Source organism: Vulpes vulpes, chromosome 13, assembly GCF_048418805.1.
Source record: "Vulpes vulpes isolate BD-2025 chromosome 13, VulVul3, whole genome shotgun sequence".
Classification (NCBI taxonomy): domain Eukaryota; kingdom Metazoa; phylum Chordata; class Mammalia; order Carnivora; family Canidae; genus Vulpes; species Vulpes vulpes.
In genome coordinates, this window is record NC_132792.1 from 112,988,587 (window position 1) to 113,060,675 (window position 72,089).

The window sequence follows — 72,089 nt, forward strand, 5'->3', positions numbered from 1 at the left end:
AAATCTTAAAAAAAATAGGGGGGTTGGAAATACATAATAAACAATCATGACAGGGTGATTTTGGCATAGAGCCAGGCAATATGATAAATTTAGTCCATACATTTTTGGAAACTGGATTTTGATAAATCTGTTATTGTATAGGAGTAAGAAAATGGCACATCAGTTAGGAAGTGGTCCTGAGACAATTGACTAATGATTTTTATATGAAAAAATGAAATTGTATCTTATTTAAAACCATACATAAAAACTATGTCCAAGGCAACCCCGTGGCTTAGTGGGTTAGCGCCACCTTCAGCCCAGGGCTGTGATCCTGGAGACCCCGATGGAGTTCTGCATCAGGCTCCCTGCGTGGAGCCAGCTTCTCCTTCTGCCTCTTCTCTCTCTCTCTCTTTCTCTTTCTCTCTGTGTTTCTAATAAATAAATAAAATCTTAAAAAAAAAAAACAACTATGTCCAGTTGCTTTAAAGAGAGAAAAATAAAAGGCAATTCTTGAAATATGATATAGGAAAAGATTATTACAATTTTGATTGGGGAATGATTCCTGAAACGAGCCATAAAATGCACAAACCATAAAGGAAAGATATATTAAACTCATAATATTAAAATTAAAAATTTCTCTTCATCAAATGACAGATACCAAAGACTGACATAATATTGGGTACTGGAGAAATAACCAAATGATTTTCAAAGCCAAATGGGAATTGCATCAACAGAGAGCCTGGATGGTTATACTAAGTAAGGGTAGAGGGACAGATGAAAGTTTGGAAGAGAAATCCAATTACTACAATGTCTTTAGAGTTAGATGAACTTAAATTTGAATTTCTGCTCTTAGGTCTGCTCATGGGACAACCAACACAACATTCATTTACTCTTTAAACCATAGCTGTCAATCTGTCAAATAGAAAAGATTTCCTTTACTGTATAGGCTTTCTGTGAAACTAACTGAAGTAATTAATAACAGAGCTGACACCCATAGAGTGTTAATGAATTTAGTCTCAGTAATGTTATGAAGTAAGTGCTAATATTATTCATGTTTTTCAAATGTGGAAACTGGTTTGACTGAGGTCACACAACCTGTAAGTGGTAGACACAAGATTCAAACCCAGGTGATATGGTCAGATATGGTTTGCTTCCCATATCTGTAAATATTTTTTTTTTTTTTGTAATATACATGGATACTAAAACAGCAGACTATAATGACAGTTTTTATTTTGCAAACAACCCTTCAAAATGCACACTATTGTTTACCTTATAGCTAATAAAAATAGTTTTAAATTATATAGTTGGGAAGAAAAATTTCTTACTTGATGTAATTAAGGAAACACTATATTTTGTTCACATCTTTCCTTGAGGTCTAATAACATTGCAGTAACTTCTTTATGTGTCAATTTTTCCCACTATATACCGTGGGTTTCTCAAGGTCAGGGGCTGTGCCTTTTTTACTTTTTGATTCTATATCAGTAACAATGCCAGCATATAACAGATGCTTGCTTTATGTGACGTAAATAAATGATCAAAGATTATAGAAGGAGCTACCCAGTACTAGTTTGGGAATAACATTTGGTTTTTGTGTTGGTTTTGTCATCTCAGGTTATTCTTGTCTCTCAAGTTATTAAAACACGCATGTTAATAAAAATGGAGAAACAAGAATGTGGACTGAATTGGAACTCATATGGTTTTATTTGCCTGATATATGTGTGCATATCTTGGGCACACAGGAGTCATTTGCAATTTATTTTTTTTAAAGATTTTATTTTTTATTCATGAGAGACATAGAGAGAGAGAGAGAGGCAGAGACACAGGCGGAGGGAGAAGCAGCCTCCATGCAGGGAGGGGGTCTCCAGAATCTGGCCCTGGGCTGAAGGCAGTGCTAAACCACTGAACCACCGGGGCTGCCCTCATTTGCAATTTCTTACTGAATTTTCAGGATATATAATTGTTTACTTGAAACTAATGCCCAAAACTATGTGGTCAAATTAAATATTGCAGATACTTGAGATTTCCAATTTCCTAGATTCCTTTAAAATGATTTTACCCACCATGCATGGGATGTCCGAGTGGATAAAATGTTCTAAATCAAAGTGAAAAGACTGCTTAGGAGTTTTGTAAAGCGGTATTTCTCACATCTTATAAAAATCAAATATTCAAATTGTTGCCTGAAGCCTTATAGTGCTGGGTGCATTTTATTATTTCTCTTAAAAACACTGATGTGTATAAGTAAATTTCTACAACTATATGAATAGTGAGTGAATGACTTGGAGGAAAGAAGGCAATGCTAGAGCTTAAATTCTCTGATTTCACAAAGTTCTTGCTTTTGCTCTTGGGGTTTACACATTTTGGTTTTTCTTTCCTTTATACTTTCTTTTATTTTTTCCCTTTTATTCCATTTCTTAGCCAGACATACCAGAACAGCAGTTGCAACTTGATATAATTATTTTAATTGTTTGCATGCAATAAAGCTGTTAAAAGCAATTTTAATTTTTAGCAGTAAATAGGTTTTATTGCAAAGTTATATTGTTGCTCATAGCTATCCAATGTAATGGGTACTTAGGAGAGTATTTTAGTCTGGACTGTTATGTCTCCTTTATCCACTGTATGCCTAGCCAAGTGTTACAATTTTGCCCACAGGATAACAAAAGAAATGCAAATAGGAGCAATTAAAAGATATGAATAATACTGACACTTCTTTATTATCTTCCAGGTACCATTGGAACTGCCTGAGACATTAAATGGTAATGATGCAGTTACAGCTATTTGCCAATCAAAGTGATTCCAGAGGAGGCACAGAGACACTTACTTCCAGGCTTTGAAAGCTACTGACTTCATTATTAGATTTGGAAAATAAAGCCGCTGTCAATAGAACTGTCTACATGGTAACTGATGATGCCAGGCTCCTCCAAGGAATCAGTACACATGGGCTAACTTTTTATACCAGATAATAGAAATTAAAACTGTTTCCTGTGCTCTTTCATAATGTCAACTTTTTTTTAACCTCCTCCTCTCTTTTCATTCTTCTCTCTTTTTAGTAATTTTGTAATTTTTCTGTGCCTCACTCTGCTCCTCTTAATTCCTGTCTCTTTTTGTAGTTGAACGAAACCCCATTATAGACACACTCATCTACTACCCTGAAAATGTGATTCTGTCACAGGGCATTTGACCTCAACATCTTTCCTACATCACTTGTGGGCAGTGTTTGTATCTCAAAGTTCTTCTGCCTCCCACACATATCCTGGACAGAAACAAATACATGATTACATAAGTGGTTTATGGATAATTATGTATTTATTTTTCTGCTCACATTCATGCTGACCAGTAGTAAAAATAAAGCAAACAAACAAAAAACAGGTAACACTGGGGGTACATTCAGCTGTCCTGAATTCTAGTTTATCCCTCAGAATTTCAGCTTAGTCAGCTGTATGTAATTTTTGTCTTAATTGATCTTGGAGTTTCCCTATTCCAGTATAATATCCATCATTTCCTCATAATGACAATATCAGTAGGCTTGCATTAATTTTCATTAAAAAGTCACAACAGAGGGCCCAAATAGACATTTTTCCAAAGAAGACATACAGATGGCCAATAGACACATGAAAAGATGCCTGATTATCACTAACCAGTGAAATGCAAATCAAAATCACAATGATATATCACCTCATACCTGTCAAAATGGCTAATATCAAAAAGATAAGAAATAACAAGTGTTGACAAAAATGTGGAGAAAAAGGAACCTTTGTATGCCATCAAGAGACATGTAAATTGGTGCAGCCACTGTGGAAAACAGTATGGAAGTTCCTTAAAAAAAACAAAAATAGAATTACCATATGATTCAGTAATTCCACTACTGGGTATTTAACCAATGAAAGCAAAAATACTCATTTGAAAAAATATATGCACCCTTATGTTTACTGCAGCATTATTTACAATGGCCAAATATGGAAGCAACTCAAGTGTCCATCAATAGATGAATAAAGAAGATGTGGTATGTAAATATACATATGTATGTATATTAATATTTAGATATATACTACATATATTTGGAATATTTATACAGCCATAAAAGTGAGATCTTGCCATTTGCAATAACATGGGTAGACCTGGAAGTTATAATGTGAAGTGAAATAGGTCAGAGAAAGACAAATACCATATGATTTCACCACTCATATGTGGAATTTAAGAAACAAAAGAGAAAAAGAAAAAGAGACCAAAAAACACACTCTTAAATAAAGAGAATAAACTGATGATTGCCAGAGGGGAGGTAGGTGGGGCATGAGTGAAATAAAAAAAATTCACAACAGTCAGTAAACAAAAAAATTTTGTTGCATATCATATATATACCAGACACTAATCTGCAGACTGAAAATATTACAGCGAACAAGAGATAAAATGTCTGCCTTTGAGAAAATGGTATATTTTATTTTTAAAAAGATTTTATGCATTTATTTGAGAGAAACACAAAGAGGATGAGTGGGAGGAGGAGCAGAGAGAGAGGGAGAAGCAGACTCCCTGCTCAGCAGGAGCCTGATGCAAGGCTTGATCACAGGAACTTCACATCATGACCTAAGCCTAAGTCAGACACTTAACCAACTGAACCATCCAGGCACCCCAAGAAAGTGATATTTTAAATGGGGGAGAATAATAATAAACACTTTAGAATAAAAAAAATTATTCAATTCATATATAGTTTTAAATGTTAGGGAGAAAATAAAATGAGGTAATAAGATTTAGAGTGTCAAAGGGGAGCTTCATCAAAGGTCAAGGGGAGAGCTGAGCTGAGCAATGAGAAGCTGAGTCATTAAACTGACCTGAGGGATGAGAAGGGATGAGAAGTAGGCAGTCACATAAAAATCTGGGGAAATGGGCAGCCTCGGGGGCTCAGTGGTTTAGCGCCACCTTCAGCCCAGGGTGTGATCCTGGGAACCTGGGATCGAGTCCCATGTCGGGCTCCCTGCATGGAGCCTGTTTCTCCCTCTGCCTGTGACTCTGCCTCTGTGTGTGTGTGTGTGTGTGTCTCATGAATAAATAAATAATATCTTAAAAACATCTGGGGAAGAAAAGATGGCAAGTGTCCTGTCCCTGGTGACAAGGATTAAGTATGATGGAAGTCTCCAGAAGATTCTAAACAATGAGGCAGAAGTTTAAAAAACACTCTACTCTTCCTGCTATTTGGAGGATGCACTTTGGGATGGTACAGAGCAAGAGAGATGCCAAGGAGAGTAGAGGGGAGATTTTGATACAGAACCAAGCAAATCAATTATTTAATTGGTTATAGGGGTGCCTTATTTGTGAAAGCCTATTTGGCTGTTTGTGATTGGTTGTTCTTAAGTTTCATTTTCTTGGATCCAAGTGCATTGACTCTGGTTCAGGTTTTGGTTTGCTTATACAGGCTACCAAGACATTAGAGCCACTGCAGTCTACTGGCCTCCATATTAAATTACTTTAACACTTGATTACTTTAACATTTCTGTCCGTTTGGGCAGAATCAGTGAATGCTGTCTTTTCCTGAGCTGCAATGCAATGCAACTAGCAGGAAATATTCACAGAACTGGTCAGCATGGGACCACTCACAGGCGATTATGGTAAAACACAGAAAAGCTGTTTGTGGAGGTTCTGAATTCCTTTTGAATCATCCTCTTCTATTTTGGAATCCTCTTCCTCAGATAACTCAGGATTCCTCTCTCACATCTTCAAAACTTAATTGTTCATTTTCTCACAGATTTCTCTTTTCAAGTTGTATAGATCATTAACTACTCTATGTATAATCTAACCCTAGCTTAAGTAACAGCCTAGAGAAATAAATCAGAGAGCCAAAAATGTTTTCTAAAGGACTCAGATTCTCATCTGGGCAACAAATACAAAACCACTGCCTTAAATTGTCCATATGATTAGAAAGAGAAAGTCCACTCAAAGATGCTGGAGAAATTCTATTAGCACAGGGCAACGATTATCTTTGTGGCAGCTACACAAATATCTTCAGAAGTTTATGAATTTTGTATGACAATATTTTAAGATTTTGTCTCTATTTTGATAATACTATATGCTTACAAAATTAACGCAAACATATTATGCATTATCTGGGTGAATGTTACATCTGGGATTTGTGTCTGCTTTTGATTTGTGATTGCCATGGTAATCATACCACGTATATGACTTGAGTTGACCTGATTTAGGAATAAAGAGCAAATGAATAGTTGTTGGGCTCTCTCTGGAAGAAAGCCCAAAAGTGAACCAATATGAAGATTTATAAGTAATTAGAAGACAGAAACATAATAGGAGAAATAGGAAAACTGAATTACTACACAGCACAATAGTAAAGGCAGCTATCAGCCCATAAGTAAAGAACAAGCAGAGATTTAGTGTCAGTTAAATACCATCTATTTCATTAAATTAATGTCCTTAAAATGAATTTCATCAATTTTGTGGGATCTGAGTATTTTTTGCATTTGATTTGCAAATCTGATTTTGGTTGCTATAAATTTTGGTAAAGAATACTGCAATTCATTCTAGTGAATATTTAGATTTACAATAAAAAGTAATTTAAATAAACTATGGATTTATGAGAATGATTTTTTTTTAAACTAATTTAATACCTAAATAAATTTTGGAAAACACTGATTTCTGAGCAAGACAATGTGAATTTTATCTTTGTGCTACTTTTTACCAGATGTGACAATTTGGTAGTTCTTTTAACAACTCTGAGCCCCAGAGATTTTATCTACAAGTTAGGGATGATACTTGTCTCATTAGACAGTTGTGGTGTTTATAGAATCATGTATGTAATGATGTCCCCATATTTTCATGTCTCATCCAGAACCTCTCCTGAGCTTAGTAGCCATTATATAATCTTCACAGTAATGGCTATATCCGCTTAGGTATCTCAAAGACATTTCAAACTCAATTTATTAGAAACAGTCTCATTCTCCCAATACTCCCCTACTGTTCCCTAACTTAGTGATGGTACAGTAATAAATTAAACCTTTGTCATTGACTTCCATTCTTCCTGTTGCTTCACATAAAACATGCCCAGGTCTTTCCACTTTATGTAGTACCTTTTGAATCAAAGACCTCCCTGTATCCATCTGTGACAACTTGAGTTCAGGTCTCAATCACCTTTCTTGGATTATTAGAACAGCTCTGATACAAGCATCTAGTCTTTCTTCTCTCCAATCCATTTTCTATGATAAAGGAAGATTGCTTTTTGAAAAGGTGAACTTGATCACATCTGCTTATCAGCCTGAGGCCACTGCCTTCAGAATATAGCTCAATTCGTTACTATGGCTTATAAATTTTTTGATGTTCTAGTGTCTGCATGTATCTCTCAGTTTATCAGTCTCATGTCTTGGCCATTTTTTCAGCCATCTTCAACTACTTGTACTAGTTGTAATTTTTCAAATATGTTATTCCTTCATTTATCCCTCACATACAACATTCTGATTCTTGAATATTCATGCTTACTCCCTATTCTCCTTGATATTTGTTTGCCTGTTAAGTTTCAACCTTCCCAGGCCTGCAAAAACCAGATGTGGGCCCTCCAACCTGACACTCCAAATTACATCATCATGTTTAATTCATTGCATAATATTACTTTCAAAAATTTTACTATGATCTATTTGCAAAAGATTCTTTCTTACTCATAGTCATATATTCACTGCCTTTTACACATATTATTTTTTAAACAATTTTTTGTTGAATGAATACTTAGTACAAAGTAAGCACTGACTGAATATTTGATTTTTTATTGGATGCTTATACTATCTAACTACACACAACATTTAGGATCTTTTCTGTTTTCTTCTTTTTTTCCTCATGTATTTTTTATCTCTTTGTGGAAAGAAGTTACCTATTAGATTTCTTGAGTATCCCAGGGCTTCTGGGATAGTTCAAAACTCACAGTAGGTGCTTAAAATACTATTTAACTGCGCAATCAAATTAATTAAAATGCCAGTGAATTTATAGGTATATTTGTCAAAATGATTACTTGAAGCTGTTCAGACAAAGGCACTGGTTGAATAACTAAATATCTAATCATCTGATTAAGTATTTTTGCACCATTTACTTCTTATGATATGAGAGAGGTGTATTCTTCTTTTAGCAGAAAGACCCTGACTCTGGAAATTATTTTTAATCAGTCACCAGAATAATGTTCAATTAGCCAAACACCATTTTTAGATATTTCTGGTTAACGATGTCCAAAAAATTCCCCACATCTCTTGAATATTACTTTTCCCTCTAGTTTTTGTTTACTTTATTAAAGAAATAGAGAAGGGGAAATCATAATAAACTGTCTTTAATATGTACCTTCAGTGACAGTTCTACTCAGAGGAATACAAATATAATAATAAAAATAAATAATAATTAATTTAAAAGTTTCCATATATTAATGACTGGATTTTTGTCCTTGTCATGACTAATAACCTTGTTTTAGATATATCTGAGAAGGGAAATGGAGAACAGAGAAACCAGTTGATTCTCTTGACAGATAAAGCTAAGTGATGACAGTTAATTATGATTAGCATCTGGGAATAGCATTGTATTAAAAAGCCTGAGAAGGGAGAATGATGAGTATCTCAATTTCTTTTTCATTATCATGCTCTGTATATAAGACCATTTTGATGGGAAACCTAAAAGAACAATTCTCAAAGGGTTCTGTATATAACAGAATTATTCTTTGTTCAGAATAATAAATAACAATAACAGAATAACAGAATTATTCTTTGTTCAGAATAATAAATACAAAGACATATGGATCTATAATGCCTTGTTTATCATATTATTAAAAACTACTAGGCTAATAAATCTAATGAGTTGTTTTAATAAACTTTTTAAATTTGAAATATTTGGAACTTAGAGCAAAATTATAAATATAGTACAAAGACTTTAAGTATCTCACCCATTTTTCCCTAATATTAACTATTTGCATTATCATGGTTCATTTGTCAAAAGTAACAAACTAATGGAAGAGAAAGAGAATTATCAATATCAGAAATGACAGAGGGAATAGGACTACAGATCCCACAGATGTTAATGATACTTAATGGTGAAAGAAGGAATGCTTCCCTCATAGGATACAAGATCGACACAAAAAATTCTCACTTTTTATAGGAGTAATGAACTATTGGAGACCAAAATGAAAGAAAACAACAAAAAAATGCCATTTATAATAACATGACAAAAAATGTAAAGCAAGTATAAAATAACAACACAAGAAATCTAAAACAAGTATAAAATTTATATGCTGAAAACTCAAAAAAAAAAAAAAATCCCGCCCTGAAATCAAAGAAAAATTTTGCAAATTATATATCTAGCTAAGGATGTATATTTAAAAAAAAAAGCTCCTAAAATTCATTAATTAAAATTAAAAAGTAGTCTTTATCAATGGGAAAAATATTTGAGCAGATACTTAACAAAACGGGATATACACATGCAAATAAGCACCAGAATACGTATTTAGACTTGTCATTTTAAAAATGAAAATTGAAACATTAATAAATAATCTATGCTAAACTTTTTGAAAGTAATATTATGCAATGAATTAAACATTATATACCCATTAGAATCTATTAAAAATGAGTAATACCAAATGCTGGTTAGGTTGCAGAGCAACTGGAACTTATATCCATTGCTAATGGAAATGCAAAATGGTAGAGTCACTGGAAAACAGGTTGGCCAGTTTCTTGCAAAATTATATTTACAACTTAAGCAGTATGGCCTAACAATCCAACTTACATTTATCAAAATGAACTAAGATCTTATCGTCACACAAAAATCTTGATGCAAATATTTGTAGAGTCTTTATTCATAATTTTCCCAAGCAAGAAAGAACACAAATTTCCCTCAACAGTGGAAGTAGTACATTTTTCAATGGAATACTACCCAGTAATAAAAAGGATTAAACTACTGATATACTCCACAACATAAATGATCTTTCAATGCATAAGCTGGGTGAAAGAAACCAGAATAAAAAGGATGTATACTGTATTAATCCATTTATATAACATTCAGGAAAAGGCAAATCAGTGGTTTCTAGAGGACTGGACACTGCAAGAGTGAGGGGAGCAGAGAGAATTTGGCTTAAACATGACCCAGAAGAATTTTTCTGTGGTAGAACTATTCTAATTTAATTTTGGTATATTTATATGATCAAATAAATTTATCAAAACTTTCAAAACTGTACACTAAAAAGTGCTATTAGTAAACTTTATTTATGCTAATTTACTTTAATAAAAAAAAAAGAAAAGAAACACATATTGGATTTTCACTAAAAATGTATTGAGCCTATTTTGTAGGCTCTTCTAAAACTAAATGGCCATTTATTTACTTAACCTCTTCAAGAAAACATGCTGAAGAATCAATCAATCAATCAATCAAAAGGAGGGGAGAGGAGACAAGACTAAAGATTTAGGAAAAGGAACTGATAGCCACATTCTCAAAGGTATACAAGTAACAGCAAACTATGAGGTCCTTTCTTTCCTTTTTCTTTCCCCTTGTCTCCCATGAGGAAAAGGAATATGAGGACTCTGCCATATCCAAGTCTTTCAGAAATCTAATCAATTCAATATTTTTCCAAACACAAGATTTAATTGGAAAAGTAAATTATTTTGTGTTATAAAGAATATTATTTTGAAAACCATTTATATACTAATTAGAACTCTAATTAGTTTTCTATAATGAGAAATATGTGATGAAAATTTATTTCTCCAGAGACTGTCTGGGAATATTAGTAAAAAGTTAGTTTAGAAGGAACAACCAATTAAGACACTTACTTTGGATAGAAAAATAAATGTAAAAAGCATTTTACCTAGCTAACTCATTAGAAGTAAAACTAAAGACAGAGCACTATGAAATAGAGATGGGAATATTATAATAATCTTCATTTGGTTCTGCACTAGAACAAATAAATGAAGATGATGTATTATTTCTAGCAGATCAGATCCATTTTTCTTTCAGTACTTATCCCATAACAACACCTCCAACACACAGACATTTTTCATACAAATTGCCTCTCTAAATTCTCATCTATTTCTGATCTATTTCCAGCCTACAGTTGAATTTGTATTCCTAAAGCACATCTTCCATCATACACACTCACCACTAAGTACTTCAAGATGCACCACATCTTCCTTTACCTCTCAGAGACTACACATCATGATTGGCTTTGGCAAAAGTGTTGTTTACCCACCTTTTGGGCTTTATTTCCATAATATTAAAAAATACCCATTCTCTCCTTTAACCACTCTTTTTAATTTACTTTCCAACCTAGGTAGCAGTGGGGTGTTTTGTTTTGCTTTGTTTGTTTTTTTGCCATCTCTGACAAAAGAAAAGAAAAGAAAAAAAAAAAGACAAAAATGAACAGGGCCTTAGAGAAAGCTGAGACAACATTATTCACATCACATACGTTATCATGGGAATACCAAAGGAAAGGATAAAAAGAAGGGAGTAGAAAAAAATGTGAAAAAATAATGTCTGAACACTTCCCAAACTTGATGAAAACAATAATCCATATGGTCAAGAATCTCAAATTCTAGGCAAGATAAAAATAAAGAGATACATACTCATGCAAATATTAATCAAAATGTTTAAAGTTAAAAATAAAGAGAAAATCTTGAAAGTAGTAAGAGAAAAATGATTCACTACATACAGGAGAATCCTATTAGGATTAACAGTTGACATCTCATTAGACAACAGAGGCCAGCAGGCATTGGGCCACAAATTCACAAAGCTTAAAAAACTCTCAACCGAGAATCTTACATCCAGCAAAAGTATCTTTCAAAAGTAAAATAAATAAATATATTTCTAAATTATAAAACAAACAAAAATCAAAATTCATTGTTAGAAGACTTGTCTTACAAGAAATGCTAAAGGAAATTCTTTGGTCTGACATCAAATGACACTAGATGGTAATTCAAAGCCACACAAGAAAACAAAGAATGCCATCAAATTAAATATGTAGGTAATTACCAAAGACAATGGTTTATTTCTTCTTACTTCTCCCGATTTCAGAAATAAGTTGCATAAAATGATATGTATATAACTGCATTAATGATCCTATAATGTATTTGACAATAAAAACACAAATGAAGTGGTTGGGGAAAAAGGTATATGTGAAGAAGGAATTGACAACAGATGGAAGCACATATTCATAAGCATAAATGAAGAGAATCAGAAAGGGTGTCTTCCTTTATTCTCTCAACATCATTAAAAGATAAATGATTATTACCTTAGTCACTTTGGGCTGCTTTAATGATTACCTTAAAAGGAGTAGCTTAAACGACAAACATTTATTTCTCACAGTTCTGTAGACTAAGAAATTCAAGATCAAGGTGCTGGCAGAGCTGGAGTTTTTGAGATCCTGCTTCCTGGTTTGCATATGGCCATCTTCTCATTATGACTTCATATGGCAGAAAGGAAAGAGGAAGTAAGCTCTTTTGTGTCTCTTCTTATGACACTAATTCTATGATGAGTACTCTACCTTCATGAGTAATTATGAAAGGTCTCATCTCCAAATGCCATCACATTGTGGATTAAGATTTCAGCATACGAATTTTGGGGAGACTCAAAAATTCAGTCCATGGCAAATATAGAAAAGAATAATTATAATATGCATTATTGGGTTTATATTTTACATATATACATATACACACATATGCACATTATATATATACAATATGTTTATAATTTATCATATATGTGTAAAACTTATTTTGATATTTATTTAATATACGATAGTACCAAACAGTACCAAAAAAGGGAAAAGGGAATGGACTATATAAAATTAAAATTCCTATATTTTATAGGAACTAATTCAGGATAAATCTGAAGTAGACTTTGATTAGTTAAGATTTACTGTAAACCACTGAACAACCAGTAGGGAAAAAGAAAACTTAAGAAAATAATTAAAAAAAAATCATTGAAGGTTAAAATGTTACACTAGGAAATATCCACTTAATAAAAAAGAAGGTAATAGGGGATCCCTGGGTGGCTCAGCAGTTTAGCACCTACCTTTGGCCCCCGGTGTGATCCTGGAAACCCGGGATTGAGTCCCACAATGGGGTCCCTTCATGGAGCCTGCTTCTCCCTCTGCCTGTGTCTCTGTCTCTGTTTCTCTCTCTCTCTCTCTGTGTCTCTCATGAATAAGTAAATAAAATCTTTAAAAAAAGGGCAAGAGAAGACAGAGAAACAAAAATATCATGAGACATGAGGAAAACAAAAATGAGCAAAAACTGTTAGATATATATCCAATAATAATAATAATAATATTAAATGTTAATAATAAATAATCTAATCAATGGTCAGATTGTATAAATGCCCCATATTAAAAAAAAAAAAGATTCAATTATGTTATCTGTAAGAGACATACTTAATGTTAAAAATTCAAATAGGTTGTAGGCATAAGCATGGGAAAGACATACCATAAAAACAGTAACCATAAAAGAGCTGAAATGTCTACGCTAATATAGATAAAGTAGATTTTAAAGCAAAAAATGTTACAAAACATGAAGAGTAAAAAAAAAAAAAAAGATGAAGAGGCATTTCTCTCAATGATAAGACGGTCAATCCATTAGGAAGATACAGCAATAAGCATACATATGCCTAAAAAGAGCTCCAAAATACATGAAGAAAGCCCTGACATAAGTGAAGAGTGAAATAGACAATTTAACAATGATAGAGACTTTAACACTTCTCTCTCAATAACGGAAAGAATAAGTAGGCAGAAGATCAACAAAGAAATATTAGACTTGAGTAATACCACAAAACAACTAGGCCTAGCAGACATCTATAAAACACTTCATCCAGCAGCAGCAGAATATATATTCTTCTCAAGCACACATGGACCTTCTTTCTCCAGGACAGATTGTCTGCTAGGCCATAAAACAATCACCAATAAATTTGAAGAACTGAAGTATTGTCAGTTGGTTAGGTGGCAGAGTAGGAGGACCCTAAGCTCACCTCTAACCACGATACTAGATAACACTCACATCAGCATAAATAACCCAGAACATAACCCAAAGACTGGCTGAACAAACTCTACAACTAAAGGCAGGAAAGAGGCCACACCCAAGAGGGTAGGGAAGGCAAAGATGAGGTCTGGGAGTGACATGGACCATGGCCATCCATGGTGGGCAGAGAGCTGGTGGTGCTGAGAAAAGCGGAAAATAGAATTTCACACTTGGGAGCCCTGGAACAGAGAGGACAAATAAATCTCCGCAATGTTTGCTTTTGAAAGTGAGAGGGGCAGAATTCTTTCAGTTCTTAAGACCATCAGGAGTCTTACACCTAGAATTTTAAAAATCAGTAGACTGATCTCTGGGAGAACCTGGAAAGTATTAAGCAGCAGAGACCTTGCCCTTAAAGAGACAGTATGACAAACAGACTGGGCAGATATGGTGTGGAACCAGTAGTTTGAAAAACACTGTGTGTAAATGGAAGGGAAATTATTTGCTCATCTGAGTATACACAGAGAAATAGGGTTCATAGGGAGACCTGTCTAGGAACAAAGGAGCTGGCAGGCACTGTTTCCTTCCCCAGTATAAACAATGCTATCTGTCTGTCCCACAGCATAAACAAAGGCCACGTGGAAGAACAAGGACAGCACTGATACTCCTTACCTAACTTGCTCACAGCAAACTCTCCCTTCCCATGCTTTGGAGGGTCTGTCCATCCCAGTCCCAATACCCAAGTCTCAGTGCTATGGGCCTCTCCCCTAGAAGACTGATCACAAACCCTGACAACACCACATTTCCTGACCTGTGCAGGACCTCAGTTCTGGCAGTGGTAGGGGCACAATTCGACCAAGAGCAGACTACTTTGCTGTCTGCAATGAGCAAAGAGAACCTCTGTAAACAACTGGACTGAAAGAAAAAGAGGCCAAGTCTCAATCACAGAGCACATGCAACACACAGAGGAAACCTCCCTGAATCAACAGATGCTGAGGTACAGGAGGCACTGAACTGCACTGCACTAAAGGACCTCTTCTTCATAAGGTTATTAGCATTAAGAGCAAGAGAAGTAGCTGACTCTTCTAATATAGAGAAACAAACACAGAAAGACAGAAAAGGAGACAAAGAAACATCTCCCAAATGAAAAAACAGGACCAAACCACACCAAAAGACCAAAGCAAAACGGATATAAGTAACATGCTTGATAGAGAATTTAAAGTAATGATCACAAATATACTCAGTGGACTGGAGAAAAGAATGGAAGACATCAGAGAGAAAAAAGGACCAATCCGAGATCAAGAACACAATAAATTAAATTAAAATACACTTGATGGAATAAATAGCAAGCTAGATGAAACTGAGGAATGAATTAATGACCAAGAACAGAGTAATGGAAAGTAACCAAGCTGAGCAAAGAAAGGGGAAAGAAATTATGCAAATTGAGAATAGACTCATGTAACTCATGACTTCATCAAGCATAGTAGCATCCATATTATAGGGATCTCAGAAGAAGAAGATATAAGGGGGCAGAAAATTTGTTTGAAGGAATGATAGCTGAAAACTTTCCTAATCTGGGGAAATAAAGTTCCCAGGACCAGGTGGCACAGAAATCCCTCCACCCCCACCAATTCAACCCAGGGAAATCCACACCAAGACACATAGTAATTAAAATGGCAAAAGCACAAAACAAAACAAAACTTAAAGCATTAAGAGCAAAGAAGAGAGTTATATACAAAGGAAACCTCATAAGGCTATCAGTGGATTTCTCAGCAGAAAGTTTGCAGACCAGAAGGGACTAGCAAGATATATTCAAAGTACTGAAAAGGAAAAATATTTTGCAGCCAAGAATACTGTACTTAACAAGACTATAATTCAGAATAAAAGGAGAAATAAAGAGTTTCTCTCTTTACCAAGAGAGTGGCTTTGTCAGTACCTGAGTAGCTCAGTCAGTTAAGTGTCTGACTTCAGCTCAGGTCATGATCTCAGGGTCTTGGAATTGAGCCCCACATTGGACTCCTCACAGTGGAGAGTCTGCTTGTCCCTCTGCCCCTCCCTCAGCTTGTGTTTTCCCTTGCTCAAAAAATAAATAAATAAAATCTTAAAAAAAAAAGAATTTCTCAGATAAACAAAAACTAAATGAGTTCATCACCACTAAATTAGCCCTACAAAAAATATTGAAGGGGCCTTTTCCTTTGGAAAGGAAGACCGTAAGTGGCAGTATGAAAGTAAAAAAAAAAAAAACATAAAATCAGCTGAAATAAATATTTCTGTAAAAATCAGTCAAGGGATTCATAAAATAAAGGGATACAAAATATGACACCATATACCTAAAATGTGGGGGAGAGAGAAGTAAAGAATGGGTTTAAACTTAAGTGATCATCAATTTAATACAGACTGCTATATGCAGAAGATATTATATACAAAGCTAGTGGTAACCACAAATTAAAAACCAGTAATAGATATACAAACAATAGAGAGAAAGGGATCCAAGTATATAACTAAAGAAAGCCAACAAACCATGAAAAAGAGCATAAGAAGTATCAGAGAAAATCTATAGAAATAACTATAAGACAAGTAACAAAATGGCAATATATACACAACTATCAATAATTACTTTGAATGTATATGGACCAAATACTCCAACAAATGACATAAGATGACAGAATGGACTAAAAAATCCCCACCACCACCACAACAAGAAAACCAAGATCTATCTATACGTTGCATACAAAGGATGTATTTCAGACCTAAAGACACCTGCAGCCTGAAAGTAAGGGGATGGAGAAACAACATGCAAATGTGTGACAAAAAGAAGCTGGGGGAGCAATACTTATATTGGACAAAATAGACTTTAAAACAAAGATTGTAACAAGAGATCAAAAAAAGGACACTATAATAATGAAAGGGATAATCCAACAAGAGGATAAAACAATTGTAAATATGATGCCCCCAACATGGGGGTATACAAATACATATAACATTTAATAACAAACATAAAAGAAGTAATTGATAGTAATGCAATAATAGTAGGGGAAATAATACCCACTTACACTGATGGACAGGCAACAGAAAATCAACAAGGAAACAGCGACTTTGAATGAAAGACTGGACCAGATGGATTTAATAGACATATTCAGAACATTCTATCCTAAAACAGAAGGACACACATTCTTTTCAAATGTGCACAGAAAATTCTCCAGAATAGATTACATATTAGGCCACAAAACAGGCCTCAACAAATTCAAGGCTGAAGTTTTACTATCTTTTCTGACCATATTAAGAAGTAAGAGAGCAACCACAAGAAAAATATCTGGAAAGAGCACAGGTACAGGGAGTTTAAACAACATGTTATTAAACAATGAATGGGTCAACCAAGAAACCAAAGGAGAAATAAAAAATTACATGAAGACAAATAAAAATGAAAACACAATGGCCCAAAATCTTTGTGATTCAGCAAAAATGGATCTAAGAAGGAAGTTTATAGCAACACAAGTCTACCTCAAAAAAGCATGAAAAATCTCAAGTAAACACCCTAACTTTACACCTAAAGGAGCTAGAAAAAGAACAAACAAAACTTAAACTCAAGAAAAGGAAGGAAATAATAAAGATTAAAAGAAATGATATAGAAATTTGAAAAATATAGTAGAACAGATCAATGAAACCAGCTGGTTCTCTGAAAAGATAAAAAAATTGATATACTTCTAGAAAGACCCATTTAAAAAAGAGAGAGAAAGAAGATACAAATAAACAAAATTTCTAATAAAAGAGGAGAAATAACAACCAACACCATGAAAATACAAAAACCTATAACAGAATATAATGGAAGGCTACATGCCAACAAATTGGACAACTTAGAAGAAATGGATCAATTCCTAGAATCATATAACCTAGCAAAACTGAAGCAGGAAGAAACAAATTTTAAACAGATCAATTACCAGCAATGAAATTGAATCAGCAATCAAAAAATTCCCAAAAAACAAAAGTCCAGGACCAAACGGCTTCACAGGTGAATTCTATCACACACTTAAAGAAGAATTAATATCTATTCTCAAACTATTGCAAAAAATAGAAGAGGAAGGAAAATTTCCAAAGTCTATAAGGCCAGAATCCCCGATGACAAAACCAGCCAAAGAACCAAAAAAAAAAAAAAAAAAAAAAAAAAGAATTACAAGCCACTATCTCTTTCATGAATATAGATGCAAAAATCCTCAACAAATATTATCAAACCAAATCCAATATATTTAAAAAATCATACACCACTATCAAGTGGGGTGGGGTTTCTTCCTGGGATGCAAGGATGATTTAATATTTGCAAAACAATCAATGTGATATGTCACATCAATAACAGAAAGGATGAAAATCATATAATCATTTCAGTAGATGCAGAAAAAGCATATGACAAAGTATAACCTCCATTTATGATAAAAATCCTCTGCAAAGTAGGTCTAGAGGGAATATACCTCAATATAATATTTGTTTATAAATAAATAATTTTTACATAAAATATATGTTTTAAAATAATTTTTAATGGGCACCTGGGTGGCTAAAAAACTTTTATTAAAAAACATTTTTTAATAAAAATAAATATATATTTTTTATTTCAAGCTTTTATTTAAATCCCAGTTAGTTAACATAAGGGTTTTTTTTTAAGATTTTATTTATTCATTTATGAAAGATACATACAGAGAGGCAGAGTCATAGGCAGAGGGAGAAGCAGGCTCCCAGTTGGGAGCCAAAGGTGGGACTTAATCCGAGGACCTCGGTTATCACGACCTGAGCCAAAGGCAGATGCTCAACCACTGAGCAATCCAGGCACCAACATAAGATTTAGTATTAGTTTCAGAAGTAGAATTTAGTGTTTCACCACTTACATATAGAATTTAGTGTTTCATCACTTACATACAACACTCCATGCTTATCACAAGTACCCTCCTTAATACCTATCACCATTTAACCCATACCCCCACCCATCTCCTCTCTAGCAACCCTCAGTTTGTTCTTTGTAGTTAAGAATCTACTTTATGGTTTGTCTCTCTCACTGTCTTTCTTCCTCTCTCTCTCTCTCCTTAATGAAAAGCCCACAGCCAAAATCATACTCAATGGTGAAAAACTGAGAATTTTTCTCCTACGTTGTGGAACAAGAAAGGGATGTCCACTCTCACCACTTTTATTCAACATAGTACTAGAAATCCTGGCCACAGAAATTAGACAACATAATGAAATAAAAGACATCTAAATTGGTAAGGAAAAAGTAAAATTTTCACAACTTGCAAATGACATGATACTATGTACATAGAAAACTCTAAAGACTCCACCAAAAAATTCCTAGAACTGATAAGTGAATTCAATAATGTCACAGGATACAAAATCAATGTATAGAAATCTACTGTATTCTTGTACACTAATAATAAAAAGACAGAAATTGAAATTAAGAAAACAATTCTATTTACAATTGTATCCAAAAAAATAAAATATCTAGGAATAAAATTAACCAAAGAGGTGAAACCTCTACTCTAAGACTATATAAAACACTGAGGAAAGAAATTCAAGATGATACAAAGAAATAGAAAGATATTCCATGCTCATGGGTTGGAAGAACAAATATTGCTAAAATGTCTATACTGTCTGAAGCAATCTACACATTTAATGAAATCCTTATTAAAATAGCAACAACATTTTTCACAGAACAAGAACAAACAATCCCAAAATTTATATGAAATCAAAGCAGACCCTGAATAGTCAAAGCAATCTTGAAAAAGAAAAACAAAACTGGAAGTATCACAATTCCAAACTTCAAATTATATTACAAGCATTGTAATTAAAACAGTATGTTACCGGCACAAAAATAGAGATAGAGCAATGGAATAGAACAGAAAATCCACAAATAATCCCACAATTATATGATCAGTTAATCTTTGACAAAGGAGAAATAAACATACAATGAGAAAAAGACAGCCTCTTTAATAAATGGCATTGTGAAAATTAGACAGCTACACACAAAAGAATGAAACTGGACTACTTTCTCTTATGATATACAAAAGGAAACTCAAAATAGATGAAAGACAAATCTGAGACCTGAAACCATAAAAATCTTTGAAGAGAGCAAAGGCAGTAACTTCTCTGACACTGGCCACCAACATTTTTCTAGATGTGTCTACTGAACAAGGGAAACAAAAGCAAACACAAACTATTGGGACTAAAGCAAATACTATAAAAAGTATAAAATACAGATACTTTTATCTATACAGTGAAAGAAACAATCAATAAAAGGAAAAGACAGCCTATAGTAGGAGAAGATATTTGCAAATGATATATCCAATAAACTGTTAGTATCCAAAATATTAAAGAACTGATACAACTCAATACCCCAAAACCAAGTAATTCAATTAAAAAGTGGGCAGAGGGCATGAACAGATATTTATCCAAAGAAGAGATCCAGATGGTCAGCAGACACATGCAAAGATGCTCAACATCATTCATTATCAGGGAAATGCAAATCAAAACTACAATGAAATACCATCTCACATCTCTCAGAATAGCTAAAATAAAAAATACAAGAAACAAATGTTGGTAAGGATGTGGAGAAAAAGTAACCCTTGTGTATTGTTGGTAGGAATGCAAATTGGTGCATCCATTGTGGAAAACTGTATGGAGGTTCCTCAAAATTTTAAAATAGAACTACCCTATGATCCAGTAAATCCTGTAGTAGGTATTTACCCACAAAATACAGAAACACTAATTCAAAGGCATACACGTATTCCTATGTTTATTGCAGTATCATATACGATAGTCAAACTATAGGAGGAGCCCAAGGGCTTATCAATAGATGAGTGGATAAAAAAGAGGTGGTATAGATACACAACAGAATATTATCCATTCATAAAAATAATGAAATATTGCCACTTGCAACAACATGGATAGAGCTAGAGATTATAATACTAAGTGAAATAAGTCAGAGAAAGAGAAATACCATATGATCTACTCACATGTGAAATTAAACAAACAGGGCAAAGGGAAAAAAATAGAGAGAGGACAATCTAAGAAACAGCTTCTTAACTAGAAGAAGAAACTGTTGGTTAGCAAAGAGGAGGTGGGTGGGAGGATGGCTGAAATAGGTAATGAGAATTAGAGTACAGCTCTGATGATGAAAAAAATGATAAAAACAGAAAAAAGAACTGAAGTATAAAATACGCCCTTTGACCATAATGCAATTAAATTAGAAATTAAAAAAAAGAAAATTTGCTAGGTTCACAAATATGTAGAAATTAAAAGACACACTATTAAATAACTAGTGGGTCAAAGAAGAAATCACAAAGAAAACTTAAAAATATTTTGTGAATGAAAATACAAAATACCAAGGTGTATTAGATCCAGCTAAAGTAGCATTTAGAACGCTTTTTAACTGTAATTGCATATATCTAAAATTGAGAGACTAAGAAAAAAAAATCAAGAGAAAAGAAAAATTTTAATTATTAAAATTAAGATGAACTGGGGATAGGTACTAACTTTCTAGGAATATTAGTAATTTTAAGAAAATACTATGAATAATGGTTATGTACACCAACAGAGTAAATAATAGTTGAAATGAGCAAATTCTATAAACAAATGAATTATAGAAAATTACTTAAGAATTAGAAAATCTAAATAGATTTATAGCAAGTAAAGGGATTGAATTAGTAATTTAAAATTTCTCACAAGGCAAAAATCTAGGTTCAGATGGCTTTCACTGTTGAATTTTACCAGACTTTCAAAGAATAATGCCAATCCTTCACCAATTCTTCCAAGGAAACATAATAGGGAATACTTCCAAACTTATTCTATGGAGTCAGAATTACTGATACTACAACAACATATAAAAAGGACTGTATATGCTCTGATCAACTGGGATTTAGCAGACACACTTCTCAATTTCAAAACTTACTATAAGGCTACAATAATCAAGACAGCATTGTACTGGCATGAACAGATCTCATAGAGATAACAGAATGGAAGTAAGAGTCTGTAAATAAACTCTTACATTTATGATTTGCTAAGTTTAACAAGAATCTCAACACAGTTTATTTGGGGAAAGAACAGTTTTTTTTTTTTTTAACAATGGTGATAAGACTGGCTGTATACATGCAAACGGATAATATTTTACTTCTACCTCACAGCATGCACAAAAATTAACTCAAAATGGAGGATTCTCAAAAAAAAAAACAAAAACAAAAACAAAATGGAGGATAAACTCGTATGTTAGAAATAAAACTGTAAAACTCTTACAGCAATACATGAACATAAATCTTTATTACCTTGAGGTGGTCATGATATCTTAGACACAATACCAAAAATACAAGTGACAAAAGAAGATTAAAAGTTTAGAACATTTTTTTGCCATAAATGGTAGTGAGTAAACTGAGAAGACATCCCATAGAATGGGAGAAGACATCTGAATATCATTTATGTGATAACAGACTTGTGTATAGAAGATAGAAAGAACACAAATCTTTTTAAAAGATTATTTATTTATTTATTTATTTATTTATTTATTTATTTATTTGACAGAGAGAGTACAGAAGGAGAGTGAGAGGGAAAGCAGACCTTCCACTGAGTAGAAAGTCCCACTTTACTTTTGATTCCAGAACCTGGAGATCATGACTAAAGCCGAAGGTAGATGCTTACCCCACCAAACCACCCAGGTGGCCCATTACTTTTTTTTAGATTTATTTATTTATTTTAGAGAGAGAGAGAGAGAGAGAGCAGAAGGGGGGGGGGAGCAGAGAGAGAGAAATTCAAGCAGATTTCCTGCTGAATGGAAAGCCAGATATGGCATTTGATTTCACACCCATGAGAGCACAAACAGAGCCCAAACCAAGAGTCAGATGCTCAATTCACTGAACCATGTGGGCATCTCTACATATGACTCTTAAACAAAAAGACAACCCAATTTAAAAATGTACAAAGTATTTGAATAGACATTTCTCCAAAGAAGATATGAGTGGCCAATAAGCACATGAAAAACTGTTAATCATGATTAGTCATAGGAAAATTCAATCAATACCACAATGAGATATTACTTCACAACCACTAGGGTGGCTACAGTAGAAGATTATCAAGTACTGGCAAAGATTTGGAGAAATGAAAACCTTTATATACTGCTCATGGGAATGTAAAATGGTGCAGTCACTTTGGAAAACCGTTTGACAGTTCCTCAAAATGTTACATATAAAGTTACCATGTGATCCTGTGATCTCAGTCCTAGTTATACATCCAAAATAAATAAAAATATACATCCACTCAAAAATTTGTACACAAATATTCATAGGAACACTTTTTATAGTAGGCAAAAAATTAAAAACAATCCCTATGTCCATCAGCTGATGAATGGGTAAAAAATATATGGCATATCTACATAAAGGAAGAGTATTCAGCAATAAAAGGAATAATACTGATACATGCAGCAATTTGGGTTAACTTTGAAAATATTATGCTAAGTGAAAGAAACAAATCCATAAAAACAGAAGGCAGATTATGAATTATGTGCTTGCTAAGGGCTGGGAAAAAGAGGTAGAGAGGGGAGTGATGAGTAGTGGCTACAAATACACACAGGTTTTCTTTTGGGGTAAACAAAAATGCTCTAAAATCCTATTTTGTGACTTTTGCACAATATATTTATTTGCTTATTTAAAGATTTATTTATTTATTTGGAAGAGAGGGGAAAGTGGGGGAGGGGCAGAGGAAGTGAGAGAAGCAGACCCCCTGCTGATCACAGAGCCCAAAGTGGGGCTAGATCCCATGACCCTGAGATCATGACCCGCACCAAAATCAACAGTTGGAGGCTTAGGCGACTGAGCCACCCAGGTGCACTCTGAATATATATTTAAAAAGCAGTGAACTGGGGATCCCTGGGTGGCTCAGTGGTTTGGCACCTGCCTTTGGCCCAGGGCACGATCCTGGAGTCCTGGGATCGAGTCCCATGTCGGGCTCTTGACATGGAGCCTGCTTCTCCTTCCTCCTGTGTCTCTGCCTCTCTCTCTCTCTCTCTCTCTCTCTCTCTCTCATAAATAAATAATTAAATAAATCTTTAAAAAAAAGCAGTGAACTGTAGGTTATAAATGGGTAATCTGTATGCTGTATTATTTACCTCAACGACACTTTTAGAAAACACAATTCACATCATGCTAAATTTTTGCTTAAAAACTTCCAATGATTTCTCATTTTACTTGAAGCAAAACCAAAAGGTTATGTTCATCAATAGGACCCTCCATAATATGATCTCCAAGTTAACCTCTCTGTCATAATCTGCTACTCTTCTCTTTACTCGCTTAGCTACACACACTGCTTTGCAGGTCCTCAAACAAGTCAGCAAACTCTTGTTTTGGGGGCAACGTGTTTGCTGTTTTTCCACCTGGGACATTTTTTCCCTACATACTGTGTGGATTGTTCTCTCATCTTGTGCTTTTGCTCAACAAAGCCTTCATGAGACAACTGTGCTTTAAATGAAAACTCCTTCCACTAAGGCACTACCATCCCTTTCCATGTCTTTTTTTTTTCCATGTCATTTGCCGTTCTTTGACTTCCTTTGTTTTGTGTTCTACCATCTACTTGCACTAAAATGTAAATTCCCAAAGGCATGACATCACCTGTTTTTTCACAGTGGTTTCCCTGGTACCTAGAACAATAGGTTATTACATGGTAGGCATGAAACAAAGATATTTGCTCAATGTATTATTTACACTATGTGGCTAATATCTTTAATTTTCTACTGTAGCCAGGAAATGTAGTAATTTTGTGGAGTTTCAAGTTCTTTTATAAAAATAAGAGCAGTTTATTTTTTGAAATGAAAAATGTGTTAAAAATCACATAATATTTTCTCAGCTGAAGTTAAAGCATGAATGTCTGGTAAGTCATATCAAACATGTAGGATGAGATTCAATTAATTGACTTTTGCTACAAACACAAATTATAGTTTGTTCTCATATCGCAGCTCTGATAACATCAGTTAATCTTTGGGTACCATTCCCTGAAATATCTTTGTCTTTACTGCTCCAGGTTGAAGAGATTTAATCAGTTTTGCCTGACCACAGCTATGTCTGCCAGTGCCTGCAGGGGCTGATAGTCAAGAGAGAGAAGGGGTGAGGAGACTCATTCGTCTACAGTCACCACGGTAACCAGAGGCAGAGTGGCTGGCCTTGTTGACATTTCAGGCAATGATGCTCAAGATTAACTTGTGTTTTCATTATGAAGACAGACAGAAAATGTGACTCAAAAGTCATAAATTGATTATTGCCCAGGTGCAACATTTGTGTTCTTGCCTTAAAACACATTATAAAGTATGAAATATGAAGGGGGTATTGGAAGGTTACCCAATACACAAAATATATTCCTCACTGTCCTGACATGACATGTGCAATTATCAACAATAGTGGTTCTGTCCTATGATTTAAGAAGTATTGTTCTTAGGAGTCCTCTGCCAAAGAGACTACTCAGAGATATTATGGATAAAAACACATCATCTGCTATTAAGAGTATTTTAAAATAGAATAATGTTTCATATTTTGTAATTCTTTTGTCTCCAAATATAAGAAACAGGCTTCAGCCAGTTTAAGAAGAAAGCCATAATTTACCATGAAGACTATGACATGGACTAGAAGGAACTAGAATCAGATTAGGAACTTTTCTCCCCCAACTTTTTCTCCTTTGCTCCTATTTTCTTGCCTCTATAAGGGGTTGCATTCTATTTCCCTTTCTTTCTCCGCAGCCCATTTCCCAATATTCATTTTGCCTGCTTCTCTGGTCCATATGGTCAGTTAAAAGTACCTCCCTGTGGCTTCCAAAAGTACATTTCATCTCCAGCTGAAGAATATGAGACTATTTGTCCCTCTCATACCAACTCCAAAATTCCTACAGAGATATGTGCTCTATATAGGGCCCACACTGTGATTGGAACTATACTTTCTAAGAGGCAAGGTCACGTTATGCCAAATAACTTCCATGGTACCTTGGTTGATTAGGGCGGACAACTACATGTAGTGTCAGAAGCTGGACAGCATCTTCACAATGCCTTTGTATGGAACATATTTTTAAATCTAGTTTCAAAAATTAATAGATGTATATAAAAATGCAGAAAAATGTTATAAATCTACATCTGAATGTACCTCAGATCTCTTCACCAGACAACTGCTATTAAACTTGCAGTATTGGACTATAAACCTTAGCCAACAACACTCTAACATGGACATGTTGGGGAGGGGAGGAAAAAAATTTCCTCTACTCTTTAATGTTCAGTGCTGGGGAGGCTGTGAAGTAAACTGACAAAAGACAGATTAGCAGGAGAAAAGACAAAATTAAATCACATTGGTTTGAGAGTTCACAAAGATGTAACTTAAACAGGCGGTTAGAATTTGGGGCAATGTACTATCTTAATAGGAGAATGTAAAGGAGAAAGGACACTTAAGAGAAAACAAATGACTTTATAGAAAGATGAATGGGTCCTTAGGAGTACAGATGAAGGAGATAATAGTTTTGTGACCATGTCTGCTTACGTGTGGTGTAGAGACTTCTCATCTCTGGTGATAAGTCAACCTTCTCCAATTGTTCCAGGAAGGGGATTTATGACAACTGAGTTTTTAAAGGAGGCTTTTCTTCTAGGCACATAAGATTTCTGGACCTCAAATACCTTATGCTCAAAATAATTCTTGTGCCATAGTGGCATATTCTGGACCCCTTCATATATACCAGTGTGATTTCTCATCAAGAGCAATTAAATTACCCAGGAAGAGGTTCAGAGGATAAATGGCCCTGTTTCATACAGAAGCCACAAAGTCAGAAAATGTTCTAAGTAAAGTCAGCTCTTGAGAAGTGGTAGGAGGGAGCCTGGAGAGGGCATCATGCAGAGGAGCAGGTACCAAGGGATACAGGACAGGCAAGCTTTATAAAGTACCACAGGTCCTGCCAGTGCCAGTCCATGTGAGTTCTGAAACAAACCAGTGAGATGAGCATGTCTGCTATCTTTAGCTCCCTGGGAGGACAGAACCTATCTATGAGGAATATGGCTCCTTAGCTGTGATAATTCACAGTGTAGCTTCTGGAAGGAGTATCTGAAAACATAACTTCTAATTTTCGAATGGGTCTCACATACAATGTTTACAAGCAAGGTCAGCACCATGTGGCAGAAACACCAAGTTGATGTAGATATTGAAAAGAATATACAGTGATGTGTATGGAAAAGCAAGTTGATGTAGATATTGAAAAGAATATACAGTGATGTGTATGGAAAGCAGTGTCTGGCACACTGTAAGTACTTCAACAAGCGGTAACTATTTCGAGGCCACTGTGAAAGGGTGTATGGATTTGTGGTCAAGAACAGGGGCTCTAGAACCAAATTCAGGAGGCAGTACTTGTTTCTTTGCACACTGACTGTGCTAACCTTTCTATTCCTCATTTTCATCATTTGCAAAATGGAATATTTATATAAACAGTCTCTGAGGCTTCTTTTTATTTTGTTTAGTGGGGATTAAATGAGTTAATATGATAAGCACTTGAAACATTTCTTGTAAGTAATATATATGTTACTATTACCAACAGAATCGTTAATGCAACTGGGAAGCCCAAAGTGTAGATGAGTTATAGGATGACTAATCTATGACCTCAAGGAAGTGATCAAAGACCCAGCTTCTTCCCACTGCTCCACAGTTCCAGCCAGAGGACTGGGGCTTGATTTCATGCTACACGCTCTTATAATGGAAGGTATTATTTAATTGGTTTAAACAAGTCGACCTACTCCTCTGAATCATGCAGGTCTTGCCTTCTCATTTGTTGGCTTGATTCTTTTTGTCAAAACAATTAGCTTTCCTTTTTAAACATGTACTGACAAATTGACAAGTTTACCCTTTTAATCTGTGGCGAGGACAACTAGTGATTTTAATGCAACAGTTGCAGCAGATTGATCAGGGTGCCCCAGTGCAGTGACCTGATTGTTCAATTGCACTGCCAGAAGCGGTTTCTGCTATTCCACAGTATCTGCAGGTTAGTATACATAAAAACAAAACAAACAAACAAAAAACCCCAAAAATCCCCAACCGTGGGGTTGGGCACCTGGATGGCTCAGCTGCTAAGCTTCTGCCTTCAGCCCAGGTCAAGATTCCAAGGTCCTGGAACTGAGCTGTGGGTGGGGCTCCCTGCTCACTGGGGAGTCTGCTTCTTCCTCTCCTTCTGCCCCTCCCCCCCAGCTCATGATATCTCTGTCTCCTCAAATAATTAAATAAAATCTAAAAAAAAAAAAAAAAAAGTCCTATTAAGAACTAGTGGGTGTTGTTTTTTTTTTGTCCCTGACTAAACAAAAATAATTGATTCTCACCAATAATACCAAATTACATGTCCACATTTACTAAATCTTTTTTTTTTTTTTTTTTTTTGCAATGGTGGGATTACATTTACTGCCACTTAAATTCTTTGACAGTTGCTAACATTTTTACATTATGCTTTCAAATCATAAATTATTTAAAACTATTAGGAAAATGAATCAGACAAAATAAGAAATTTGAAAACTGAGATTGAATGTAGTAGAAATGCATAAGTTAACAGGGGTGATTTAGAAAAACTTAAAGCCAGAAGTCTGTAAAAGAAAAAAAAAAAAAAAGGACATGGAAAGTGTAGTAACTAGGACTTCCCACAATGCAGTTGGCAGCAAAGGTAACAGAACTATATCAATAGGAATAGTGGATTAGCATATAGCAGGGAGGTCAATCAAAAAAGTTTGAGAATTTATCTAGATAATTACTTAAATATAAATTTTGTTGCTAGAGAAATTCAAAAGAGCCTACAACTTAGTAAGTCATGGGAAAATAAATTTGTCATGAACAACCACTATTTTAGTAACATGCACTGATTTTGCAATGGTAAAGTAGTAGTCAGATATTGTTGAAATAACACAAGAAAATGATAAACAAGGAACTACAAGTTTGGCCTCCAAATTTACTTGAACAGTACAGCTCACTTAGTACAAGAGGAGCAATGTGCTCCATACCCAGTCTGTATGAGGCTTCACTCCACCTTCAAGAGATGTAGTCTAGTTGGGGAGAAAGACTGTGGTCTTGGGCAGAAAAATAATTTGATCATTAGCTGGTAAGCTAACTACAATATTAAAAGTGCTCTCACGGGATCCCTGGGTGGAGCAGCGGTTTAGCACCTGCCTTTGGCCCAGGGCGCGATCCTGAAGACCCGGAATTGAATCCCACGTCAGGCTCCCGGTGCATGGAGCCTGCTTCTCTCTCTGCCTATGTCTCTGCCTCTCTCTCTCTCTCTGTGTGACTATCATAAATTTAAAAAATAAATAAATAAATAAATAAATAAATAAATAAAATATTAAAAGTGCTCTCGATTGTACAGCTTAGTCTGATATTTTCTCACATGTATATTATATCTGAAAAACTTACGTGTTCTGGTTCACTTGTTATTTTTTCCTAACCATTTAAGATGAAGCAAAGACTTCCCTTGATCACATCTGTCAAGACTGATGAAAGACAAAGAGTCATTTATGCTTAGACCATCAGTATTTCTTTAAATGCTATCAGCTGAATTATTGATCAGAAGGATTGTTATAGAAGAATCTCACATTTCTTAGACTTGGTATCAACAGCTCTGGAGAGAAGCTGCAGGACAGGTGACTGACTCTAGGACAGAAGGGCTACATGTAGGACGATGGGAGGACTGGGGAAAAGATATTGGGAAATACCAGGCTGCAAAGCCTGCAAACATGAACAGAAAATGAGCAGTTTCCATGGACAAGAAAGTCTTGACGTTTAGTTTCTAACAGCAGACTTGAGGCTTGGTTAGGGTGCTGCAAGAAGAGAACCCACCTGGTAGAAAAACTAGCTTCTCAGTTCAGCTTCCAGGCATAGTTTGCTTGAGGTGTGGGCTGGGAAAGCTTTTAGAGATTGTTGCTTTCATGGGCAACCTGGATCACTCCCAGCATCTGTATCTCAGAAGAGGATTTTCTTGTGAATTAGTAAAGGACTCAATAGCCTAGAAAATTCAGTGAAGTGACTTCTCGTTCCTAACAAATCCCAACTGTCCACAGCAGATAGGTCATTTGCAGTTCCCCTTGAGTGATTCTAGTGTCCAGTCTGGGGAAGGTGGGTCCCTCTGTGTCCCAAGATTTTTTCTATTCATTTCAGACTAGGATAACTTATTATTTGTTCCCAACAGTGTAAATATTGCTATGCCAGGAGATGACAAAGATGATGATGAGGAGGAGGAGAATAAATAATAATAATTATTGGTTCTAAAACACAGATATGTGATTAAGGTTCAGCTAGTCAGATACACCCGTAAGAGATGCAAAATGATTCAGAGAAGAATTATGTGGGGGAAAAGAGAAGAGATATGAATGAAACATTAATTTTGGTTCTATGAAGTGCCACAGGGTCAGCCTGGTTCTGTACCTAGCACTGTGGTGTGGCTTCCTGGTTTGAAAGCTTCCTGAATATGGTTCAGGTTGCAGTTCCCTTACCGAACCAGTTTTAGAGTTAGGAATCAAAATTGTGCTGGCAGCTCAGCCTGGAGTCAATTTCTTCAGTTTTTTCCTATGTTTCTATGAATTACCTATATAACTTATAACATCCCCATCTCTATTCATCATAGAGGGAACCATAAGTTCCCTGGTTAAGAACTCATACTCACAAAGATCCTTTGTAGAAAGCTTTTCTCTTGTAACACCCTCAGCTAGTCACCTCTATTCTGTTTCAAATAGACATGTTTTTTTTTTTTTAATTTTTATTTATTTATGATAGTCACAGAGAGAGAGAAAGAGAGAGGCAGAGACACAGGCAGAGGGAGAAGCAGGCTCCATGCACCGGGAGCCTGATGTGGGATTCGATCCCGGATCTCCAGGATCGCACCTGGGCCAAAGGCAGGCGCCAAACCGCTGCGCCACCCAGGGATCCCAAATAGACATGTTTTAAATTGTCCTTGATCCATTTAGGTATCCTGTCTTAATCGCAAATTTACATTAGTTCAGAAAAATGTATCAAGGTATATTGATATATATGCCTTAAATTCTGCTGGATTCAGAGCTAATACAAATAAATACAATATGATTTTTATCTTTAAAAAGGTTTTTCTGGTGAATAAAATGCACAGAAATTAAGAAATTTATTTTTGATAAAATGTTTTTTTTCTATGTCATTATTTAATTAGCAATGTAAAATTCTGGAAAGATTGATCTTCTTTCTCTAAACTCATGATGTGTTTGGCTGAGCTGTATTTCTGTTATAGTATTTATTATATATCTTTATAGTTGTGTGTATGGGTGTATGTGTGCACATATAGCTTTGTGTGTACAGCTTTATCTTCCCATGTGGAACCTCCTTTGATGTAAGGCTCATATATTATTTCTCTTTCCACTACTATCCTTAGGACATGACTGGTACTCATAGTTACTGAATGAAAGAATACCCAAAGTAGGCAAGGTATATCAGAAAGAATCCTTAAGATCCTATAGAAAATTAGGCAGAAATACCTCTCCTTTATGATAGAGTTCTTCCCTTAGCCAGGCCTCCTACACTTCCCAACATATCTACCAATTATGAGGTAATTTTTTTGTTGTTGTTTTGTTATCACTGTACAGGCACAGCTAATGACAAGACAGCTATAAACGCAGGGAACACACGATGAACATTCTCTGCTTCTGTCTCATTTCCCCAGCCCAGCCTTGGACTGTGCCTACTTTAATTTATGAGAACCAGTGCCCTGTAGGAATAATGGGGTTTCTGAAACCAGTGTTCTAATGGATTAGCATTTTCTGGGGAGCTTTTCAAACATTCCTGATGCCTAGCCCACATCCCAGACCAATTAAATTAGGAGCTCTTAGGGAGAGCCCTAGGCATCAATGACTTCTAAAACTCCTGAGGAATTCCAAAGTGCAGTCAAGGCTAGAAACACTGCTCTAATGATTTAACAATTAATTTAATGATTTAATATACTTTAATCAAGTATATCTCTAAGAAAGTCTTATGATGAAAAGCTACTCAGCTTTGTGTTATTGAATACATCAGAGTTTGCAATGTGAATAACTGTGTAAATAAGACATCTTTAAAGTATCTTCAAAGAGAGAGAGCATAACTTCCAATCATAATAATGTGTGCAAATCACATAGGCTTTTAGTATTCTAAATTGTTCTAATGTAATCTCATCTCCGTATTGTTCTAAATTGAGTACATACACTGTCCAATTGAACAGAATTCTATTTCAGATTTATGACAAACTTCCTGATGAAACACATTTTTGATTTATTCTGAATAAAAACATAATCACTGTCTTAAGAAAAAAGTCAAAAACTGAACAGGAGACTTGTTTTAAAATTTCTTTGATTTATTTATTTTTTTAAATTTTATTTATTTGAGAGAGAGTGAGCAGGAGGGAGAGGCAGAGAGAATGTGAAGCAGATTCTGCACTGAGGGCAGAGCCTGACACAGAGCCTGATCCCAAGACCACAAAATCATAACCTGAGCCAAAACCAAGAGTCAGATGCTTAACTGAAGTGAAACACCCCCTTTCTTTCCTTCAATTAATGTAATGAGTTTCTTCTCACTGAGGAAGCACACATTTTTAATTAAAGTGATTAAGAACATATTAAGTAGAACTCATGGTTAAATGTTTTCCATGTACATTTATATAACCAAATTTATATGCAGTTATAAGGTAAAATAGCTAGGGGAGGATTTTAGATAGGTGTATGACTTTGGATCTGTTATGCCTTCCTAATCCTTAATATTTTCCCTGTTTCATAGACAATATTTTCCAAGCAATGATAGCTCCCATTCTTCTCCGTTTTCTTCCAGGGAGGGATAAAACTATAAAATCTAGGAATTAACTTTTCTGCCATTCCATCCTGTTATCTTTCTTTCTTTTTCTTTTAAGATTTATTTATTTATTTATTTATTTATTTATTTATCTATCTATCTATCTATCTATCTATTTATTTAGAGCACGAGTGGGAGGGGCAGAGGGAGAGAGAATCTCAAGCAGACTCCATGCTGAGCACAGAGCCCAATGTGGGGCTCGATCTCACGACCCTGAGATCATGACCTGAGCTGAAATCAAGAGTCAGACACTTAACCAATTGCACCACCCATGTGTTTCCTACCCTGTTTCCCATTAAAAGTATTCCCTCTCCAACTCCCCTACCTACACTTCTTGGCTGTTTTCCCCATCTCTTTCTGTGTTGTTTTCTACTTCCTCTGAATTTGCTGGTTTCACCTGTTTCTTAAGGCCCCAAGGCTATGAAACCAAAGGTAGGAACACTGGAAAGAGGTCTAAGTGACCTCTCCAAGCTGGATCACAGAAGTGACAGTTGACTTCCTACTCTGCATCTGGAAAGGCTGGCTGAATTGGTTCTTATGTTTCCAAATAGCCTACATTTTAATTTGATCTATTTGTTTCCCATGCACTGGATGTAAATGTATATATAAATTAGAACTGGTATGAATGTTCATGTGGAAATAGAACCTAGGGAAACAGAAAACATTACTTACTAGGCAGGTGATCCCTAGCAAGTTAACACTTGTGTGCCATAAATTTCTAAATATTTAGCATGGGAATGAAAATAGGTAATTTTTTGTCTATTGTAAAGACTGGAGACAGGTTATGTAAAGTACTAGCAAAGTTCCTGGCACATATACTATACCCTCAAAAAATGTTATTTGTTATTCTTGTATTGTTATGATTGCTAGGATAACATACATGACAACATGATTAGGACAGATTCTTCATCTATAAATATGGGATTAAAATATATATCTATAATTTTGCTATGTGGAATAAATCAAGTGATGTATTCAAAAATGATTTGCAATTTATAAATCATCATGAATATTAACTATTAGCAGTAGCTTATCCTATTGTATTTCATACTAATGTAAACTATTTTGATTTTTTAAAAAAGATTGTATTTCTTTATTTGAGAGAGAGAGAGAAAGAGAGGGAGAGAGAGCACACACAAGCAGGGGAGAGGGAAAAGCAGATTCCCCACTGAGCAGAGAGCACAAAGCTGGGCTTAATCCTAGGACCCTGAGATCATGACCTGAGCTGAAGGCAGATGCCTAACTGATAGCGCCACCCAGGTGCCCCAAACTATTTTGATTTTTTTAAAAGTGTGTTTACTAATCGAATACTGGAATATATAAAGACACTGATTAAGTTAAAACTATACATTGAACAGGTACAATTTCCATATGGAAATGGATTTCTTAAAACTGCTAAAGAAAAGTCAACTACTTAAGGGGATGATGGGGGTAATGGAGGAGAGGAGCCCAGCTACCTTATTCCATTAGGTGTATTACCTCTATGTCCTAGGAATCCTGAAACCAACATTGACTTGTTTTTTTGTTGTTTTTGTTTTCCAATTAAATGCTTTGTTGTTTCCATTCTCACCCCTCAAGTTATCTTATTTCATTCTCTGTGAAAAAAAATTTCCTCTTTGAATTAAATCTCTAAAGCTGACATTTTGATGTCAATCCATGTTAAATTGGCCACCCACTGAATCCTGTCAAGACTGGAAATTAAATGACTGTTAAACTTCAGATGAACTCAACAAGAGCTACAACTGGAATACTAGGGGATTCATTCCTATTTGTATTCTTTGTTGAATATAAAAGATCCCAAATTTGGCTATAATAAGTCTATGTGCATTATAAATCCTTTATGAGCCAAATTAATAAAAAGGTGTTTTTTTTTAAGAGAGAGAGAGGACATGCACACAAGGTGGGCAGTGTGTAGGAGGCAGAAGGAAAAGGAGAGACAGAATCTTAAGCATGTTCCATGCCCAGTGCAGAGCTCAATCCCATGACACTCAGATGATGACCTGAGTCAAAATTAAGAGTGAGATGCTTAACTGACTGAACCACCTAGGCACCCCAGTAAAAGTTATTTTTTAAGAAAAATCTTTTATTAAACATGTAATCAATGCTTATATAAATTAATTAAATAGAATATAAAATTATCTACAGTCAACTATCCAGAGAGAACTGCCTATAAAATTGTTACCATTCTTATGTGAGTATTTTAAATAAAAATATAACCAGAATATGTATCTTCTTTTCGTAAACTGATTTTTAAAACATAAGGCTTCATGTTTCTATGATAGCAAATATCACACAATACCATATAATATTTTCATACCATTCCAAATTATTGGCTATTTAGGATGTTTTAAGACTTTCTTTTTAAAACATGCTATGATGGTCAGACATTTATATTAATCTCTATGCATATGCAGTTATATTCTGAAGACAAATTCCTAGAAGTGGGATTGCTTTGCCAAATAAACATAAGTTTAAGGACTTTGATACATATAACCAGAAATGTTTTCTATTTTTATTTTTATTTTTTACCAACTTCTGCCAACAGCAATTTAAGCTCATGTCAAGTGCTTTCTTACGTTGGGGCATTTCTTACACACGGCAATGCTTGGATTTTCATTGCTTCTTAAAGATCTTTCTCATATGATCATTTTAGGGTGTTGTCCTTATTAATATTTAAATGGTTTATTATGATGGTGGCTGACCCTTGTTCAGGAATATATGCTGCAATCATTTCCCTACTTAATTTATCTTTAGCATCACCTAACGTACTTTTGACATGCAGACACTTATGTTTCTTAGCAAAAAATAGACAGTTGTCTCTTGAACAACACAAGTTTGAACTGTGCGGGTCCACTTATATGCAGAAGTTTTTCAGTAAATATAGCACAGTACTGTAAATGTATTTTCTCTTCCTTATGATTCTCTTAATAACATTTACTTTTCTCTAGCTTACTCTGTTGTGTTTTTATGGGCAATGTTTGAACCCTTTAATATATATTCTGGGTGCAATTAGAAAAGCTTTTAGTGAATACCTTCAAAGGAAGGAGTCTTTGCTCTATTCTGAAGGGACAGAGAACATACTATATTCTATAAATGGAATTTCCTTCCTAGATATCTGCTGTTGTGCATATGTTTTTGCAGTGTGACTGGGAGGATCATAAGCACAAGCCACTAGCTTGACAACTGATTCACCTGGATTTCAAAAAAAAAACCATGTAAAATTATTAAACCATTGATATTTGTTCTCTACAAATCTTATTTCCTCTTTCTAAACCTCTACCTCATCACCCTGTTTTACTAACAGCATGTCAGATCTCAATGATTTTGTGCTATTTCTGTTAAGATCATAGTATGTATCAGGATGAAAAGAAATCAGACTTGGTGTCTAGCATCAAAGGAAGTAAACATGGAGGTGACGAAGACACTCATTCCTCAGTGATAGATAAAGACGAGAAGGAATGAAATGAATGAAGGATGTTCCCACAACATTTAGGCAGCAAAAAATCAGATTCAGGCCTGATGAATCTCCTGTTCCAAAGAATGAGAACTTCTCTAGAACACTAGCAACTTTCATGAGAACTGTGAATAAGTGCCACCAAGAAACATGAATCCTAGGATGGATGTCAGGTGTATGTACAGCTTTGCTAGGGTTGCCAGAATAAATCACCACAAACTGGGGGGCTAAAACAACAGAAACTTATTGTCTTCAAGTTCTGGAGGCTGGAAATCCAAGATCAAAGTGTTGACAGGATTGGTTCCTTCTGGGGGCTGCAAGGGAGAATCTGTTTCATGCTGCTCCCCTAGCTCTGGTGGTTTGTTGGCAATTTTTGACATTCCTTGACTTGTACAAGAATCACCTTGATCTTTACCTTCATCTTTCTATGGACTTCACTGTGTGTATATCTGTGTCCAAACCTCCCCACTTAATAAAGACACCAGTTATACTAGATTATACACCCTAATGGATTTTAACTACATATTCAATACTATTTTCAGATAAGGTGTTCTAAGGTAATATGGGTTAGGGCTTGATCATATGAATTTTGGGGAGAAAAAGTTCAATCCATAGCAGCATATAAGTATTTCCATGTGCTTCACTTATACAAAACAATATTTTGGAGCGCTTCCCACACCCTTGTCCCCACCCACTCACCCACTCAGGCCGTTTAGTTATAGTATGTTTATAATGCATATTAAAAATTCTGCTAAACCATTACTTTTCAAATTGCATCCATCCTAAGCAGTAAGGAGACAGACAGGAAGAGTTCTATTCAAACTCACTTATACCATGAAGGCAATTTTGTTCTAATGTACCTTTTATTTTGAATATTTGTGTAAGGACTATTTGAAAAAATAGTCTTGTTGCCTTAAAAAATTGAGAAATAATGAAATTCAAAATCAAACTTTAACATTAGGGATTGACAGAGTGATGGAAATATTTTGAAATTAATGAATAATGATAGTTTCACAACTTGGTAATATGCTAAAAACCACTGCATTATATACATTGAAAAATGAACTTTATAGTATATGAATTATATCTCAATTTTAAAATGCTTATTTTAATATTTTAATTTTTAATATCTCATCAGGAGAAAAGCAGGTATGTACAAGTACATTATGCCCTAATGTTGCACTTCACCCCCCAAAAAATAAGAAAAGGAAAAACCACAAAGAAAAAAAACAACTTGGTACTGACCCTTAACACATGAAGTATCTTCTTTGTATCTTCTTCAAAGTTGCTCTTTGAAGACACTAGTGTGTCTTACTTTTTAATTTCTTGCTAAAGGGATCTACTGAAATAGAATAGCTGTACAATAAATAAAATGGTAATGGAAGTCATGTTAGTGAATGAAGACTCTAAATTTCAAAAGCAGTCACACCTTGATGTGATTTAGGCCCTGCCACATTGTAGTCTGGTGACTCTGAGATGTCTAAATCTCTCCAGGCTTGCAGAAATGGATAACAGTTAACAATGATTTCAGAGGGTTTTAAGAAAAATGATGTGTATTTATATATATAAATGACTCATTGTAGTATCTGCTGTATAATTGCTCAATAAATAGTAGCTATACATCACTATCACTATTATTAGTAGCAGTACTATTGTCATTGGTTATTATTGAATTGACTATCCTTCATTAATTATATATACTTTATTGTTTTTTTCAGAATGTAAGATTTTTTATTTTTGGGGGGGATTTTATTTTTATTTTTATTTTTTTAATAATAAATTTATTTTTTATTGGTGTTCAATTTACCAACATACAGAATAACACCCAGTGCTCATCCTGTCAAGTGCCCCTCTCAGTGCCCGTCACCCATTCACCCCTACCCCCCGCCCTCCTCCCCTTCTACCACCCCTAGTTCGTTTCCCAGAGTTAGGAGTCTTTATGTTCTGTCTCCCTTTATGATATTTCCTACCCATTTCTTCTCCCTTCCCTTCTATTCCCTTTCACTATTATTTATTTTTCCCAAATGAATGAGAACATATAATGTTTGTCCTTCTCCGATAGACTGATTTCACTCAGCATAATACCCTCCAGTTCCATCCACATTGAAGCAAATGGTGGGTATTTGTCATTTCTAATAGCTGAGTAATATTCCATTGTATATATAAACCTGCATATTGTTTATCCATTGTATTATCCATTCATCTTTTGATGGACACCGAGGCTCCTTCCACAGTTTGGCTATTGTGGACATTGCTGCTTTAAACATCAGGGTGCAGGTGTCCCGGCGTTTCATTGCATCTGTATCTTTGGGGTAAATCCCCAACGGTGCAATTGCTGGGTCGTAAGGCAGGTCTATTTTTAACTCTTTGAGGAACCTCCACACAGTTTTCCAGAGTGGCTGCACCATTTCACATTCCCACCAACAGTGTAAGAGGGTTCCCTTTTCTCCGCCTTCTCTCCAACATTTTTGGTTTTCTGCCTTGTTAATTTTCCCCATTCTCACTGGTGTGAGGTGGTATCTCATTGTGGTTTTGATTTGTATTTCCCTGATGGCAAGTGATGCAGAGAATTTTCTCATGTGCGTGTTGGCCAATTATATATACTTTAAAATTGAAGGCCTGCCTTTTGGTGCAGAAGCCCCTTATTGCATTGATTGGACTGGATAACCGCTTACCAATATACACTCATTCAATCAGGGAAGTAAGTATTTATTGAGCATTATGTAGCTTAACCACTGGGGCAAAGTCAGGAGTCTGTATGCTACTCTGTCATCAACTTTTGGCTCTGTGCCTATTTGTCCTCATTTTCAGCTTTAAGCCAGCTGTCTCTGTGCCCAGTGACATAGGCTTTATGGTTTGTTCAGTCTCCCATCTTTGATCTATTTGTTGTTCAGACCTCCTGGCTTATTGTCAGTCCGTCTTATCACCAGCCCCAGGGTTTATGGCCTTTGATTTACAGTTTACATTAATGAACTGATTTGGAGTTCACATCAGGTGTGAAGCCTCCAGATATAGTCATCTATGTTTCTTTGATGTAAATCTTGGCAACCGAGGTCTATTTATTCTCCTACTGGCTAAATTTGCTAGAACACCAGCCAAATGAAATTAATTCTATAATCCTAAATTCTATCTAAAAAGTAATAATACTACACCCTGCTTTTTTTTCAAAAAATTAAAAAAATAGATGTCTAATATTTTCACTAATTTCTGTGTAGCCATGGAATATAATTTACTAGACTTGATCTTCCTTCCTTCTTTATTCCTCTCTATATCCTATCTACCTAAATTGAGAATCCATTTAGCTTTCCTAAAAATACCTCAGTCATGAACATCAGAAAGGCTTTAGGGTTCAGAGTTCAGTTGATTTCAACTCACAAGCATGTTTCTCTCTTGCATACATTTTTAGTCTCTTCAAGAATCCATTTAGCTTTCCTAAAAATACCTCAGTCATGAACATCAGAAAGGCTTTAGGGTTCAGGGTTCAGTTGATTTCAACTCACAAGCATGTTTCTCTCTTGCATACATTTTTAGTCTCTTCATGTCCATATTCAGATACAGATTTAACATTTGGATCATTTTAAAAACATCACTGGAGTTCATTAGCTGAATAATTTATTTAAGTATTCAAGTTTTTTCCCTTTCCTTCTATCCTTTTGCATTTCTTTCCTTCCTTTAAAACTGTTTGAATTTGAAATAAGTCAATCGGAGAAGGACAAACATTATATGGTCTCATTCATTTGGGGAATATAAAAAATAGTGAAAGGGAATAAAGGGGAAAGGAGAAAAAATGAGTGGGAAATATCAGAAAGGGAGACAGAACATGAGAGACTCCTAACTCTGGGAAATGAACTAGGGGTGGTGGAAAGGGAGGTGGGTGGGGGGTGGGGGTGACTGGGTGATGGGCACTGAGGGGGGCACTTGATGGGATGAGCACTGGGTGTTATTCTATATGTTTGCAAATTGAACACCAATAAAAACAAATTTATATAAAAAAGAAAATGAAATAAAAGATATATCAAAAGAAAAAAACTGTTTGAATTTGCCATTTTTTTTATTTCATTACTTTGGTCATAGGAACAAAGTCAAAAGTCATTATCCATAGCATTACTGAGAAACATCTTACTAGGAAAGATTACCATACATTATTAAGCTATCTTCTTAGGTAACAATACAAGCCCATTGTGGGAAAGATAAAAAAATAAATAAAATACTATCTTTGAAGTGTCAAAGTGCACAGAACTAGTGTATCTACTCATATGGATGAATCTCTTTATGGCTCTGGTTTTTGTCATTTGTGACCTGCTCACAATGCTGGCAGGCATTTTATTCCCAATTCTATTATTTTGGCTTAGGTATCATGATGGAGCCTTATTTAATTCCTGAGTAGAGCTTCCCGAACATAGTCATCTCCTTGTTTCCAATTCATCCATAATGGAATCAAAATCCATAAGCAAAGAACTAAAGGCAACTGTGAAACATGTGTTTGTTCTACAACATGCTTGAGTGTCAACAATACCAGTTATTAGGTTCCACATGGTCAGAGGGAAGTCCTATAAACAGGCCAATGTTACTCTATTGCTTCCTGGTATCTGCCCCATGAAGACTGCATTAGTTAGGCTGACTTATCTGGTATAAGGTAAGCGCACACTCAAGTTGCTTCATTAAGTGGGGTATATAGGGGCAAATATATGGGAGTGTAAGAAAACCAAAAAAGAGCTCAGAACTAATGTGAATAGACCTAAAGGGAAATAAGCAGTTCCTCTAAGTAAAATACACAGGTACCTAAATTGCTTCACTGACACAGTGTGTCATGTCTCAACAGCAACTAACTCTATTACTAATCATATCCTCAGAATGAGACATTGCTTGATTTCTAGCCTTAGAGTCTCTTTTTATTTTTGATTTTGATAATTCCCTGGAGCAGACCAGATTAGCCTGGGCTGTCATCACCCTATGGGCAATACAAGTCTGGCAGAGAAGTGTCAGTATGAACCTCTACCCAGACCCTGGCCAGCCCATGGGTGCTGTTCTGGTCTGCTCTGGTCAGGAGGATGGAGTCACTTGGTACAGAGCATGATGACCTATAAATAGAGACCTTTCTCAAGAAGGGTGGGTACAGGGCAGATTTCCTATGGCAGTACTCAAAACTCATCTTAAGCAAAGGAATGGCATCCAGAAAAATAATTTAAAACTTGTAACACTGTTAACAAAAATGGCTTGTGTTCTAGTTTTTCTTAAGGATATCTAAATTGTCCATTAAAAAATTATGATATGAGTGTAGGATGGTTCAGGCTCTCTTCCTGCTACTGTCAGTCCAGTTCTCCTACAGGCTTCTAACACATGATACCCAAGTTTTACTTAGATGATTCTAGCAGACATCAAAAAGCTTGGGATAAATTTTCCAATAACTACAAAGCCACACATTTATCAAAGGAACACGATAAAAGTATCTGGTATAATTAAAGGCAGTATGGTTATTTTTAGAGGCAGGGAGCTGAGGAAAAATATGGGGTTATAAATTAAGCTAAAAAGTGTACCTGTATTGTGTGGTGTTGGTTTATCAGTTGTACATACCTCCTTCCTCTTTTGACACATCATCCATCAATTTTATTTCTAGATTCCATGGCTTTGAAGTTCTCTTCTCATGATGTTGGTAACAAGGGTTTATTTCATTGGGTTTCTCAATACTCTTGAAGTACAATCTAGAAGGAACAAAGGACATTTTTTTTTTCAGAATACCAGAAGGCAGTTTATGATACATCTTTGTTCCTGTAAAAAATAAAAGCAAACAAATAACAAAACACAATTTCCCATCTCTACATGTAATATATATAAATGGACATGATAGATTATTTCTAAACAAATATTTTGCCTGTCCAAATACAATTCTATGGTGGCAGGAATAACCAAGAAATTTTTGTTTAACATAATAAAATAAAAATATTTAAAAATATGTACTGTCTATTGTGCATTCTGTTAGATTTGGACAGAAGTATAAGCCTTTGTTAATGGGTAAGATTACTTCTAGAGGTAAATCAGGGAAGCATTAGCAGAAAGACCTACCTGACATATGGCAATCCATAAGTAGCTTCCAAGGATAACTTTCAAGTAACCCACAGCAATAACACTGAGTGGTTCATTACTAACTTTGTCTTACGATTTCTAAAAGTTCCTTGCCAGGCAAATGGCTTTTCTCAATCAAGGACAGGCAGGAAACTTTTAACATTTTTGAGGGTTGTTTTTCCCTCAATTTCTGCAAGTCCAATAAAGCTTGAAAACCCCATTGAATATGAATAGAGGAATCTTCTTAAGAAAAGAACAATGTTATTTCCTCTGGCACATGTACTAGCCAGATTTGAGTCCTCAACTTTAGAAACCAGATTATTGATAGATGAAGCAGATTGGTTTACACACATTTAACAGCAGAATTGTGTGCTGGACTCTCTAACTTGAATTTAGTCCTGAGATAACTCTTGGAGCTCCTCTCAAAATGTCAGCATTTTCCCATGCTCAGTTATCTTTGTTTTTGTTGAACTGTTCTTAGTCTTTTCTGGACAAAGTATGAGTTTACAGGTTGATACATCAAGATCAGAACTTACACTGCATGGTGGAAGCCCAGATTTAGATTATGATTTGTGTTCTTAACTGAAGGATTCCTAATTCCTATAAGGGACCACACACACGCATACACACACACACACACACACACACACACGCACACACATTGTTTTCTATCCTTGCCATTGCTGTATAATCCTTCCTCAGAGAAACACTGGTATGGGCTTAGCCATCATAGATTGTCAGCAACTAATTAAAATAATTAACTCTTAAATAGGGTTTAATTATTTATTAAATAAATTTCCAGTTTATTGAAATAAACAATTTGTCAACTGAAATATCTTCTGGAGTACCCAAATTTAAAATTGCTATTTGGATATATATAAATATTTGAATTCATTTAAAAATATGTTGATTACAGCCTGTTTTTGTGAACTGGATGGTATTTTTTACAATGGGAATCAGAAGAGAGGACTGTTGTGACTTGTATGTTACTTAATGTAATTTGTTACCGTGACTTACTGGATCCACAGCATCTTCCAGTCTGAGTTTACATGAGGACCAGAGTATTGGTCAACCCAATTTAGTTAATCAAGAAAAATAACATCAAATTGGTTTGCTTTTGTGTAGATAGCAACACAATCATCAGGGATATGGTCCTATCCTCTTCTTGAACATTTCTGCTTTCTGTATGTGAAAAGCAGAAAGATCACAGCAATGAGTATATTGCCCTTCTAATTTGAGAACTACTGAATCCCATATTATCTAGCAAATAATCACTCCTAAGTGGTCTCCATCCCTGGAACAATGCCTTCCATCATTCCTAAAACTTTAAAAAAAATCGCAAGTTAGTAGTGACATTAGAACTTAGTTCTCAAAAAAAAAAAAAAAAAAAAAAAAAAGAACTTAGTTCTCTCTTATTTTATCTAATAATTCTCATTTCTCCTGAGATCTTTTTCATTTTACTCATATTTTTTCTCATATTCTCTTCTGCATGTGCTCCAATCCCCTTTCAGCAAAATCAACTCTTATTCATCCTTCAGTAAACCTATATCACCCACTTCAACTTGTCATGGTTTCTCCTTAATTTTATCATCTACATTATACAGTCACATGAATCTTCTTATTTTTAAGAGACTTTAATATTAGTAAAATAAGTGGATTCTATAGCAAATATATTGAGTATCAGCAATATATTTATTTAGTATAATAAATCTCAGACTGAAAACTTTTGAAGCAGAACAAAAGAACAATGTAGGGGAAATTGACCAAAGTGTGGTTGAAAAAAGATTAATATAATTGTGTAGATAAAGCTGATAAATCAGAAGATTTTACTTAAGGCTTGAGAAGTATTAAACTGAAGAGAATAAGAAACCATTATTTTTGGCATCAGCATTACTGTCCTCAGAAAACTCACTTTTAATGGAACCTTGAAGAATGAGAGTTCAACAGGAAACAGAATTCAAATACTCTGACTGTAATAGCCTTTGGGATGATGTCACTGGGAAAGTGTCAACTGAAGGGAAAAACCTGAGAGAAGAAAAGACCAAGTAGAGGCCTAATGGAAATCATGACATTTTAAAATTATTGCCTTGAAGAAGAGTATTAGATAAATAATATGAAATTATGACAGTCATAGAGTCACAACACAGGCCAATAAACAGAAATTATGGAGATTGATTTAATAAGGGGTAGAACTTTGTAAGTATTAAAATGGCCCAAATAGAATATATTGCCCCAGAATTTAAGAATCAGTGAATTCCTTGTCACTGGTTGTGATTAAGGAGAAATTGAACAGTAATATTCTGGAAACGTTACAGAAGATATTAATGTTATAGAAGAGATTAATTCAGTAGTAAGAACATATTTCACTTAGCATTATTTACTAAATCTAAGACTTCATTTTATTTGTAACTATGTTTACTTTCTCTCTAACTAAATTGGGAATTATCTTAAGTCAGTGTCTGTGCCCAATATATTTACAAATTTTTCTTCAAAGCTATTTAAAGCAGTGTACATTTATAAATAAAAACACTTTAGATAAATACTTGTTGATTAATCTACAAATGTGTTAGATAAAAGCTAAAAATATGTAATGACAATGTTCCACTATAGTGCCTCAAATCTGTCCATGTGATTCTTAGGGTCAATCTTGGAATCCTTTAAGAGACATTCCTTATGCTTTAGTCATACCTCTTCATATTCTATTAGGGTTTGTGGTTCCACTTACTAACCAGTATGTCCATTAGGAATACGTTATCATCCTCCATTCTAGTTTCATAGCTGAGCCACCACTGCAGCTGAACTTTTGAAATGAGACTGAGATGCAATCCTTCATTATACAGTTTTGCACCCTATTCCCCCATTGTTCTCTCCAGTTATTAGAAACTGTGTCCAGAATTAACTCATTTCATTAGTAGCCTGTCAACTCAGTGGGGCCTATTTAAAACAAATCAATTCTGGACATGCACTTGATAATTTGAAGCCAAGGGTAAATCCAACATCAGAAGACAGAAATAGAAAACAATTTCTAATAATGAAACCGTTATACGGTGACAAGGATTATAAGTCAGTTGATTGCCTCTCTTTATTGTTGGATCCTTTATTTTTTCTTTTTGACAATAAGAAAAGGTCATGGGTTTCTTCTTCAAAAGGAGCTGTATAACCAATTCTTTGGTTTCTGTTTATCAAGTCTATTTAACTAGTTGTTTACATGGAGATTTTAGAAGAAATGGCCTCCGCATGGTCCTAGTGTTCATTCAGCAGCACTGCTCAAACAGCTATAGCTATGTCATTTGTTTGATCAGTTCCCTAGAAGCCTGAACTGATTATAAAGATTCTATTAGCTTTTTAATTTTTTTAAACAGGAAGACTTCTTTTTTTTATATTGAATCTTTGAGTCACATAGTTACTATGAACATTAGGGTACAAATAAAGTATCTGACTAGCCTATTCTTTTACAGAGGATAGTGGGAAAGACCAAGCTCAGAATTTCCACCAGGCTGCTGAAGAATTAGCTAAAAGATGAAGAAGGCCTGATGATGATGATGATGATGATGATGATGATGATGATGGTGATACTGACAAGAAGTATATACCTGAAATAAAACAGAACTATTTCTTTTTTTAGTTAAGTGTTGCAAACTTGTGGTTATATCTGCATATTTATACTGGTTCTAGTACATAGAAAAATGTCATACTGAATAAAAAATAATACAATTATGGTACCAATTAAAAGCAAATCTTCTCTGTACTTTCTGGTCAATTTTTTGTAGACCTAAAACTTTTCCAAAAACAAAATTTTTAATTTAAATCATCACAGTAGTATCACTGATTAAAACAATTATAATACAAAGGTCTTGTTACTAGCTGCTAATGTACAAAACTACATAAAGTGAATAGTAGATTTATAGGAAGATCCTAAGAAAATCTGCAAATGTCATGTGTTAGCAGATTGATATATATTTAACATATTTTAATAAGGGATATTAACAAATTAACCTGTCAGTTAGCTGGCATTAATAAAGCTTTCTAAGAACTTTTTAAGCTCATGAATTGTATTTGCCCAAAATAAGCCAAACAATCTTTTTAGAAAAATTAAAGTGACTCTCAATGTAAGAGGCACATCATGATGTCCTAGTGTAGATTTCTGAACACTTCTAACCGTTAAATTCTCATCTGCTTTTATCAAATGTTTCTGAATAGCTGGTAAAGCTCCTGCACAAAACTTGATGTTGAATAAGAGGCAATGCAAAAGACTCTTACAATAATCGATTCACTCTGCTGAAGTTGAGTCGACTGTTGAAAGATCCTAGAGCAGAAATGACACACGGTACAAATGGAGTAGGATATTCTAGTTTGGATCAGTGTTCACCATTAAGATGCAGTCAGATTCAAGTGTGTTTGAGAATTTGGAGGAGCAGAAATCTATTTGCATCAGGATCTAAGCAGCTTCCAGGGAAAAGACGTCTAGAAATGGTAAACCTGACTCTAATAAAATTGACTTCCTAGAGAGAAGTGTGTCCTGAACACACATAGAAGATCTGAAACCAGGAATGTGTTTTCAACCTGGTCTATTGTGATTTATATGATGATAGACAGAAGCCACAGTCACAATGAAAAGACTTGCTTTTTAATCAAATCTACTGATGCGGAGATTTTCAGACTTTAAGATAAATGTAAATCACCTGAGAATTTTGTTAAAACATCAATTCTCTTTCAGTTGGTAGGTTGGGCAGGGTAAGGCTGATGATGTTGTGGATCCAAAGAACAACACAAGGTCTCTGATATCAGGATCTAAGCAAGGATCTATGATATTAGGGTCCAGGATGATAGCGTTATGGTGGTCCTTTTATACAGTATGACAATTAAAGGAGCAGCATATTCCATGTTTTGTTACCAGACACTGAGTAGGTTTGTAAGATCACAACCTTCAGCTCTGCCAAGATATCCATGTGAGCCAGCTGTGGCATTTAAGCTAGCAGATACTGAGAGAGGAGTCTAGGAGAAGAAACAGGCCACCCTGTTGTGGAGGGTGGCCTGTGCATGGGAGAACCAGGCAAAAAGGAAGGAATTGCGGAGTACAAGACTGTAGGGATGCTGAAGCAGAAACACCCCTTCTTCAGCATAGAGGAACCAAGCAGAAGTGAGAAGTGATAGAAGCATGGAATGGTTATTGGACTAGTTGACGAGGACTTTGGAGAATCATGCCTTAGATATGCCCCTAAATAAAATGAATTGTTGGGAAAGTATGAGTCTGCTGTAGCCATTAGGATATGAGATGAAATAAACATAAATAAAAATCAAAACTACAATTATAATATTCATAAAAATTCCAGAAGACACTTCATTCATTGAATTTTATAATTTCAACAGTATTTTTACATACAAAATGTCATCATAAGAATAGAGATTAAGTATAAACTAATATAGAATGGAAAGGAGGAAGGTAAAACAGGCTTCTGAAGGAGATTGACAAGCTTTGAATTGGCATTTCTTTCAAAGTAATTTGCCCAGAGTAAGCCAAGCAAACATTTTTAGAAAACTTTAAATTTTTTTTTTTAATTTTTATTTATTTACGATAGTCACAGAGAGATAGAGAGAGAGGCAGAGACACAGGCAGAGGGAGAAGCAGGCTCCATGCACCGGGAGCCCGACGTGGGATTCGATCCCGGGTCTCCAGGATCGCGCCCTGGGCCAAAGGCAGGCGCCAAACCGCTGCGCCACCCAGGGATCCCCATTTTTAGAAAACTTTAAAATGTGATTCTCAATTTAGCAGGCACATCAGAATGTCCTGGTGTTTTAGAAACACTCCTTTCTATTTCTGAACTTCTTTCCTACATACTGAAATATTCTAGCTTATACTAAGGGCATTCTATGTCTTAAAATAATTCAACTTACAGTATAGTCAAACTCATATATTTTGTTTCACAGTGCCAGATATCTACAAGATCAGTGTCTGACTCAATATAGCCATTTCTAGATTGTTAACTCATAAAGAGTGCTCTCTTTATACTAGAACAAAAAGGAGATAATATTGTTTTAATATTGCAATAATTTGATATTCTATAAATAGCATTAATGTTAAATATTCAGGCATTTGATTTCCCATGCATTATCCAAAATATACAAGTACTTTTGCCTCTCCCTTGGCTGGCCCTCTGCCTATGTTTCTGCCTCTCTCTCTCTGTTGCCTCTCTTGAATAAATAAATAAAATTAAAAAAAAAAAAAAAGGACGCCTGGGTCGCTCAGCGGTTGAACATCTGCCTTTGGCTCAGTGCGTGATCCTGGAGGCCCAGGATTGAGTGCCACATCAGGCTTCCGGAATGAAGCCTGCTTTTCCCTTTGCCTATGTCTCTGTCTCTCTCTCTCTCTGTGTCTCTCATGAATAAATAAATAAAATCTTGAAAAAAAAAGTTCTTTTGCCTACATTTGTTGGAATCTAAGTTGATAATTTACAAGAGGTCTGAACACTACATTTCAGGTATCAGCTGACATTGAAATAATTTACTTTCCTGGTTTATGATCTTCTATTTTTATAAAGGCAACCTAGACTATTGGAAAAAATACTGCCTATAGAGTCAAGTGACATAGATTTTAATCTCCATTCTGTAATTTACCAGCATTGTGACCATAAGCAATTCACATAACCAATTTAAAACCCAATTACATTATCTATAACATAAGGATAATTAACTTGGTCAATGATTAGTGAGGATTAAATGGGATAATGTGGAATATCAAGTACAGTGAATGATATGAAAATAAATTTCTTACTTCTTCTCTGGGCTCTCATTTCCTTACCTGTAAAATGGAGACAGTAGTATAATTGATCCCTATTTCATAGGGTTGTAGTGATAACCAAATTAACTGAAGGATATGACACGGACATCTGTGATGTTTTTGGACACTCTCCTTACATTTGGGTAATTACTTATATTCCCAAGGAGGAAGACAGAAATCTCTCATTCAGCCTCCATTGTAGCTAGATTTCTTTTTTTTTTCTTGCTTAAACTAGACTAGCTTAACTATTGCTTACAAATAATTTTTTTTTATTTTTACTTTCTAAAAATTTTATTTAAATTCAATTTGCCAACATATAGTATAACACCCCATGCTCATCTCATCATGTGGCTTCCTTAATGCCCATCACCCAGTTACCCTATCCCCCCACACACCTCTCCTTCTGCAACCTTTGTTTGTTTCCCAGAGTTAGGAATCTCTTATGGTTTATCTTCCTCTTTAATTTTTCCCCCACTCAGTTTCCCCCTTCCCTTATGGTCCCTTTCACTATTTCTTATATTCCACATATGAGTGAGACCATATGAGAATTGTCTTTCTCTGACTGACTTATTTCACTCAGTATAATACCCTTCAGATACATCTCACGTCAATGTAAATGGTAGGTATTCGTTCTTTCTGATGGCAGAGTAATATTATATATATATACTTCACACCACATCTTCTTTATCCATTCATCTGTCGAAGGACATCATGGCTCCTTCTACAGTTTGGCTATTGTGGGCATTGCTGCTATGAACATTGGGGTACAGGTGTCCTGGTGTTTCACTACATCTGTATCTTTGGGATAAATACCGATTAATGCAATTTCTGGGTCACAGGGTAGCTCTATTTTTACCTTCTAAGGAACCCCCATACTGTTTTCCAGAGTGGCTATACTAGCTTGCATTCCCACCAACAGTGCAAGAGGGTTCCCTTTTTTCCACATCCTTGCCAACTTTTTTTGTTTCCTGTCTTGTTAATTTTAGTCATTCTCACCAGTTTAAGGTGGTATCTCATAGTGGTTTTGATTTGTATTTCCCTGATGGCAAGTGATGTGGAGCATTCTTCATGTGCTTGTTGGCCATGTGTAGCTCTTCTTTGGAGAAATGTCTGTTCATTTCTTCTGCCCATTTCTTGACTGGGTTGTTTACTTCTTGGGTGTTGAGTTTGATAAGTTCTTTATAGATCCTGGATACTAGCCCTTTATCTGATATGTCATTTGCAAATATCTTCGCCCATTCTGTACTTATCTTTTATTTTTTTTTTTACTATTTCCTTTGCTTTTTATCTTGGTGAAGTCCCAATAGTTCATTTTTGCTTTTGTTTCCCTTGCCTTCATAGATGTGTCTTGCAAGAAGTTCCTGTGACCAAGTTCAAAAAAGTTGTGCTTGCAAAGAATTCTGGTTAGTATAGGACATAGCTTTTGCTTTGTAAATAGTCTATATTTAATTTGCATTTTTTGGAAGCTGCAAATTGTAACGAAATGGATTTTTTCTTAACCAAACCTTTACCAAAACTTTAGCAAACTTCAGGAAATCTTCACAAGAGTCTTGCTCAGTTAAATCTGCTCATCAGTTTTCTCCAAATGGGAAAATGACATTATATATTTCAGAGAGACCCAAGGTATCTTTATAAATAATTTATGGCAATTAGGTAATCATAAAAAGTAGGTTACAACCTATCTTCTTTTTATACCAACATAGATTCTAGACAGAACCAAGACTTAAATGTAAATTTCAAATTAATAAAAATGCCTTAGAGGAATATATTAATTTAAAAATAAAGTCTAGAATAGAAAAGATGTTAAAATTTGGACAAATTACCAAAACACAACTAATTAATGACTAATAGCTATTATGATATCAAAAAATCTGAGTGGAAAAATTTCACCATAAGCAAAGTCAAAAAACAAATGAGAAACTGGGAAAATATTTTCAACACATATCACAAAGGTCTAATTTCTGCAATACACAAAAATCTCACATAAAAAAATGAGAAAGAAAACAAAGAGCCTAGTAAAACACAGGATATGAACAATTATTTCAACCAAAAGAATAGTTTAATTAGCTTTTAAACATAAAAAATGACCAAAAATATCTGTACAATGTAAATGTACAAGACAGTCCAAATATATCATTTTTTTAGGGAAGTGAGAGAATCTCAAGCAGGCTCACAATGTGGGGCTCAATCTCATGATCCTGAGATCATAACCTGAGCCAAAATCAAGAGGCAGACACTTAACCAACTGAGCCCCCTAGGCATTCCAAGATACCATTTTTATATATACAATATAATAACTTTATGATACTGTGTTTTGATGGGGCAAAAAGGACTAGTACTCTCAAATATTGTTGGTGGGGGTATTAGATGATGCAAAATCTATGAAGCAATATTAGCCATAACCACTCAGGCTTCAAATTTTAGGAAGTCATGTTCCAAACATGATACTAATGAACCCAAAATAATATGCATAAGGCTATCACTGCAACATTCTTTAATATAGGAAAAAAATTAGAAATAACCTAAATAAATGTCTACTAATAAGGAATTGGTTGCATAAATTATAGTAATTCCATACAATGAAATAGAGTAAATTTCAGGATTGGGGTTATGATTAATGTGAATGCTAAGACAGGATCATCAAGACAGCTTAAGTAAAAAAATCAAGATGTGAACAGTGCTTAGCAAGCCATCATCTAATATATTTCAATACATAATATTAGTTTATATATATGCTTTATGCATACAGAAAGCTTTTATCGGAATATATAAAAAATCCCTAACCATAATTTTCTCTGTGGAAAACAACTGGCTGACTGACCGACTGAAAGCCTGACATTTTAGTTTCTAAATGTCTGTATTTTGACTTTTGTACAATGGGCATAAATTATTCATTCAAAAATTGATTAATGATAAATAAATTAGAACAATAAAATAACCACTGTATGATACTGCAGTTGTATGTAACTTCTCTAAGTTAAGGATGCTAGTGGTAGAACTCTGTTTGAAAACAAGATTTTATGATTCCATGATAAGAATTCTTTTCATGATATTACATTCACTTTAAAAAAATAAAAGAAAGAAAATGTCCAGGGATTATAGAAATCACTTAACAGAATTTTAAATTAATGTAAACATTTTTTACATTTTGTATAGATGTGAAAAGACAGATCTTATTATGTTCTTCTCAGGGATAGCCAAAAGAATCACAAAGCCATGTACGTCCAGAACATATTGATTTGACCAACTGAAACCTAACATCATGCACATTGTACATTGATTTTTCAAAGAATGCCTGAAATGCATCTGCACATTTTTCCCCGCTGAGTCTGCAGACTTGCTATTAAAATCAGCAAATTGTTTTGAATAAAGCTCTACTGAAAGCCAATTAGGTTTAAGTTGGGGTTAAAACTGAATGACCATGAATCCATATTACATGATGTTAACAAGCATTAACCTAAAGTCATAAACTAGCATTTTATAAGCTGGGTGAGAGGCTGTGAATCACAGCTTCAAAGATTGCCCATCTTAAATGCCCTGCAAGAAGTTTACATTCCTTTTGCTGGAACAGTATTGAGGATGTCCTTTCAAACCACATCTAAAACTAGGGAAAGATCAGTAGAGACTCTAGTCTGATATCTTCAATTCTGTATATACATGGCAGTTCATAGGATTCAAAAGGCTCACAGGAAAGGGAGCCTGTCAATTTTAGATCAAGAACAAATTGAAAACAACTAAGAAACTTTACTCTACGTTTTTTTTTCTGTGTTTCTTAAGTGAATTTATGTCTTCAGGATATTTTTTCTAGCAATTTCTTCCAATGGCCATAAGTTAAATTATTGCATTTTGTTACCTCTATTATATTTCCCCAGAACAATAATAATTTACATCGAATGATACTGTAAATGTAATACAGATAATAATCTTGAGGTATTTAATGCAAGTATTTTTGTCTTTTATAATCCCAAGGACTTAACTGTCCCAAGCAATGCCAACTGATTGGTGGGGTGTCATCTATCTCAGGGGGTTCAGCAAGGACCCACAGGATTGTGTGAGGAAAACTGAGCTTTCCTCAAACAGAGTGCTTGAAAAAAGAGGTTAAGAAGAACTTCTTGAGAAAAGAAAAATGGCTTGATATTTACTCAAAGGGACATTTTAAACCAGAAAAAATATTTTAATACCCTGGAGAGCCTACCATCAGAGGAATTAAAGATGAATTAAGATCAGCTTAATTACAATCATTAAAGAAAATCACATTCTTTTATTTTGCATTTCATATTCACTGTGTGTGAAGTTTAAATCAACCATATGTGCTTTATTTTTATTTTTTTTAAGATTTTATTTATTTCTTTGAAGAGAGAAAAAGAGAACAAGCAGGAGGAAGAGCTGAGGGAGAGGGACAGGCAGACCCTGAACTGAGCTAGCTAGATGCAGGCTCTATTCTAGGACCCTGGGATCATGACCTGAACCAAAACCAATAGTTGGATGCTCAACTGACTGAGTCACCCGGGTGCCCTATATCATGCGTTTTAAAACATACAAACAGATAATAAAAAGCACATACATTATGGCACTGAGTAAGTTAAGATTAATACTGGCTTGCAAGTGACTGAAAACTCAAATAAATGTCTTAAGTGTGATAGAAATTAGGTTTACTTTCAGGTAAATAAAATCCTGTAGAAACAGTATCAGAAGAGTGGGATGGCACCATAATTTTCAAAAAAGATTTTATCTATCTATCTATCTATCTATCTATCTATCTATCTATTTATTTATGAGAGAATGGGGGGAGGGGTAGAGGGAGAGGGAGAAATAATCTCAAGCAGACACTACGCTGAACACAGACACCAACACTGGGTTTAATCACAACCTGAGCTGAAACCAAGAGTCAGTTGCTTAAATGACTGAGCCACCCAGGTGCCCTGATGGGACCATAATATCAGGCACTCGTATATCATGTATCTTGTCATCTGTCTATTCTTAACATGTGATTTCTATTCATGATCAAAACTGGCTACTCATACTCCAACCATCATGCCTGCATTCCAACAAAAAAGGAAAATGAGAAAAGACATGTCCACTCATTCAGGCACCTCCTGAAAACTGCACATAGTATTTCTTTATTTATGTAGTTGGAAAGAACTTGGTTACATGACTGTTAAAACTGGCTTGAAAAAAAACCCATGTGACTAGCTAATAATTGAAATGTATTCCTAGAAACCTAGAAAATAAAGGGGGAAATATAGACATTTCAACTGTAGATTCCCAATTTAGCACTGAAAAAACTACACCAAGAGTACTAGTTGTGCACTATTTCTTAAAAGCAAGTCTCAGATTCCCTCCAAGGTTTTCTTCTGAGTTGCTGATAACTCTGCAGATTTTGCTGGTGGTGGTCATCTGGACAGCAGCTATTTGCTCTATGACTATCGAATGTACAGGTCAATGCTCTGTTTGCATGCTTTTTTGCATAGAACTTTCATTTCCATATTGAATCAGAAGAAAATCATTTTTTAAAGAAATTGAAAAAGCAATCAAACTCACACGTGTAGTATGAAATTGCATATAAATCAAGTGAAATGATGACAGATGAACAGCTCTGTGACCAAGTTTTCACAAACAGAAGTGGTAAGAACTATAATACAATTAATGTCATGTGTTTTTAAGATATTACTGATTAGAAAATCACCCTAATTTTAAAGACTTTAAAATGTAAAAAAAATAGATTTTAGAATATCCATACAATACAATTTTTAAATTGACTGCAGAATTTCAAAAGAAGATATATTTATGTTATTTAATCATAAATATTAGAATGGTGTTAATTTCTTCCAAAACAGTTTGTAGAATTACTTAATTTTGATACAAAATTAAGGTCAGAATTTGAAATTTTGAATTACATGATATTCCAGTAATTACATTAACTGACAAGAGTATTAGATATTATTTTTGTTGACTTAAAAAATATTCAAATTCTCTCATTACTAATTTAATTTTTGTTTTGATAATTTTAATTCTAATTTTTAATATTTAGTTAACATTTTATTCAAAATCACCTATTTCACTGAGAATTTAGAATTCTTTTAACATATAGTCATAAGATTATTTTTAAAATTCTCTTGCAATTTTAAAAATATATTTTTTCTTGAATTATTTTATAGGTGTTAGTATACTTATTTTTTATGAGAACGGCTTTATTTTTTTATTTTTATTTTTTTATATTTTATTTATTTATTCATGAGAGAGAAGAGAGAGAGGCAGAGACGCAGGCAGAGGGAAAAGCAGGCTCTATGCAGTGAGCCTGACATGGGACTCGATCATGGGTCTCCAGGATCAGGCCCTGGGTTGAAGTCGTCGCTAAACCGCTGAGTCACCCGGGCTGCCCAGTATACTTATTTTTAATGAACAAGCTATTGAATTTATAAATTTGATGTCTTTTAGTATTTATTATTTAGTTTTGCCTATCATCTTTTTTTAAAATGTTGTTTTTTAAGATTTATTTATTTATTTATTTATTATTTATGATACAGAGAGAGAGAGAGAGAGAGAGTTAGAGGCAGAGACACAGAAGGAGGGAGAAGCAGGCTCCATGCTGGGAGCCCGATGTGGGACTTGATCCTGGGACTCCAGGATTGCGCCCTGGGCCAAAGGCAGGCGCCAAACCAACCGCTGAGCCACCCAGGGATCCCCTTGTCTATCATCTTTATTGTTTTTTTCCCACAGTATATTTGTGGATGTTTGCATGCTTTTTCTAATTATTTGAATTTTAAGTTGAATATTTCTTCCCTTTTACATTTTATAAAAACAGTATATTATAAAGTGATTAATTTTCCTCTGGATGTTGCTTTACGAAAATCCCATGTATTTTTGATATGTGGAGCTTTTACTTTTATTGTGTTTAAAAACAGTTTATTACTCTTCTTTCTCACTTCCTTCACAGAATGTTTACTTTAGCGAATATTTTTAACATCAAAAGAAGTATAGTTCTATTATTGCTGTTTTTATTCAAATCTGTTACACTTTAAAAAAAATCTGTTATACTTCTGTAGTTGAGGTGCACTTTTATGTGATAATATGAGACCATGTACGTTTTGTTTTATATAAGATAGAGGCAGTGTTGGTTGTGTGTGGGAATGGTATAGGGGCATATGTGTGAGGGTGGGTCTGTATATGCAAATGTGCATGAGTGACATGCAGGGGGAGGCACATATGTCTCTGTGTACGCATATAGTGTGTGTGGTTGTGAGAGAGAGAGTGTCTGAGTATATGAGAGTAATTTTGAGAGGATGAATGTAGAGGATATGACTGAATTTCAGTGGCATATATTCACTGGCTGTTTGTTTCTGTTTGTGTTTGGGTGTGTATTTTATGTAGGATGAACATATATGTGTGTAGGGTTTCTTTGTGGTGTAGGTGTGTGTGTACACATGTATGTGTGGGGTGAGGGGTATGTATAAGTGTTCATGTGTAAGGCACGTCTGTTTCTGTATATGAGGAGGGGATTTGCACATGTAGGTAGCTATATGAGTGTGTTTGTTGGGGATAGGTTTGTGTGTGTGGTGTAGTGTTTGTGTGCAACTTGGAGGATTTGTATGCATGTATATGATGGGCATGGGTGGATGTTAGTGTGGGTATACAATGGCAGAGAGACTGGGTAGCACACAAGAGGACTTTAGGATAAGGGAGTGTAAGGTATACCAGGTACAAGTGCATCAAAGTGACTGAGCAGGATGTTCCAGTAGCTCTAAGTCAGCCCGAAAGATGGGCCCATGTGGGAAAGAAGACAGAGCTGATCAGGCAGAGAGGCAGGAATTTCACAATGAGGGGCTGGGCTCAGGATGTACTCCTGTACTGTGGGGAAAAGAGAAAGGGAAAAGATGGTCCCTCAATCTTATTTTTTCCCCTTTGTCAATTTGTATAACCATATGTCAGTTGAGAGAAGCTAAAAGAGCACATCTTCCCAGGCCAGAGGGAGAAATCAAGTTCTACAGAAAGAGATGTGACTGATGGGATCAAGGCCCCAGAGCTGATTTGAGAGTATGGTTTCAAGAGTGTAGGGAGACAGAGTGATGACTGGAAAAGTTCCAAAACCATACATATGTAGTTCAGAAACATTTGTTAAATGAACACTATTTCCACAGTGATTTAAGGAAAAAGTCAAGTCTTGAAATATTAGACATGTTAACTAACTTGGTTGTTTAGAAAAATAGTAACATTTGTAAAGAACTGGTTTGGTCAATGGGACATTAAATAATTAGGGATGGACAAATCCTTAAAGTCTAAGGGAGACACTAAAAAAAACAAAAAACACAAAAAAAACCCTTAAGTTTTCTGTGTCTCATGCCTGATTCTGCTTCAGTAAGTCTTAGGTAGGTTTCTGGGATTGGCATTTCAGGTAGAGCATGAATGTACTTTCAGACAGTCTGCTCCCAATATTGAGTGACACTGAGAGATGATAGGAGCTTTCTAAATGTGGGGTGCTGAATAGTGTCCCCCAAGATGTGTCTATACTCTAAACCCTGGAAACACTGAATGTGACCTTCCATGGTAAAAGGGACCAAGCAAGTGTGACTAAGGTAAGGATCTTGAAATCGGAGGATTATACTGGATTGTCTTGGTGAGTGCAGTAAAATCACAAGGATCCTTATAAGAGAGAGGCAGTTGGGTCAGAGTCAGCAGTAAGAAATGTGACCAGGAAGCAAGAGGATGGAGAGCTGCAAGGGAGGAGTCAAGAGTGCAAGACTTCAGGCAGCTTCTAGAAGCCAAAGAAGGCAAATGAATGGATTCTCCCCTTAAAACCTTCAGAATGAAGCAGCCCTGATGACCCTTCAACATTAGCCCAGTGAGACTGATTTTAGACCTCTGGCATCTAGAACTATCAGATGATACATTTGTGTTTGAGTTTACAAACGAATGCACTGAACATACATTTTAGTGAAGTCAGTTATCAATGTAGTTAAATTTCCATACAAATAAATCAAATCAATTTAGGATAGATGAGAGATAAAGATGATGAAGATTAGGGCAAACTGGGTGGCTCAGCAGTTTAGCGCCGCCTTCGGCCCAGGGCAGGAGACCCTGGATCGAGTCCCATGTTGGGCTCTCTGCATGGAGCCTGCTTCTCCCTCTGCCTGTGTCTCTGCCTCTCTTTCTCTCTGTGTCTCATGAATGAATAAATAAAATTTTTAATTAAAAAAAAAGAAGATGAGGATTAGTCTGGCCTGAGTTGGGAGATGATAAAAATCAGATGCAGATGGAGATGTGTAGGGTGTGTGGGAGGGTGGACATGGAGCAGGATTGTAAGGAGAGAAGAGAAGCTTTTGATGGGTTGGTGGTCTAGGACTTTTGATTACCAGGAGGTAAAATGTAGGTTCTGTGGGGCACCTGGGTGGCTTAGTCTATTAAGCATCAGACTCTTGGTTTCAGCTTAGGTCATGATTTCAGGGTCAGGAGATCTAGCCCCAAGTGGGGCATTGCACTGGGTGTGAAGTCAGCTCAAGATTCTCTCTCTCCCTCTCCTTCTGCTCCTCCCCATCCCCGTTCTTGCACGCACCACCCTCCATCTCTTTCTCTAAAAAAAAAAAAAAAAAAAAAGTTATAAAATGGAGGTTTTGTATATGAGGGTAGGCATAAAAAGAGGAAGTTTTAAGAGGGGAATGTGCAAAATCTGACATGACCAATTCCCTTTAAAAGCATTCCCCAATCACCACTACAGACCTAACTCGGTAATTGCTGAAATAGAAAGAAACAGAATTCATGAATGGTTTGCTAGCATCCACACCCGTTGTCCATTTAGACAAATTTAATGGGTTAGACACAGATTTAGAACTTAAACGATGTGAATTACATATGGCTTCTGTAGCAGCAGACGGCAGATTTTATAGGATTGGATATTCTAGTGTTGTAAATTTTAACTGTAGGCAATTTTATTCTCAGGGGAAAAAAAGGACTTTAAATATGGGTCAAATAAGTCTTAGGAAGTCTAAAAAAGACATGCCAGATAAAGAACAATACAGATTTACAGAATGAGCTGGAAAAATCTTCATGTTTTATTTGATCTGGCTCCCTGATTTAACAATAGTAACAAAAAATAGGTCCAGATAAAGTAAAATATGTAGCACCTAATTCACTTAGCAAACATGTAACTGAAATAATAAAAGCAGACCCCCTTATCAAGAGGCCAATAACCTCTTTTTTTCCATACTGCAAACCAATTAGTGAAGCCCCCCTCACCTCCCGCCCCCCGAAAAAATCCCTGCCTTCTTGATTAATTAGAAAAGTGCTGAATGCCAATCCTACAAATTGATGTGAACAAAAACAATCCTCTGGTCCTAAATTTTACTCAAATAAGCAAAAATGAATTAAGTTACTTCCATGTGCCAATCACATTGTTGTCAATACAGAAATAAATAGGATACCCTGCTCTTTTTGAGAAGAAGACAGATACGGAAACATTACATACATGGACATTCCACCTTGATCCTAAGTTATGTCTCTCATTGGCACGTAGGCGTAGAAGTGAAAAAGGCCACAAGGAATTATCTGAGTAAATAAACAAGGAACAAGAATTTGTGTGAAAAGCTACACGATACCCTAAAGGAAGAGGGAGTTAGAGAAAACTTTGGCTCAAGAATAATGCAGTTCCCATTCATAGCATCATGTCCATCTTTTCACATGTATTTCTAGTGATTTCATATCATTGAGAATATAATGCCTAAGAAAAATTAATTGATAGGTTTCCAGATATTTTGTGTGACATTACAAGACAAGTCAAAAAGTGTGGTATCTATAACAAGAGAAGAAAACACCATCTTCTGTCTTCCCCACTCTTGGATAAATATAGTGTGTCTTTGGCACATTGAAGTTCTCCAGGGAGGGCCCAATGGCATTAGCACCTTCTGGCTGGGGTGATGAAGGGGTCTGTTGCTCAGCAGCAGTGCCTGGGACAGCTTGCTGAGTGAATTTAGGCAGTGGTGTGGAAAGAGATTGCAGTTTCTCAGGCAGAGATGTTCACCAAAAAGTTCCAGAGCAGGAAAGAGAATCACAAAGCTGCACAGTGGCAAAAGCAGCCTTGGGAGATCCCCAAAATGCTTGGATGCATTTAAAAGAGAAGCTGCATGAATTATGGAATGCAATTCAAAGGATTGCTATTTATGGATGTTATGACTCTTATTTGTATTCCACAGCTAGTATGGTCAACGGAAGCACGGATTTTCATATATGTAGGTAGCTAAAGAGATATAAACAGATAAATAAGAGTATAATACACACCATAATAGGAAATTATGTAAGGTAGAGAGAGTTCATACACATACATATGCAGACAAGTGGCCAAGTATGGGTTGTGAAGACCTGAGCATTTTATGTTTTAAAAAAATTATTCTGGCATTTTCCAAAAATGCAGATTCCTCAAAGAGGACCCATCCTTTCTACTTGCAGAAAAAATAATAGAAAATTAAAATTTTATAAAAGCATGTGGCCTATGTCAAGTCATAATGACTTCACCTGTAATAAAGGGTCTATTAATATGGATGAGTTAAAAATGATCTAGTTAATCGGTTTGAAACATGATGAAAATCTATCAGAGCAGAAAAAGAACTAAAAATCTATGCTTTCAAAAGTCAAGAACAATTAAATTCTCACAAGGAAAATGTCCAAGGGAATTTCACAATTGCAGGCAAGTGAAGAGGAGGAGACTCAAAGATATTGCTCACTTAACTCCCTGCCCTGGCAAGACCCCTTCTTGTGAAGGCGCTGATACTGCAAGTATGCCTTCTTTCCCAGTATTCTTCTTACTAAAGGGACAAAGACCTTTTGTTTCTATAATCCAAATGGTTCTCAGGGGTATAGACAAGTACTGTTAACAAAAGGGCAACTGTTTTGCTGAGAGCCTTAAGGAATTTGTGTATAAAAGCTAGAGTATTATTTTTAAATCTGCTTGTTATGACTAATTAGTGGATTCTGAAATCAATTTGGAGTTTCCATTTGTATATGAGGAAGCAGACTAGACTCGAATAGGTGATATAAAGCATCTCTCACCTAAGGAAGGAGTGAGTGTCACCTTTTTGTTTCCTTTCCATGCATGCATGCAATTTGGACTGAAACACAAAAATGTGTTTCTTATAGTATATCATGTTGGAAAAAGTTTGAATGCACAGAATGGAATGCTGAGGCTCACATTCTCACTTTTCTCCAGGACAAGAGTCTATGGGTTCACTATACTAGAGAAAGGTTGTTAATGTGGAAGTAATTTTATAACCTACTTCTCCACAAAGTGCTAGCACTTTTGTCAATTTTCAATGTTCTGCAGATACCTTCACAAAAGACCTAACAGGATGGTGCCTCATTTCAAATATTCTTATCTGAACAAAGAGTGCCTCTAGACTAGCTTCAGTTTTTAATACATCTCTGTTTCAAGACAGAAACTCTGGTTTGTATTTCATCTCACTTTTCTTAAACTGTTTTTCTATATCTATTCTTCATGTTTTGGTATCTTCAACCAGTCATCTTTATACTCATGACATAAGAATATAGTTTGTTTTATACCAATAAGGTTTAAAAGCATTAAACATTCAATCAATTCAAGCATAGTATTCTAGTGCTGAAATGTGTGTTATAGGATATAATAAATACTCGATGTTTCACTCTCAGTAAACATATAACCTATAAGAAGCAAAACATGTAAGATCCTTGGGGAATACAATACATTATGTGATTAAGGACTAAATTGTAAGAATGGTACAGATAAGTATTATAGCACTACAGGGGCAAAATTGAGCCACCAAAACTAGAGTCATCCAAAGAACGTTTTAGGGAGGGTATAAAACTAGAGTCTACCAGGAATGCCCCAAGGTAAGTGAGTTGATGGTTTTCTTCTCCTCTAAGAAGCCTGGAGAAAACAGAACAAAGTGAGTTTTGATGACATGAACATGAGAAGGATGGGGTACTTTAGGAAGGCAGGGCTGCCTGAGATTTAGCCTGGCAAAGCTCTGGGGTTCTGGGGAATACCTGGGGGGACTCAGAAAGGTGGAGGGTGATGGGACACAGAGGTAAGAACATATTAAAGATAATTCAATGAACTTAATGTTTTTTGTTTGTTTTGTTTTGTTTTGTTTTGTTTTGCAAACCAGCACATGGTAATTGATGCTAAAGCAAAAAGTAGAAGAAGGTCATAAATTAAAAAGAAGTGGAGAAAATAGTTTACTCTCCAAAAAGAGAGCAGCTATACAGTACTTCAGAAGACTGATGTTATGTCCCAGAGACATCTCTCTTTTTAGCTAAAAGCCACATATATGTATTTGGAAAGACTATTCTCCTTTATCAGAAACTGTTTAGTCAAAGGGTGAAAACTGACACACACACACACATACAGATAAAAAACTTCCTTCCTTCTCCTTTTTAATTGGCTTTTCACCTGTGGACGAGAGAGCTCCAATAATTCAAAACAATTCAGTTTAGTCACCTATTAATTATTACCATCTATGAGGAAAATTGATTTCAATAATTAAGAGACTAGATATACCAGTAAGTTAAAAATTGAAGTCTAGAAGAAGGCAGAACAGGGAGATATATCAGCTTCATGTTGCCAGAGATGGTATGGGTTTTGTTTACATTTTTTTTCTCTACCATCTCTAACATGTGGCTTTATTGTCATGGTCAAATATCACTGCTGGAGCTCCCACCATTACATCAGCATTCTAGGTAGGAAAGTGGAAAACAAGAAGAGCAAAAAGGGCAAAGGCAAATACCAACTGTCTGGAATGGGTAATTTATAAATTTCCTTCCAACTCTATGACATAAAGGCATAATAGTGCTGAGGCCACAGAAAGAGGGTCTAGTATTAACACAGAGCAATTAAAACATACTTCTGTACTCTTAGAACTATTATAATTAATATTATTATTATAATTAACATTTAAAAAGTTATTTTGTCTGACACAAAACACTTTAAGCTAGTTGTCTTTTTATAGATAGCAATTATTTGGGGTATGAGAAAAACGTTGTTATTACATCTTAGTATGGATGGCAAAATGGAGATTTAAACAACATGCCCATTATCATATAGCTAGTAAATAAAGAAGACCAGAATTTGAATGAATTTGCTAACTACAAATGCACTTAATTCAACATACAATAAAAATAGAACATGCTAAAATAAAAAATTTAAGTGCTTCCTTGCAACTTCCATAATTGGGGATGAGGGTGCCAGGGAAGAAAGCCTACAGTTAGAATCTCCATGTGTATCCATCAGAAATAGGGATCCTTTCTCATCTTCAGGAGATTGAGTGAGACACTAGAATATGGCTGCCAATTACCAACACAATTTAACAAAGAACAAGATATTCACTTTAACAAATCCTATAGCCACCAAATTGGAACTCCAGAAATTCCCTTTAACCAATAACCTTCCCCTTCTTTCCAGAATGCCAAAAAGAGGCTCTAAAATATCTCTATTAAGAGAAGTCAGGAGGCTCTATAATGATTGAGTCTTGAGCTTAACCAAATAAAAGAAAACAGGGCTATCTAGTTAATGAGAACTGTTTAAAACACTGAAAGTGAAAAATGAACATAAGCTTAAAGCATGAAAAGAGAAGTTCATTTGTCTTACTAATATAAACTATGATATCTTATTTTTCCATACAATCTTACATGAGGATTAAACTATTCTATTAGTGAATGAGATTAGTGCTTTTATCTTAACCCGCAGACATTGTTTCCATTAAATTTCATAATTATAGAGCCACATCATTTTTCCATTGTATTGTCTCAAATATTTTCCTCTTCAATCAGATGTTAGTGAATAAAAGGCAGATCTGAGTAAACAGAAAGCGATCCAGGTAATAGTCATCAACAGATATGTGGAGAGTAACCAAGACATTTCAGTGGAAAAGGAGGCTAAATTGGAAAACAAAAGAAAACAAACAAAAACAAAGCAGAAAAGAAAGAAGGATACAGATGAAAGAGGAGAGCGAGGATGAGGGGGTGGGTGGAGAGAGGATGAAAAGAAAAAAGAGCAGAAGAGATGGAGATAAACAAAGTAGGGAAGGAGAGAGGAAAGGAGTGGGAGACTTGGTGATTTTATTTATTTATTTATTCATGAGAGACACAGAGACATAGGTAGAGACAGAAGCAGGCTCCATGCAGGGGGCCCAATGTGGGACTCCATCCCAGGATCACGCCCTGGGCCAAAGGCAGGCGGTAAACCGCTGAGCCACCCAGGGATCCCAGGCTTGGTGATTTTAAATCAGTCTTAAATACAAAACTTAAAGTTGACACCATGAAAGAGTTAGAAGGCCTCACAGACTATCCAGTAACTTCCTCCTCTCTCGTGTTCCTTCCTGAGCCACCCACATAAATCACAGATTAGAGAGAAAACGAAACAAAACAATGTCTGACTATATGATAAGGTTTTATGACTCCGAAATAATCACTTGAGGTCATCATATCAGGAACCTGATCTCTGAGGGCCTTACCTTTATGGGCCTTTGTTTCAGGTGTGTTAAATGAGAACAATAGGATGAATAAATGTAAAGACTCTAAGATTTTAAGTTATTTTTAAGGTCTCTCTCTCTCTCTAAGATAATCCTCCAAGAGAAACCGACTATCCTGGGAGATACAGTCTGCAGGTGCCTAGGACATCGTGCATTAGTTACTGATTTAGTCCCCTCTTTCTACATGTTTGATTCAGAGACTCTGGCAGAGCCTTTTGTATGATGATTATGCAGGCCAGTCAGCCTGCAGCACCTCTTCATTCCCCTCTGCTGCTCACAAATTCTGCATCCTTCCTCCTTCTCCAGGGAGCCCCTTGCTGCTGCAGGTGTGGAACTTCTTATCCCTGACAGCCCCTTTCCTCAGCCTTACCTTCTCAGGCCCCTGTACTCTCAGATGATTCTGCTATCCACCAGCTGATGGATGATAACACAAAATCCAGTAATTGCATCACTGTGCATGCTTCAGTAAGCTTGTAAATTAGCCCATTCCTAATTATAACTAACATGAATATAAATGGACCCAGACTTGTAACCCTTCTTTGGATACTCTGGGATTGTTTGGTACCAAAGAGTCAGAGCACACATTTGAAAATGAAGGTGAAATTTTCTCAAATAATCTGTTACACAACTGCCAGTCCTTTGGGGAAAAATTTAACACTGGACCAGAAAGTAAGTATGTTGGAAGGTGGGACTGAAGAAAAATATTCTTTTTTTTAAACCAAAGTTTGATTGAATCAGGTGTTGAAATTTTAGGATTATGGTGGTAAGTGTTTAAAAAAAAAAAAAAAAACTTTAAAAAACTTATGTTAAGGTATAAAGACCCAGGAGAGGAGTACTGAATGAATTCGCAACTAACATGAAGAACTTCTAGAAAGCCTAGTCCTACCCTTTATTTGAAATTATCTTCCAAGTTAGCCACACATATAGTCTAATATGTCTATTATAGCAAATTAAGATCATATTTGCCATGAGTGTTCTTTAAAATTCTTGGTCAAATTCACTTTGAACCAGAAAAGCAAAAGGGAGACTTCCAAACCCAGATTACTAGGACAACAAATTGTTCTATTAAACATGTTTTTTTATATACCTAAATTATTTTTAATTTAGATTTACATAGCATTTGATGCAATCCATGCCTAATTATTTTCTTGACTTATGTGAAGTCAGCACACTTTTTGACATTATTCCTCAGTCATTATGTATTACCTATAGTTGGACTATAATGTTTTCAGGAGCCTCTGAAATATATAGGTTATATCTCCCTGAGGGAAATAAGCTATATACAGATTTTTAAAATCCCTTCGGATTGTCTATTTAACATCCTGCCTCCTTTCTTATTATCAGTTTTGATTTTGTTTTACTCTATGTTCTTTCTTTTTATAGCCTATTTTGAATCTTCCAATTTGCTGCATCTTACCTATTAAAGACTTGCAAATTTAATGGCAAGTAGCAATAATTTTGTTCAAATGGTATCACGAATAAATTTTGAACCACTGAATGAGGGACATGCTGGTTGACACATGCTTTGGGATTTCTATTTTTTGTTCACTCATAAATATTTCAGATTTTACTTATTTCCCAGGCTTGTTTGTATCCTGTGTATTCAAAATTGCTAGATAATTGAATTCTGTTTTTTTAAGAAGTCTAGTATTCAAAGTTGGAAGCTTGCTGTTAGATCATGAGTTCATGGCAGATTAGATGGATTTTGTCATTATTGCTAATAAAGCAAACTTTCACTTTCCTGTCATTCTCTGTTTGACAAATTGGTCAGTGCTTCTTTTGCTATATTCTTCACTATCTACTGCCTCTTTCTTTCATAGAAATGTTTAACAGCTTTTTACTCCAGCCAACACTTGACTAAAAGCCACTGAGATATATATTCAATGAACAACATAGTCTGTGTTTAATTAACTTTAAAAAAGAAAAAAAACACCTATTTTTAAACTTACATAGGACAAACTATTGTGTCAGTATAAGAAGAGAATGTGTGTGTACCTGGCAACAGATGGTCTTGGGAGCATAACTTAATTTTGACTTTAACGATAAGTTTTGATTAATTATTTTTGTTTGTATAATAAATTATTCATCTTAAATTGCAGGTTAAGGTTTTAGTTTGAAACAGCTTGCTGATCATTTGTCTTTTCAAAGTAGAGAGTCGTTAAGATCCAAATTAACTACCATATGCTGGATTTCTTTGTTTCAAAACTGTTAAAAACATATTTCAGAAGATGAATGGCCTGGTCAAAGACTCTAGGGGAAGTTAGTCAATGTTATTTGAAGATGCTCATGCTCCGTCATCTATCTCAGAAAGAAGAATGATCCTGTTACAATAAGGTGACAACCAGGGACATACCAATAAAGAAAGTAGTGTAGGTTTATAAGGAATCTTTTCTCTGGTTATCTGTAGTGTGAGCGATGCTCACTAGAACAATGGTAAATCAAGCACCAAGTTCTTGATAGGGTGGTAAATGATCAATTCCATTTGCTTCTTAGGATGAGCTGGGTTACCACTGCCACAATTTAGCATCATTTTCTGCTATACATCTTCACACCTGGATCGGATCGTTTGCCATTTCAACTAATGGCTTGACACCACTGAAGCAACAGGGGGATATTTGCTGCAAATACAGAGAATGGCAAAGGATTAGGAGTTAGTACATTCTCCAAAGTAAGTCTGTATAGATAGCCTTGCCATGCCTAGCGAATGAAGAAATAAAAATGACAGTGTGGTAAAGAGAATTCAAGCTGACATACATAAAACACATTTCAAGACTGGTGACACAGAACAAAGAGCCTCAAATAACACTAAAGGCCTTTGTTGGGCTGTCAAAGGAAACAGAAGGGCAAGAAAGGTGTCGGTTTAAAGTATTATGCTTCTACAGTCATTTTTTCCAGCCATTTTAGCCCATAGCACATTTTCACATTGTATTTGTATAAAAGATCATTTATGATCCTCATGACCACTTTCCTGATCTTGTTTTGACCACAATTGAAGTGTCCCCAATATAGCCTGTTTCTTCACAAAGTTTTCAAAAATGCTAATTTGCTTCTATGGTCAGATCTTCCAAGTGCTAACAGACCACCAAGGAAATCCAAACTTCTCTATCCTGGATGTCTATTGCTGAGGCCCTGAAGACTGAAAGCAGGATTTCTGGGGCCAACAACTTGGCCCATGCGGGAATGAAGTAATTGTTAGTGTCTTCTCAGTGCTCACTCTTCTTGGAATACTATTCAAAGCACTTTTTCTGTACTAATGGTCAATCCCCACAAAAACTTTCAAGGTTATGCATTATCATTACCTAATAATACAGATAAGTAAGCTAATACATAGGCTAAGCATTTTTATTAGACAGTTTTGGATAAATATAAGATACAGAGATATGGCAGAGTGATACAGAAGAGAGAGGCATATTTACAGTAAAGTGATGGATAGCTTTATATAAATACCTAATTATAATAAATAATAAAACCAGTAATAATCCCCTATTCCCATTGTCCCAGCTCTTTCCAATCTTCCTTTCTTTTCATGGTGCAGAGTTCTTGAGAGGTATCAGGGGGCTTGCTGAACAGTGGTAACAGTGAAGAGAGGAGAAGTTCGGAGGCACAATGACAATTCGTCTGTCAGTGCCCAAGAGTGTAGGGTGTAGGGTGCTGGGTAGAGTAGGAGATGCCATACAAAAGTGTTTCAACTGTGCAGTCCCTCACACCTGAAGACACAACACTCTAGGGCAGGGAGCTACATGAAACGAGTCAGTAGCCTAAGCTATCAGCTAGCATCCTGAAGAGGATGAGTACAGATGTGGCAAATGGGGGAGATGAAGGAAATGAATGGCACAGTTGTGAGACCAGTTATATTCAGCAAATAAATAAGCACATTGAAGATAACAACAGCAGGATTACTCACTGAAAAAAGTGAGGGACCCAAATATTCGAAGAGTAGAGGGCAGAGTGACCTTTGATATTAGAATCCATTATATATATAAATGAGTATTCACCCATATAAATATATTACATAGCTCTGCCTTCTAAAAGACCAAAAAGTAATGACACCCCACTAGAAATGAACACATGTAGTACCCAGATCTTGGTTTCTAGAACCATCAGGGCTCTTTTGAAAAATATTAGAAAAAATATGAAATTTTAGGAGCATGAGAAGTAAAGGACAAAAAGCCTAGACTATCTTGTTGTGGTAGATGCTCAAAGAATGTTGTAAACGTGTCAAGAAGTCATAAGAGCTGGCTCCTTGCTGGTCAATATGGAACAATTAAAGTATCAAAATAAATAATAATGAATTCAAACACATTGGATAAAAATTCATGAATTCATACTGATATAAATAAATTTATGAATAAATTTATAAGTAGGGCCAGGATGAAAAGTTTTTCCTTACAGTAGAATGCCCAGAATAACATTAGAAAAAAAAAGATGAAAATTGAAATTTGTAGTTTGGTGATCATCATTGCACTAGTTGATTCAGGTAGGAGTTGAGAGTGGAGCTGAAGCTGATGAGTAGAGGTGCTGGTGTTTTAATGAAAACCAGGACACTGGTATAGTCTTGGAAAATACTCTTGATTACACAGGGGAATATTGTGAATTTACAGTGGGAAAGACACTAACAGACAGGCATTAGTGGTTAATCATTAATGATGGGATGGATGGATATTCTATGAAGAGAAGTAAGAAGTAAGAAGACTAAGAAGAGTACAGAATTCTTTTTTTTTTCTTGCTAAGAAAGCATAATATGCATCTGATCATGAGGTAATACTGGACGATCCAGTTAAGGGTCATCTATGAAGATTCTAATATTTTAAATCTAAGACATTAAAGACAAAGAAAAGGTGAAGAGCTTTTGCAGTCTGAAGAAGATTGTATTAATATAAAGCAATTAAATTAATGAGTGTTCCGGGATGAGAACCTGGATAAGAATAAAAAACAAAAAGACATTTGGACAGCAATATCATATCCTTGTTGATTTTCTGATTTTGAAGGCTGTATGGTAGTTAGATAGGATAGCATTTCCTTAAGTTGGATCAACTGAACTAGAATATTTAAAGGCACCTGAAAAACTCTCTCTGCAGCTTGCTCTCAAATAGTTCAAGAAGGACTGATGATCATATGTATATGTGTGTGTGTGCATGTGCATGCTTATGGAGAGAGAGAGGTTATGGAGCAAATGCAATAGAATGAGATTTTAACAGTTGGAGAGTCTGGGTGGATATGGGAGGTTTTTCTGTACTCGATTTTTAAAATTGTTATTGAAGTATACTTGCCACATAATGTTATGTTGATATCAGGTGTACAACATAGTGATTCAGCGTTTCTATGTATTATGCTATGGTCACCATGGTAAGTGCAGTTACCATGTGTCACCAGCAGTAAAGAGTGGAATGAAATTCAGCTCATTATGTAAATCATTCATTTTTCATTTCATGTTTACTTGTCCAATGCTAGTTTGTTAGCAAGTCAATAGCCAGATCTCCTGAACCCTCTGTCGAAATTTATTAAATGTTGGGCTTCCAACGTGTGTTACTCCCTCCTTTCATATGGCCAAGGCTCTGGTTAATATTCCAGCTTAAAGACTCAAGAGCTAAAATCCTGGTACTCTTTTATTGACTATCATTTGATGTTCAGTATTAAATGTTCATGGATATTGATACAGTTTACAATCATGAAAATAGCATGTTTCCCTGACCATAATTTTTCTGTTTTAATTGCTTTTATTCACATTATCTCCTTAAATTTTTAAGAAGTCTCTATGATGAAGGTAAAGACATTTATTCAAAAATTTTGTTTGTTATAAAATGCAAAGATGGTACCCATGATCACAAACATTTTACCAAAGATTCAGGATTAAAACCAATGTCTCTCTGAATTCCTACCTTGTTGCAGTTATAATACAGATACAACACAATGCTATAATTAAGCCCTCATTCACATATTAATGTGATCTAAAAAGTCAACTAATTGTCATCTGCTAGTTTGTAACAGGTCTTGGTTATAAAATGATTCTGTTGAGGAGAGAGACCAATAAATGCACAGCATGACAAAGGACCGCATTTGAGGAAATATGCAGAATGTTGTGACGAAGTGTGTGTGTGTCTGACGAAGACTCAGGGAAGATCATCCAAGATAGAGTAATTGTTCTGGAATTCCAAAAAAATCTAGTTAAGTCAGAGAAAAGACATGATTGATATGAGAATCCCAGGAAGTCCTGTCAGCTTATCAATGAGGCAGGGGAAGCACAGGCTCAGAGCTCCAGAAAAGCAGAACTCCAAAAAAATTAGACACAAGTATTAAGAATTTGGTATTTGAAATATTTTCTATCACAGAAAAAATATTTTTTCTGTGATATCAAAAGAAAGATATCAAAAATATTTTTTTCTGTGACAGAAAATATTTCATTGTATTTCTTTATACTTAATGGTTTTAACATTATGTTTATTTTGAATTTCATAAAATTCAGAGAACACGGTATTTTCCCAGCAGTTAGGATTTCTGAAATTCTCAATCCCACCTGGTCTAGAGGAAGGAGAAAACAGGGTATTGGGGGAGTCAGAAGATTTAGTCTGGTCTAAATACACTCATGGAATCCGAGTGATGACGAGAAGCAAGCAGTGTCATTCAGCATTGTCTATATTCAACAACCTTGTTGGGGTAGGTGGAGTTTAGACCTTGCCATAAGAACCCCAGTGAGCTGTGGAGGTGGCTTAGTGCATTAAGAGCCTAGATTCTGGAGTTTGAATCTTACCTCTGATGCTTCCTAGCTAGGACTCTGGACAAGTTTCTTCACCTATCAGTGCCAGTGTCTACATTATGAGGATTGAATGAGCTAATGAGTCTAAAGACTACACTTCATAAATGCTTAATGGGTTGTTGGTTAACATTATCAAAAGAGTTTAATCAGGTGAGTGGGATCATCAGATTTGCATCTTAGAATGTTTTCTAGGTTATGGTAGGCAGGATAGCAGATAAGACTCGAGTTAGAAGGATGAATTAGAGCACAGATCTAGCATGGTGATGGTATCCAGAATGATCTGAGTGAAAGAGAGTTATAAAGAAGGAAGTGGATTTCCATAATAGGCTTGTTTGATTAATGAGGAAGGAGGGGAGAAAGATATCAATATTAACATGTAGATAGAGGAATGGCTTGAGAGCTATTACTCATGGGGAAGAGACAGTTTATGGGTTTAAACCTGCCTGGTTGAAGTGTGGGACCAGACCACAGGGTGGGGTCTGGGTCATATAACAGTCTTGGAATATGAATTAGGAAACCAAGACCTAATGTGAGATTTTGTAACATTTGTGGCCTGCAGAAAATCTGCTAATTTTATGGCTCTTAGACTGCTGTTCTCCTGATCTGAAAAATAGGGTCTGGTCTAAACTGTTTTTAAGGTTACTTTCAGCTTTTGTATTTGGTGGTTATGATTCTAAAATATGATAAATACCTACTAAGTGAAGAGCAATGAACAAGGGGTTTCACTGAATTGCTAAAGACCTAAAAAGAGAGTGTGAGTGGAGATTTAAACCCAG